General features: G+C 39.7%; 1 protein-coding gene across 1 annotated transcript; it reads right to left on the reverse strand.

Annotated features, from left to right (window-relative positions):
• Positions 1-7435: 7435 nt before the first annotated feature.
• stxbp6 (syntaxin binding protein 6 (amisyn)) lies at positions 7436-56127 on the reverse strand. Its single transcript, XM_029493881.1, has 6 exons — positions 55892-56127; positions 46541-46761; positions 17951-18081; positions 17644-17809; positions 10364-10521; positions 7436-8822 (listed from the first exon to the last, which is right to left on the reverse strand). The coding sequence occupies exons 2-6, from the start codon at positions 46692-46694 to the stop codon at positions 8799-8801; spliced, it is 633 nt and encodes a 210-aa protein (XP_029349741.1). The 5' UTR covers positions 46695-46761; positions 55892-56127; the 3' UTR covers positions 7436-8798.
• Between the last annotated feature and the right edge of the window lie 7998 nt (positions 56128-64125).

A 64125-nucleotide genomic window follows, 5' to 3' on the forward strand; every position in this document is an offset into this window, starting at 1 on the left:
TGCAGCAGGTAACGCATTTCCCTGGTATCCACGAGGAAGGAATTAAATAAGATGGACCTGACATTGTGAGACAGTTGACCTATAAATTCACAAGTGGGCCATAGGTGAGGCGAGGGGAACAGATGCGGGGCGGGGGGGGTGAAGCATGTAGGATTAAAAGAAAAGTCCAAAGAGAGCGAGGAAAAAAATAGAAAGTGAGAGAAGAGGAGAAAAGGACACCCAGACGATGAGACGTGGAACAAGGGTGTGTCCCGTTCGGCCCACTTTTCCCCAGCATCTCTATGAATGTGTAGCTGGTGTGGCCCTAATCCTCTCTCAGACTGACACCATTCCTGCCCCCCCCCCAACACACACACACGCACACAGTATGTTGTTTTCCTCTCTTCAGTACTTTTACAAGATAACAGGAGGGATGTGCAAAGAAGATGGTTTTTCATGCAGATAAAATGCTTTCATTATTTTCACAATCACTGCAGAGATTTGCCGCAGCCAAGAGCCACAGATAGAGGCAAAGTGAGTGATAGGGGAGATAGAGGATGGAGTGGCAGCAGGGAAAAAAATGATGAAACAAGTGTTAGAAACTGGCAGCAGGTTGCGAATCACACTGAGCCTATCTGTAAATGTGATTAAAGGCCAAACGCTGGTCGTGCATAATGTTTAACCAGCATACTCTATATACGGTGATTTCCAGCAAGACAGTGCCTCTCATCTGTTCATAGACCTCGGTGATCCCTCAAACATGCATATATTGCAGATAGCACATACTTCTAAGGAACTTTAAATCAGGGCAGGTCTGCTAGAAAGATATTGTTTATTGGACAGCACGTGCACCTCTGAATAGGTGGCCCATCTAAAAAAGTTTGTCAGTGATCTCTGAGCAACACCGTTCAGATCAGATTATTTAAGACACACCATGCATCCCTTTGCATAAAAAAAAAAACAACAGCTGTTGCATTTTTCAACAACAGAGCGTGTGTTACTGCATTGCTGTTAAGTCAAATTTAAATGAATAAAAAAAATAAAAATCATTCGTTGTGTGGCATAACCTGTGATCGACAAACAGGTGACTCGCAAAATGCTAATTTAATCACTAATAATCAGCAAACAGAGCGACTTGCTGTCAGGATGAATCATCCTGGGGTACAGGCCCGTAACTGAGTGGAGAGTGGTGCAGAATACATTGTATCCATGCCCTGATGCATTCACTGCTGCTGTGGGAAAAAAACAAATTAAACTGTAATTTACCTTGAATTAAAAATAAAAACTTCTAAGCCGCCTTACAATGTGCCGCTGATGTTCAGTGCTTTGATACTTTAAAGTAAAGTCTCTGCAGATCAAATTACTGCCAGTTATGTTTTTGAAGTGTGGAGGAAAAGTGGGAAAGTCCTGGCTCCAGAGGCATTTTGGGAGAAATCACAGTGCAGAAAGGGGAACAGTCGTGGAGATCAGCATTGTGGCCATATCCAGAAAATTAGATTAACTGAATTAGAGGGATTAGATTAACTACAGCTGGATTGGACCTTATGCCTTAAAGAAAAAGAGGAAGATAGAAGAAGACAGAGGGGGTACACGAAGTGCTAAAGAGAGAGAGAGGGGGAACAAGGAAAGGAGGATAGCCAGCAGAGTAAGATATAAGGAAGTTTCTTTGGGAGTTGGGTTGAAAAGTCATATTGCGGTAAAGAGAGAGAGAGAACAGCTCAGCAGATTTGGGTATCCTGGGTAACTTTTAGGGGCTGGCACTGAAATGAGCAGCTGACACTGTTGCAGCCGGCCCTCGCTCCTAAAGCTTCAACTGAGTCCTGCTGCTCTGCAGAGTCTGCTTAAGCTGCAGTGCCCCTCAGTGGTCGATCGCAGGCACAGACAGGCTGAAGGCCGGACGGCTGAGCAGGATGATTCATTCATCCATTCATCTTCATCCGCTTTATCCGTATCCGGGTCGCGGGGGCTGCTGGAGCCAATCCCAGCTCACACTGGGTGAGGGCGGGGTCACCCTGGACAGGACACCAGTCTATCACAGGGCCAACACACAGAGACCAACAACCACTCACACTCAGACCTACGGACGGTTCAGAGTCACCAATATGCCGCCTTGCCGCCCTCTGAGCAGGATGACAACAAGAAAATTCAACTGCACATAACTAATGAGTATTAGCCTTTGTTGCAAAAATCCAAACGCTATAGTCTGATTATATGAACCTATTGGCTCACATGTTCAGATTTAAACAACCATGATTTCATGTTTTGGTAGCAATTGCCTAATTTTTCTTACATTATTTGACCTGTGTTGGCCTCTTCCTCTTCCAAAGTGTCACAGAAACTGAGATGCGAGTTTAAAAAAAAAAGAAAAAAAGGTAATAAAACAAAAGTAATTTACATGAACAGGGTTAGCGGTATGGTGTGTGTGTGTGAATGTATAGCAGAGAAAGACAGCTCCCACCAGAGGGGATAACTCCTAAATCAACGTGATTAACTCACATTAATTGCTGCCCCCTGCTGTCAGTGCTGCAGTTGTCGTTATTTTCCTGATACACAAGCTTTTGGCCGCCACCTTTTTGCCCAGAGGATAAATCTCAACTCCTCATCACAAACTCCTGCTGCCTCACAGCTCCACATTGCAGTTACCTCCAGCCCAGACACAGCAGCAACAGTAGCAGCAATAGCACGTACGCGCACACACACACACACACACACACACACCACAATCCTCTGGTGGAATTTGGAGAGAATATTAAAAAGACTGTGGCGAAGTATCACAGACAAACAAGACACGACGTATTTTATTATGAATTCTCCCTCCTGCATATTCCATGGTGGGTTGGCGGCTTCACACAGCCTGCACTGCAAAACTGTAGGGCGTAGTCTGAATACTGATCTCCTGCCTCAGCGAGCAGGGACAGATCAGAGGCTCCTTAGAGCACTTTAACTGGACTACCCTTCACACAACAGAGAATATTAACGGAACTTGTGAAATGATGTTGCCAATAAACATACTTTAGAGAAAAAAAGGGAAATTCAATTCACTCAAGGTAAAGGCCCTTCAAAGTGATTCAGGTGAAGCCAGATCTCCCAAAGAACCTCATCTGGTTACAGATGAAGGTAAACAGAGACGGACTGGGGCTTATAGTAAAGGATGATAAATGATCTGCAATCAGTCAAACCTAGTGAGGTGCTTTTAATGTGCATGAGTGTGTTCATGTCAACTGCGTTACTCTGCTCAGCCTCATAAGAGTTTAGTGGGAATATGGGTGTGTCATTAATATCTGTATCTGTATGAAAGGATTTAAAATAAAGGATGATTTAAAGCACATTTATGTTAATTGTACCTGTTCGAGCAATAAAGGAGCTGAATGGATATACTGTCCCCGCCAAAGGCCTATATTTAAAGATTAATACACAAATATGTGACAATTTCCCCCTCGAGAACATGATTTCTAGTTCAGGTGAGGCTATTAATTTGAAACATTCAAATAAAACCATCATTATATATTAAAGATTGAAATTCCCGGTTAGTGAGCACTGCTGCTCAGACAGACCTCAGACACCTCAGTCTGAAATTCTCACAAAAGCGATCAGGGAGAAGAAAGTTTGAATCTGACGAAGGTCTACACCTGTGCTGCGTATATATCGCCAGTGAAACAGAGAAATTCCGCATTTCGACTCACACTTTCCTCAGCATACCACTGGCAGAGCTGGGACATTGAGTGCCCCTAGAAGAAGGAAAGATTGCATGTCACTGTTTGCTTGAAGCCAATCTGTTTCTTCAGCCAAGTCAATATTGTAACAGCTGGATACACTGGAGGGGTGAGCTGGCGGATCAATAATGATGCCACATCAGACCACGAGACCTGCAGGATTTCTGCACTAGAAACACAATGATTGTCCTATGGCATATGTTTCAAGGATTAAAGGTGGTACAGATGTCAGGATTTGTCTGCAGGCTTTGGCATTGACTCGGACTTGGAGACAGTGCAGTAGGTTTTGCTTATTTTCCCTTTTCAATTTTACTGAATTTGCATTTAGAATTTTTGTAACTTGTATAGCAACAATAATCACATGTGTATTGTATTGCGAACATGAATGTCATAACAGGGAAGGTGCACAAGGAAGTGGGTCACTGCAGATCTCTTTCCTCCACCTCGATTTGTCTTCGAAAACTAGTCATTTTCAGCAGAAGCTTAAGATGATATTTATACTCTGCAAGCAGAGAAAACGCTGAGCTATGCTTTTTCCCTTCAGCTCAAAAATATCCCTTTGGATTTATTAATAAACACACACAAAAAAGAAAAACATCAAGTGTGGGAGAAAGCTATGTGAGGTAGTTGCATATCAGGATAATGAATGATGATTCCAGCACGGCTGACATTGCACTCCACAGGAACTCAAAGGCAGAGAGGAGAATGGGGAGGATGGGCGGCCCAATTTAGAGCAAGCAGCTGTTGTGCACTTCGACTCACTACACATCTGCCAAGTCACAGTGGGCAGGCTGCTGAGGTGACTTCCCCAGCTCCACCAGTCAGGCTCTGCCTCTTCATTATGTAAAACTTCACTGTTGATTTTTTTTTTTTGTTTCTTCCCTCCTAACAAATACGTCGCCATTACCTACACTGTTGACATCTAACTCCGTCATCCTCGTTCAGTTCACTCAGCTCTGAATGTGTCGACACTGTGGCTGGCTCAGTGAGTTCAGGACAGTCGCCCCAAGTGAGATAACTCAGGGTTTGAGTAAGATGAAGTTTTTTAACCAAGGTACCGCATGAAGATCCTACTCTTTATTCTTGATTGTATTTTATATAGTCAAATTGACAAGCATTGTGTGCATTGTGCCCCACTAACTGTTGTTTTTGTGGCACAATTAGTTTGTGTAAATCCAATCCTAAAACACTTCTTCAGCTCTGAAACTCCACAGTATCTATGGGACAAAGGCGAGTTATTACACTTTGACTTTGGGATAACACCCAGTACTGCCTAATCGGACTACAAAGGGATCACTGCCGGGCTTTGTGTGTGATGGTAAGAAATAAAGGTGCAGTCCCAATTCATTCTAACCCTAACCCTAACCCTCTCACCTCTGGGTGTAATTTGTGATTACTCATATGGAGCTTTGGGAAGTTGACAGATTAAAAAGGAGGTTGGCCGGCTGGTTAGTTAGCCAGGCAGCCACCATGTCTCTGTTGAAGTGACACAGACTCCCTGACTGTCAGGATGTCAGTGCAGCTCTCAAGGTGACACCATACGAGCCAAGTTTTCCTGTCTTGAGCCAAGATCACTCAAGTGATAAGTTCCTATGTGTCACCGTGTGTCAGCCACAGCAGTGTTACTTCTGCATCATTGCATTTTGAGCTGGTTATTTAGCAGATGAATCATTATTTATAAATTCATGTTATATTTTTATCTCGTTTTGTCCCCTTTTTTTGGCATCCCTAAAATATTTACAGCTTTTACTGCTCGTTTGCTCTGTCGCACTATAACTCGGTATCAGTTACTGAGAGCGAACACCTTCCAATAAGCCCGTAATTCACACATTTAACTGGCAATCAATGTCAAGATTACACCACAATTACATACTTATTACCGGCTCAACGAATCAATACACTACCAGGCAGTAAAGCAGGCTGACAGAGTTTACAGGTCCTTCTAGAAGACCAGTGCACCCTCATGTGGTGTCTTAAAGAATTTTATTCTACTTGGTGTACTGTATGTGTGAAACATAAGCAGCACTCCAATAAACCAGGTCAAAGTCTTACAGGTAAATCACTTTCAGGTGTCATAAACCAGGATGTGAGCAGGAACAAGACTGGAATAGACCCTGGGACCTCAGCACTGCTGGAGAGGAGCACCGAGCGATCAGCGGCAGGTTTTTAAGGGTGAGATATAACTCAGCATACTTGGCAGGGTGAGTAATGGTAGCAGGGTTCTGCACCAAGGCTTTTATGAGGTACTTACTATGCAGTTCTAAAAGCTGTAGATCGTGTATATCAGTACCGCTACGGCAGGTAGTGCCATTTAGCTTGCCAGACTGGTCCACCTCATTAACTGGAAGAATATTCTTGAGAGGGGGCAAGAAGGGAGAAGGTAATGTAGATGTTTTGATAAGTTTCATTTCTGGTCACTTGACTCTGCTACACCTTTGTAGGTCTTCGTAAGCCTCCCGAGCCCAGTGAATGTAGTGTGATAAAAAATACATTCTCCATCTCTGTACTACTCTGTGTATGTCATTTAACTATAGGCTCGGGATTTTTATTTATGATGCTTTCAACAGCACAAGAATGTGTGTATACCAAGAGACAGATTATGTCATACACGAGCAGCCTAGAAATAAAATGTCATCCAGGGAAACTGACAACTTTTCCAACTAAGCGAGCTGAATAAAAATAAATAAATAAATAAATATATATATATATATATATATATGGCTTGGGGCTTAAAACATCTTCTAATATTTTTCTACCAATATCTGACTGCACCTTGGTTATTTGATTGCAAACAAAAACTCAGCCTAACTTCAGAAGAATTTGAAAAATAAAAACTAAAAACTAAACTTGTTAAGTGTATTACTTGGTTGTTCATCAAAGCAAAGTCCTTAAAAGGACTCTCATCAGAGTTTCCAAATAAAAAGTCAACACTAGCTGCGGTGAGTGACTAAGCCTCGGAAATAGTTGAGTGTTGTTTGTAGAATTGTGGGAAATTTGGGAAGTAGAAGAACATGAGATGGCAAGAAGGTTACCATGACTTAGAGATGTCAAGGAAAGAGATGCTGAAGTGCATTGTCAGAGAAGTAGTATGTAGTACACAATATGATATATATATATGGAAGTTACTCCTTGGACGAAAACATTTGGCATTCATCATAATTTCTTGTGGTGGGGCCTTGGTTTATGCTTTGTATATTACAGAATCATGTCTTTAATCAACACCACATGAGGGCAGTCTTTACTGTTTCTACAACCACATAGTCTTTCACTAGCCTTTCACTAAAGAAATAAGATAGCAGGCAGCATAGATTTATATTGGTAACATCTTCAATAGTGGGGTGACAAGTTGCACAATGTGACGAAGTATGACATTTATTATTTATTTTAGTAATGTAAAAAAATGTATCTGCAACAAATGTTTACGGAAGGGTCAAATTAGTAATTGAACGTAAACAAGGGGAAACAAGACAAAAGCAAATAATATTCATATATATAAATGCATTGCAGGAAATGGCATCAATAATTAAGGATTTAAATGTGACTGTCAATGGCCAAGAGTCCACATCACTGTGGAGTTTTTGGCAGCTTATTCTTCACAATGACCAAATTTCCCTGTAACCAAAAATATATAAAATAATACTGGGGGAACATACCCAGCAAAAAGAAAATGCACCACTTCTGATTTCATTGTTTAACGAACCTGTTAAAGCTGTTTATAAAAAGGACACTGAGAATAATATAAATCGATTTTTTTTAGTTTTTTATTGAAACAAACATCCAGAATGTTGAGAGATGAGTCAAAGCACACTAAGAGTTAGGCAACTGGTACTTTTCATTGTGAACTTAACAGTGCTCTGCAAGATAAGAATGTCAGTGAATTTTAACATCATGAATTATAAAATTAAAAATACAAAAAGAATCAAATACATCTTGACTGTGAGCAGCGTCTCACTGACGAGGAAGCAAAAAGATAAAGGCAGTGTGAGCACTGACACAAAAAATAAGCTATTTCACACTGCTGCTGCTATGTGAGACATTTTTTGCCTTTATCTATATTCACGCATATCATTACTATGACTAATTATGACAACTCAAATTATACAAAAAGCACAATGAATGACTACTGAAAGTTTAAAGGTGAGATATAGCCAGGATGTTCAAAACATCCCATTTTCACAGGACATTTTAGCTCTACAAACACTAAGATAATAGTACGAGAAGAATTACGTTTGGCTTACAATGCAGAAGCTGGTTTACTGGATTTCCCATTCAAATGATCGCAATGAAAAAGTCTATTAAACAATTCCACGTCCAAAAATGATGGCAACTGTATTGGTTGTTCAGGTTGTTTTTGTCAGACAATTTTAACAGAGGTCTAAATATTAACTATTGTTATATATTCACCAAAGTCATCTTATTGAATCTCACCTGCAGTTTATGAAACAATATGAAAATAAATTGACTAATACTATTTGATTTAATTTGAAATGATGGAAATGACAGGAAGTGGGGAGTGACATGAGAAATTGAAAACCACTCACCTAACAGTGGTATCTTCCATTTGTAATATATTGGTGTGGTTCTTTTCCCACCCAATTCTAAGTCACACTAACAGTACCTATAGTCTGTCCACACCTGCTTATAAGACTGCGTAATTACTGCAGCGCTCATAAATAACTTACCATTTATTCATTGGTGACACGAGCTGTTTCATGTGTGAGGGCGGTTGCTGGTAATGAACTGTCAGCATGTGTACTCACATTTAGCATCTGAGGTCATGAAAAGGGGAAGTGCTATGATTACGTGATTATCAAATACAGTCATGGCTGTGGCTGTTAAGGATTTCTTTTTTTTTTTTTTTTTTGGCAAACAGAAGCATGAAACATTCTGTTGACAGTCTGAAGTAGCATTGTTTATGTGTCACTACCAGAAGATGCACAAGAGATGCACCAGAACACAATAACCTAAAACCATTTAAAGTTAACATTGTTAACAAATAGTAATATTAAAATATTTAAAAAATAATACAATCTGGAATCCTTCTTCTGTACATCAACTGGCAATTAGCGCCCCCCACCCCCGAGCCCAGTTGGTTTTGGCAGTGGTCTAACACTTGTGCTTCATGGCAAGCTGTAGAAACATTGGAGAAGGGGAGCAAGATAAAACCATTAACCATTTTCAGCTAGGAACGAGTAGATACAATAGAGGATCTTCATAATTATGTAGAAGTATATACTGTGATTAGTAAAATGAGGAAATTTGAGGCACAGGTTTGATTATAGAATTATGTTTCACCAAGGAGAACAAGCCGTGAGGTGGGGTTTATTACAAAAATGCTGGAAGGCAGCCCTGGAGTTTTATATATATATTAACAAAACAATTAGTTTATCTCTTTAACAATGTTTCTCATGGGCTTGGCTGGCAGGTTGTTGGAGAGATGACCAGGGCCAAATCTAATGCAACAGCCCAGAGTGTGGCGAGATGAGGATGATTGAATTCTACAGACTGGCCAAGTGGGGGCGGCAGAGCAGCATGCAGAAATGAGCGGTCTTCATTAAAGCCCAGCAGCCGAGCTAAATCAAGTGCAGTCAGACACTGCGATGCACAGAAATGAAATTTAGAGGTGAACCAAGAAAAACGGTGGCAAAAAGAGCCAAGGTGACTTGCTGACTTAAAGCACTCGACTTTAAAAGGCAAGAAGAGTCAAAAAGAAATATAATGGGTAATGCGTTGATTGTTTTGTTAAGTTAAGCAATTTTATTTTACCTGTTTGCATTGCAACAAACCGCCTTAAACAGAGGGCTCCAGCCATGCAGCAGTATGAGTGTGGATAATAACATGCAGGACAAATGGCAAGTTATAAAGAGGATCATATTGAAGCTAATGGCAGTGGATGAAATGAGAAATGCTGAAAAATGACAGATTCTTCATGGGGTTCTAGAGTCATTTTCTCCTGACACTACCAGAGCCAAGGCTTTTTTTCTCTTCTTATCACAGTTTTTGCAATTCATCACAGTGGGGAGGCTCATCTGTGAACAGTCAGAGGGCCATACAAGGCTCTTCAAATGTCTTTCAATTATCCCACCATTGATAGTATGGTGGTATGCATCGCTCAAAACTGTCATTTTTATGGATAGAAGGTGACTCCAGTATCATTCTACTTTTGCTGGCAGAGTAAAGGCTCCACTGACAACACTAATTGTACAAGAATCCAAGCTGTAAAGCCAGGGGAGTGTGATATAGCTTCTACATATAAGACAGGCAGATATGATGTTATTCATCCGGTATACTTGTTACAAAGCAATAGATTTTATTCTTATTTTACAGCTACAGTATTATGCTATGATGGCCTCATTAAACCGCATGCTATTAGGTTTCCATACAAGCAAGAGATATGAGATGGGGGAGGGTGAAGAAACACCCTATGGAGAAATACAAACGGAAAAAAATATTATTTTCTCAGAGAAGAAAGCATCATTACTGAGAGGTTGGAGTCACAATGAAGTAACTCTTGCAAATATCCTGAAGGTTAAGTAAAATGTTTGATCTTTTGGCCGAAGAAGGAATGACTCTGAAATCATGCCTAGGTATTCTGTTAGAGGAGAGTTGGGACTCCAGCCCAGAACTTCAAAGTACTAAACACATTAAACTGATCCTGTGTTTTGCCTCACCTTGTGTGCAGTCACAGCAAACCGTTCAGCACTGTTCATCATATCTGCGGTCTTCTCCTCAGTACGTCCTAATCGCTCGCCACGCTCATTCAGAGCCTGGCTGGCCTTCTGTACAGCACTCGTCACACTGTCTGCAGCTGAGTGAAGTATACTGTTAACTGCAGATAAAGGTGAGAGTGAAGAAGCAGAGCAGAAAGAAACATAAGAGATTAGTAAAGTGAGAGAAGGACACAGGAGAGGAGAGAAAAGACAAAAAGGAAGAAATTGTCATTCCTTTGGTGAACAACAGAATGTTGGAGACAAGCTATAACAAATTAAACTGTGACAGAGGGCTCCAGCCCAATCCCTGACCCTGAGTGCTACAGATGGAAGACAAAAAACATGAAAAGTTAATGGCTTTCCATCAAGTGCTGCGTAGGAAGGTGGGTAATGAGTTTTCGTCAAAGTCGATGTACTTCAAGGAAAGAGCAAGTGATATTAACCTTTTCAAAGTTGAAAGCATGCAACAGTAACACGCTCGATACTGGATTTAAAGTCTGTTTTTAGGAACACATGTTATTTCTGTTGATATTCAGCACTGCTTTGCCAATTCTGTGTTTAGTCTCCTCTTTTCTCAACAATGGAGTAATGGAGAGAGGACAGGTGCTACGCTGTATGGGCAGCTCTTCATATCCTTTAGTAGATAAAAGACAGGAAACACATCTTTGGATTGCTGTGGCAGCCCTGCAGATGTTTCTTCTGACAAGGCATTAATCTACTGCATGTCAGGAGTGCTGTTCTTATGTACTATGTTAAGATGTAGACTATAAACAACTGTTTCTGCCTCTTTCTATTTATTGGCAATAAAGCTGCATTGTTCCAGTGGGGTATAACCTGTCATATGTCGATGTACCTGGGGGCAGGATCTGAGTCAAGGAGAATATTGGAGTTGTTTCTTAAAGTTGTTTCCTGTTAAAGTGAAGGTGTGAACTGCCACAACTGCCAACAGCAGGAAAAAGGATTTGGTGTTGAGTGGGTGGCACTGACATGACATTTTTAATTACACCAACAGAGTGCCGCCACTGGGTTCACAACATTAAAGTACAACAGAGTACAAAATGAGGAAGAGGACAATATTCTCAGCACTATTTGAATTGTTGTTAGGAAACTGGATTTGGAGAAGACCGATCAGGCCAATCCTGGAGGGTCAAAATGACTTTTGTTAAACCAATTAATCACTACACTTTGTATCCTGCACCCAACTTAAAAAGTGGAAAAATAATAAAGAAAATTGTAGTGATAAGCTATATTTGATTTTCCAAAGTCAATGTACTCTGAAAATTAGTTTGCGGAGAAGAAACAGACAGAGCAAAGCTTAAAGCTATTATTAAGACGTGATAAATCTTTTCCCATGAGAGAAATACAATATCATGAATGTGCGTCCTGTGGCATCAAGGCAGGTAGGCTGAGTGGCAGATAATTGGGACAGCTCCTCTGCAGTGGGTTATAATGTATGAGAGTTCCAAAAGCAGACGGAGAGACCAGCTGGTGTCGCTCCAAGAGAAGCTAACTTGATCAAGTAAAAGCAATTTATCTCGAGATATATTCTCACACTGCAGCCATGCAGATGAAGCTCTTCATACCCACACATGAACAAATGAAGAGATTGGAGGGGGGCAACCTTCCACATGTGAAAAGTCTTTCATCAGAAAATTTTCCAGAGATTGCCTTAAAAGAACTACAAGCAGCAGAGAATGTTGCACACGACAAACAACTGGAACTGAAATAAGTCTCACCTGCTGGGATTACTTTTGTGTTTGCTCCAAATTAAAAACAAAACCCCACAGTAACATGTTATTTTCAAGACCCACTCTGTGACAAATCCACAACTTCAATTTACTTTCTCAATTGGAACTTAAATGAAGCCATCAGCAAAATAAAATGGAAGTCAACCATAATACATCACAAAAGAAGGTCCCAGTTTACAGAGGCTAAAACACATTATTCTGCTTCTGTATGGGGGGGTTCTCGTAGTGGCTTTGGGCCTTTACGAGAAAGGTTAAGACCTTTTCACCCTCACAGATTCCTCTTAATCCTCTCCTCCTGGAAGGAGAACCCAGGGAGTAATACTCCCATCTTCCTCAGAATACCACCACCCTCACAGCCCCTCCACATCATACACACAGGGAACATATTCCTTTATTTTTCTGCACACCCATTTTTCCTTTCTTCATTGTTGGAGATCAGTGGCTGAGTGCAGCGTGGGCTCTCCCTGTAGAGAATGTAATTACAGAGGAGGCAGGGTGGAGATGTTTTGGAGAGCGTACGGAGTGGCTGCTGCATCAGGAGCGGAACGAAAAGTGCAGGAGTAGATTATGTTACATGGTGCCATTGGTGAAACTCTGAGCCTTCGTGTCTTTTAACCTAAAGTGGGAGTTGATCCCCCATCACTTCTATCCGTCCAGATACTAGAAGTTCTTTTAAGATTTTTCTGTGGTTAAATTCATTCTGCATTTTATTGAGGTGACACAAATTATGCACTGGTGAATCTAAAACAGGGACTTTTCTGTAAACACTTTATTGACTTACATTGTTGATTGAAAATGGTTTATAGTATAGTGCGAAGCTGAACCTAGTACATCAATGACACACCTCTTGCAAAAATGCAGAAGGAATTTTGTTGCTGTGCTCTGTGATATGATCATCGAGTTTGTTTATCACAGTTTGTTTAACAATGGCAACAAAGCAAAAAGGCATGTCATTTCCTAGCTACTAAATTTTCCAGAAAAGAGGAACGCTGAGGAAAAAAAAAAAAAAAAATACACAATGAGGAAGGGGAGAGATCATGAAGTCAACCTTTTCCATTTCTGCTGTATTAGACTACATGCAACAGCACTTAGAAAATAAGCAGATGGATATCAGCAGGAACATGTCAGACACACTTCATGAGATGTTGACAGCCAAGTCGCATTTACTCTCAAAGCATATGGGACTGATCAGATTGGATGGTTAATTTCAAGAACAAACACACCTACACACAACAGATCTATGCCAATAATACTCTCTGCAGTGTGCATGATTGTGATATCACTGTGTTAGCATAATGATGCTGTAAACAGGAGCCATGGGGTGTAATATGTGTATATTTGTGGGGTACATACTCTGCACCTTAGAAGTTAAAGTACATTAATAACTCCTGCTTTCAACATGGGACATTGCTCTCCCAATTTTCAAAACAAAAACATAACGTTGTGCATGTTCAAACATGTTAGTCTTCTGTGGGCTGAAATTTTGAGGAGTTATCTTATTTAACAAGGTTTAAAAAGGAATGAGCAGAAGACAACCCCAATGAAGGTGTATAAAGTGTGCCCCCCCCCCCTTTTTTTTTTAATGTAACCATCACATGAGCCTAAAGGCATATTCATGTTGTTCTTGCTGCAAGACAAACCCCTGCTGGAGCTTAATTAATGCAAATCTTGACATTAACTGCAGCAGTATAATAAAACTACAGCAGAGGTTCAGCCACAAAGGGCACATCCCCCTGGCAGTTGTGATGCAAACCTATTACTCCTCTTCAGGCCTTTTACCCAATCACATTTCTTCACATTATTTCTGATACAGCTAATCCTCTCTTTTGATTGCCTCTGTTAGACAATAGAAACGGCAGGTCTCTCTCTGTATATTGTAAAATTCTCACACTAGGTGTCATTTCCTCCTTTTCAAATACTGACTAAAATATATTATAAATACAGAATACACCCAAATGCACATGCTTATCGTTATATCAATTGTTTTTCTGACATCATAATGCTGTTTAAAGCCCACCAAAGGCATCCAGGACTTCAACTCGTTTTTAATGTCTATCTTCATTTCTGCATACTTATTCTAATGTATTCTGCAATCCAGATCACTTGGGACAAATGAGGACGAAGGACACCAATGGAGACAATCTGGAACATTCTGTCTCAAATGTACGTCAGAGCAGTAAAGTATCTGATAGTTATTCATGAACAGCCTCACTGGCTTTTATCAGCAGATAAATGTCAGCATCAAACAATGCATTTAACACTTTCATTTCCATTAATTCCACCTATTACAGAATACTGAAGACACCATTAGCTCTTTTTCATCAAATGTAGACTACACAGTATTACTCAGTCACGCTGCAAACACTGACAACGAGGAAGGAGGACAGTGAATGCAACTCAGATAACCTTTTAATGCAACCTTTCTGCCCATACTTAGCTCCTACACTCTTAACACACACAAGGGAAATATTGATTATATGCTCACTGGCAGCACAAAAGAATGTACATCCTAAGAGCATGACCCCATTTACAAAGATCAGACTTTTAAGTGGATTTACTCTCCAGTGCTATTGATGGTAGAAATCTGCTCTTGCTAATTCAACTCAAGCGTCTGATTTCAACATGTATTAAAAGGGGCATAGTTCCTACAGTATGTCCTTCTGCTTTCCATGTTTGCCATGAGCCAAAGGATGACAACCATGCATTTCTGAAATCGGTCTAAAGAGTTACTTTTGGACCTCATTAATAGTTAGTATGGGACATATTTGTGGAACTTGGCTTTTAATTTAGTCCGTGTAATTTTGTAAACCACTGGCTTACCTTGTCTTAGCAGATGACCATGGTGTGCAACAAATTCTTTCCTCATTCTGTTGAAAAAGACCTTGCAACGGAAAATGACTGAATCTACATCTTGGTCTTCTGTGATGAGAAAATATTGACAATCATAGTCAGCTTTGATGTTCAGAGAATGATATCATTTTGAGATTAGTGAATGGGGGTTATCATTTTTGGAATATGTAATCACAAGTGAGACACTCAGGCTCAGTTCTCTGTAAATGTCATGCAACTCTGAAACTGGTTACTGTTTTATTATTCATCTGTTGGGTGAAATGTAGGCTCCACATTAAAACTGGTACTTTACGTTACTGTAGCAAGAATGGTATGTTAGTGAAGAAGGTTTTCAACGAAGCCAAAGCGTATCCAAGCTGCTCATTTACACCCAACCCAAACCAACCTCCTGCCCCCTTAGAACACTCAGCATTTAATGTAAGCCAGAGGGACACGGGTTTGCCTAATGCTGCGGGCTTAAAAGCCTTCAGCTTTCTGAATTTCATTTCAATATCTAATCCTGCAAAAGATCCATCGTATTTTTGAGCTTTTAGAGTTAGGCAATCCCACCTGATGGTTAAATGCCATTATTACTACAGACATGGCTACTGCTTGCCAATTATTTTCATTGTCAGCTCAAGATTAACAAGAGACCATGTACTGACATTTGTAGATTTGAATAAATGTGTAAAATTAAGTTCAACAGAAGAACAAAGCTGCTGGCCTCCACATGCTAGTGTTGACACTGTCATGAAACACTTTATCAATCCCAGCACACACAGTGAAAAACCAAACCCATCCCCAGAGGCTGGAAGCACATCACTTTAATTTACTAGAGCCTTTGTTTTATCTTGAATGGCAGCACATATTGTCTTAAAGGGGCTGTTACTAGAATTTTTTCATTTCACTCATTATCTTGTTTTGATTTCTCTTCCTTTAAGCAAATTAAATATTTGCCTTGCCAGACACTTTTGGAGATTGAGTCTCCCACAGTTATGGTCCCACACCTGAGCAGCGTCATGATTTTTGTTTTGCACTGGTGTGAGACTTAAACTGGAGTGGACAAGGTTGGCAGCAGGCTGGCATCCTCTTTGTTTCTCCTGTCACAAACAACATGGCAAACAGTCAACTACTGCACACTGCTTCTTGTACACACACACTGCCAGGAGTTCATTATCAAATCATCTCCCAGATGGTCTCCCAGCAGGGTGCCGATATCTGGATCAATAGCTGATTCTACAAAAACAGGTTTGGCCCTGTTTAACTAGGACACAGAGTTTTTGTAAACTCATTAATATTGCATTTATACCATTTGCAGAATATTATGTCTTATAATCAACCATGGATTTCTTGCTTTTGAACATACAAAAATATTACACTAGACATTTTCAAATCCACTTGAGGCGTGTGGTTAATATGCATGATATGCACTCCATAACTGATCTCTATCCTACAGTAGCCAAGTTCAGTGCTCTCTGGGCCAACACTAGCTTCATGCCTACACATTACAGCAGTTCAAACAAGTTAAATATGGACGTGGCCTTCTGAGTAGGAGTGAGGTCAAGGCAATGTAACAGAATGTTGACAAGAATGGAAAACTTTATCATCAATGGAAAGATACTGAGCTCCAACACACATTGAGCTCGAAAAAAAAGAAGTAAAATTGGCAATCACTGTAGTACATTTATGTACATACTTCACATTGCTCCAAATATTTGTGGTTTTGTTTTTTGTTTTGGTTTTTTTTTTTTGCATCAAGATCAAAGGCTTTCACAAAATGCATGTTCCCAAAATAAAGAGATCCCAGGTTGTTATTCAACCTCTGTCTGGGTGCCAGTAAAATTTCATTTGCAGCAAAAGCATTTAAAGTTAAAATTCCAGAAAATATGGAAATGTGAGGCATATGGCAGAAACAGAGTTCCCAAAAATAATAACATAACAGGCCGAATGGTGAACAAAGATAAGGAAGGCCTCAGGGAAAGCAGATCAATATCTGATCAAACCAGAGGACCTGACATTCCCTTTTCGGGTTTCAGTGTTGAGGAGAGATCAACCTGCAACAGAACTCTTCACCTGCTGGTTAATAAACAACCCACCTGCAGCCAAGAAATGACCCATTGTGTTGGCATTTACGTCTTAAATGTTTGGAAGTTGGTTCGGGCATTCATTTATTACTTGGACATGAAGTTAATGTTATTTTCAGATGAAGAAATTAGCCTTCAGATTTTTCTTTTACAACAGTTTCACGCATTTCATGTCAATGTCAAGCAATAATTATGGGACTGCTGAAGCTCCCGCCGTTATTTTGAAGATTGGGACCCAATGGGTCTCACACTTCAGGCAAGTGTCAACATCATTTTCATTAGGGATGATTATTATTTAGTGTTGTCTTTCTATGTGCTGTAAAACCAGTCGATCTTTGTCAAATGCTTTTGAGTCACTGCTGATTCATTTTGTTGGACATCTGCTCTGACCTCACGTCACAAGAGTACTCAACAGATGCTGTGTACGAGAAATAAGCATGCTTTTTCATACACACCAGGTGCTGGTTGTCATCATACATAATCAGATTCAGGCTGGCTTACAGCACAGTATGACAGCAGTGAGTCAGCCATTACCGACCCACTGTTTTCTGAACATAAATAACATTTTCAGCCATCTTACCCCCCAGCAGTTTGGACTGACAGTTGACAAACTCCGGTTTCCGTGCAGAGCTGTAGCGCTGGCAGTTGTGGTAAAGAATCTGTATAAAGGTGCACTTCTCTCCTGCTGAACCAGCAACCCACTGGTCAAAAGCATTCTCAAACATCAGGTCGAACTCTGGACAGTCCTTGGAGAGAGCAATGGTTAGAGATGAGACAGTGTAGTAAATCAAAGTGTTCTATATCAGTATGCATATTAACCCTGAAGATTCCCAAGCCAGCATTTAAAAAACAAATATCACTCCTGAAGGGGACTAAAAATTACACACCTTGTTGGGGTCAATGCCGTTGACCTGTCGGAGCTGGTCGATCGTCCATTGTGACCGTTTAATGAAGGCCGAAGATCCCTGAAACTGCTTCACCTTAGTGATGGATAAGTGGGAAGGTTTCTTATTTGTCACTGTGGAAATAAAACACAACGGCACAGCACATAAGAATTTCTGATTAATACTGAATAAACAGCAGAATGTTTCACATGAAGTGGGGAAGTTTGGATTATGATTGAGGAAAGTTCAGGTCCCTGAGATTAGGAATATTAGACTCAAGCAAAAGCTACAAACTTCTTTCTGTGGGCGTTAAAACAAAGGGAACTATTAACAATGGATGTTTACTTTTGGAGCCAATAGCAACAGAGACCCTTTCCCATCCGAAGAAAGAAACCAGCTATTAACAATCCCTAATCTTAGATATACAGTGTGGTGCGCAAAGACTTTCTGCTCTGTTCCAGTTATGTAAATCAAAACCTTCTGAGCAGGTGTTTGAAAAACAAATGCCTGGTTATAATGTTTCATTATACCTTCCTTCCATAATGCAAATCCCCGAATTTTCTTATACAGCACTAGACACCGCTCATTTCCCACTGCACTGTTGACTGAATTTAAGTGAAAAACAAATCAGAATTTAATCGAGCATGAAATTACTGCTTTTAAACAACTAAAGAAGAAACGCAGACATATTGACAGCAGCTAACAGTGGTGGGACATTATGCTTTCATTAAAATTATTAGGTGGTGTGGAGGTTACGTTTCATTAGCTGGTACATTAGCTATCACGTTGTGCAATCATAGAGTCTATTAGGCACTGTTTAAGGAGCTTTTTTTGTTGTTGTTGTCATCTTGTATATGACCTGATGAGTTTGACCTAAGATTTTGTCACAGGGCTAGTCAACATGCTTATGAAGTCCTATTTAGGTGTCCAAAGAGTTTCCTCCTGCACAGCGATAATTCCTCAACTTGTCCTGGGTATGAATATCCTTGCTTGACTTTTCATAGCACCACCACATGTTTACAGATCACTGAGGCTCACAGCTGGATCTGTGTGTGACTGAATACTGAGACCTTTTTTGTCCTTTTCAGGAGAAACATGCTCCTATGATGCTTTTTTAACCCCAGAAGGGAACCTCTTTTTCCGTTCTCTCACATTTGCCTTTGACTCACCTCTGAAAAAGGAAATGTTTAGGTCACTTTCACTGCTCTTGCCCTCTACGTTGCCTCTAAACTTTCCAAAAAACACAGCACTATCTCCTGGCTGTCACGTTTCAGTTTGCCTTTTGTTTATGTTGTTTTGTGAAAGTTCTGCCGCACCCTTTGCTGGATTTGATTTAGAAAATATAGGTAGGGTTGAATGTTACATCAGGTGATGCTGTCAGTAAGCAAAATCCCCTGAGAGGATGAATGTTTGGATACGTTTTGTGCATCCATTTAGACAGCTGCAGTTAATACTTGAGATACTGCATGAAGGTTGCAGGGTAGAACAGCAAAGGCAGGCAGCTTGTCAGACATTTTCTTTCTTTTCTATTTTTTTTTCCTACTCTGAATTCATTTTTATTGAAAGTGACAGCCAGAACTATGATGAGCTGATGAAGTGAGTGATCAGAAGTGCCTTGGGTCTGACAGCAGGCCAATAGAAGCTCTAAAAACCAGAATATTTCAAAAAGAGGAAGACAGCTAGATGCAATGAGCCAATATGTTAAAGGGTAGGAGTCTGGAAACTAAGATCATCAAATTCACAGCAAGAATAATTTGTTTTTAAGCTAAGTTCAAAGCAGATGATAAAATACGGGAGAAGTGCTGCTCTCTCTGAACTGAGTAAAAACTGAGTTTTACTGCTTTTACTAGATAAGTGGAGCATTGAGATAAACCGACACATGTAAAGCAAGAAGTCAACTAGAAATCATCCCTCTCTCTTCTCTTAGACATGAGCGCAGCCTCCTACCAGAAACTGGTAGGCTGGAAGAAATGTTTGTATCAGTGAATCAGAGTAAAAAAAAAATTCAATTAATTGAAATTACTTTCTATGAAGGTCTATGAAGGTTCAAAAAACAAGAAAGTCATAACACACCTAGAGCTGACGTTTGTGTTTTCAAATAGCTTGTTTTGTCTGAATCACGGCCCCAAATCAATGATAGTGAAAGGGCTTCCAGTCAGGCTAAATATACCAGGCAGTGTACAAGCAGAATGCAACATACTGAGAATAAAATAAAAGTAGTTGTGTAATAAACTATACTAACTACTCATGCCATGGCTCGGTGGTTATACATTTCTTCCCTTATGGCAAACTGTGCAGCATATCAGATGAAAGCAAAAAAAAAAAAAAAAAAATCGAATAAGTGCAACTCGTGAGCCTGAGAGGCTTTGACTGAGACGCTCGTGCATTAGCATATTCACCGTCACATCACGAGCCCTGTGGTGAGCTGCTTTCGAAAAAAATCACAATGTCTCCAGGATTAGAATAATAGTTGAATAACACAAGAGAATGGGAATACATTTTAGCATTATAAATTTGGTTCATATCATTAGGCATGTTGACATATTGCATATTACTTTTATCAATAACCGACATGCAAACCTGCTCCTCCTTTAGAATGCTTTTTGTAATTTTGTAATACTCTTCAGCTAAATTACTATAAAACTAGACAGCATTACTCCATCAACCCTCCTTCATGCATAATTTTGATACGAGTGGTCACAAGTCCGATAATCTTCTCCAGTTGTATTGAGATTGAGGCCAAAGTTCACTGTGCTTCAACTCCTGTACCATGTAGAGACACAAAGATGTCTAAAGACACATTTTCCCTTCTTCGGGAACTGAAGGGGATCAAATGTGAAATTAATGTCTCACAATCAGGAGACAAGGAAAGACCACAACCACTGAGAGGCTGCCAAAACCATTGTTTCCATGCGGGCTGGCTATCAGAGGAAGGCCACGATGGGGTTCCTGTCCTGCTCCTTTCTCATGCTCTGATGGTGACATGGTCTCACTTCCTCCTATGGATCAGTCCCTTGTTGTGCTTGGCTGTGCACGAGTTCTGTAGCCTGAAGGGAAACTTGCACTGCACTATTCACATGCTGCTGACATTATGGAGGAAACGCTCTCAAGTTCAGCTTTCCTTCATGGAAATAGAAATCATGAGAGAAATGTGAACATCAGGAGACTTCTCACACGCATCGTAATGACATAAACAATCATATGAGAAGTGTGCAGGCTGTTGACTTCAGATACATACAGTACAAGCTTGAGTGAAAATGTTGAATACCAAGTTATAAAAAGAAAGATTATCCAAAACTATGGAATGTGTGCAGAAATACTGAGCTTACCATTACACCATCAAAGCTATCATAATATGAAGAGGGACCACCCGCACAGGCATAACATTAATAACATCCTTTCCCTTATATAATAAAACTTAATCCTCATGTCAACACTGATTCTTATCAAAAATGTCCCTCCACAAGGCTGAAATATGTTATGCATCAACATTTTGCACGGTGTGAGCAGAGATATGAAAATGCAGAACCACAGAATAACAAAAGATGACATCAGATATGGAAGATAAGGCACAGAGAATTGTGTTGCTCTTGGAATTACTTTTTTTCTTTTTTTTCTTTTTTCAAGATTCATCCAGCGCGCAAACAAATGTTTCTCCCTCAGATGATACCATTGCTGCTTTTAGAAACATAAAATTCAGTTGTTCCTGTGCACCAGAAAGACTTAGCAGCAAAAATGGCCTGACCCTGACTCTGCAAGACAAATTGTTGTTTATATTACAGTTTCTGGTGGAAGTTAAGATACCCTGTTAATCAAGCTGAAAAAAAATTATAGCACATTTCTGATCATTCACCTGCCTCCTGCAAATAATTATTTCACTTCCTCGATCTCAAGTGGGCTCAAGACCTCTGGACAAATGAGATTCCTGCAGTCAGGAGTCAATTTGCTCTTTACTCTGACATTAAGTAGACATGGTTGCCATAGCAATCTTATTTGCATGTCACACAAAGACACCTGAGAAGCAGGGGCCTCAAGTCAGGTTCAATCAGGGACAGCGCATGCCTATTTTGACAAAGCAGGATCACAATAAATTGGATTTCAATATCATTAAGGTGGTAGGAAATATTAATGGATGTAGCCAAAGGAACTCTTGTGCTGCAGTATGTTTGGCTTGGCAGAGGCTTTTCCCCATTGTAAAATAGAAAGGGATAGGTGTTTGAAGATACTAAAGAGATGACGCTACATGAATGATGAGTTCAAGAAAGTTTTGAAAGTTTACACAGAGTTTGTGAGAATAAAGATTGTATTGTGATTTTCATCTTCATCATACGCAACAAATGTGTTTCAAACTTATCATCAAATGAGTCAAAGCAATTAGTCAAAGCAGACGAGGCATATTTCATGACTGCATCTCTGACACAAAAAACAACATCCTGGACTGATTGCCAAAAGACACCATCTTGCAAGGTAAACATCCAAACAGTGTTCCTTACAGGTTGAATTTTGCAGCTTGTTATTAGAGCGGTTATCTGGAGGCACGTCTAACACTTTTCGCTGTCTGGGTCTATGATTGCAGGTCTATTTAAAAGCTGCCCCCACTCTTCTTGAGCTGAAACACACTGTTATCTTCAGAGGGAAACTGTCACTGGAATGAACCACAGCAGTGGCTAGACTGGCAACAACACCCCAGAACAAAAGCCCCTACAGTCTATTCATGGATTCAAAAACACAGGGCCTGCTGTGTGCAAGGCCTCCCCAGGCATAACGATGCCCATGCAGTGGCGAGGCACCAATGGTAAAGGGTAGTGCGTGCTCTGCAGTGTGTAATAGCTACAATGCAGAAAGAGACACCATTAGCTTAAGACAACAACAGTCACAATGGAGCCGGGCAACAACAGCACAGTATTTAAAACAACAACAAAATTCAGGTTTCAAAAAAAAAAACAAACAAACAAACAAACAAAAAAAAAAAAAAAACACCACAAAAAATCGTTTGACAGAAAACAAGTTGTATTGCATGATTTGCATGATTAACTTCCAGTTGGACTTTCATCGGGTTCATAAAGCACAAAGTTTATCTTTAGGATAAAGCTATTGAGATTTTTCAAGGGAGGCCCAGACACAAATGCGTACATACAGAGTACAGTACCTTTAATAGAACTTACTTGGACATACACAGCCTGAAGTTCTGCCTGTGAATTATGACTGAAATAGCACAGACAACCTCATGTTCAAACCATAATCATGCCTTGCTGTCATTGTAAAAGGTGCTTACAACGCAATTGGTTAGGGGCTGCCTACCCAGTGCAATAAAAGACAAATGAATAGATAGCTTGCTAAAATTGCTAAAATTCTAGCAAGTTAGAATAAAAGTAGTTTATGTCTTTGAGGATCTTTTGAGAGTCAAGTAATGTCTTTCATCCAACTTCATATAAACAGTGAGAATTCAAACCCCAAATGAGCTTTTTAAAACATAGCTGCCTTTTGCCTCCAGACACATTTGTTATCCATCCAATTATAGCATTCAACCAAGGACAACACATTAAAAGGATTCTGGAGGCTTGACAAATCATGTGTGTCAGCCCTGCAAAATGAAAACTTTGATTTTAGGTAGCTTCTTCAAGTTCAGTGCAAATCAAAGGAATTCAGAATTGAATAAAGCAGGATGTTCTCTGTAGTGACACACTGATTACATTTTATGTCCGTCGCATTACAGTTGCAGTTAAAATAATCATTTATGGAGTAAATATTATATAACATATACAGAATGTACAATCAAAAAACAGTGCCAATATTTTAATTCAATACACTAGTGCATATATTATTAACTAATAACTTACTCAAATATGATCTAAGCAGTTTCCTTGCTAATCATCATTACCATTGCCATCTTTTCAAGCAGGATCACACGGCATGTCCTAACACGGTCTCAGCAGCACACTGGTTATAAAGTGATGAGACTTTCTTTTGGCAAGTGCAAGCATGCTACTGAGAGGGGTCAAGCGAAGCTTGAAGAGTTTATTAATGCGTACATGAAGATTAAAGTTAGCGCTAGTAAGTAAATTAATCAAAGCAGCAGTTTTTGAGAAACTTTTTAAGGAAAACTGGATATGGTGGTGGACGCAATGAAGCAACAATTTAAAAAACTAATTCAAGCACGCAAACGCTGGATGTTCTTTGCCATATACCTAGTAATATATAGTAAACCTACAGTGTGTCAAGGATAGATTATCTGTAATCATTATGAAATATGAGCCATAGCTCTCAGAGTCCTATAAAGAGAAACCAAGGAATAACATGATCAAACGGGGGGGATAAAAATCACACTATCACCCGAGCCAACTCATTGTCTTTTTCTTTCACATCTTGCCTCCTTGTCCTGTGCACCACCAGGGAGAAAATAAGCTCTCTTGTGTGGCCCATATTCCACATCATGAACCCCTGTGCTCATCCATCACCCAGTGCTCCATGAACCTCTTAATAACTCAGCTATTCAGGCAAGGCCCCAGCTGACATTATAGACATTCCTCTGGAGCAAGAGCCCAAGGATACAAGGAAATATTTAATTACACTGGGGCACCGACCTGAGGCTTCTCCCCTACTGTGATGTTAGGACTGATTTAATATCTGTCTGCACTGCCTTTTGGGAATGTAAAACCTGGCCTGATTGGTATATTATGGGTAATGTGTAAAAAAAGATAGCAAATGAGCAGGAGGAAAGGTAAACATAGCTTTTGTCCATGTTAACTATGTGTTTAACTGTTGACGCAAGGGTTGCATATTTGCAATACAATCTTAGTTTAATTTGGAAAAAGATAAACTACACAAAATGTGATGTATGGGCCAAACCTCTTGCACATGTTATAAGTAAAGCACTCATAACAACTTAATCTGGATATCATCACAGGATAGCATGTGCCAGTATTTAACAGTCAAAAAAAAAAAAAAGGGGGGGTGCATTCCTCAACGCTTACTTCTACAGGATGACCTCAAAGGATGTGCCTGGAACAGAGATCTAAACCAAAAGTGACCCCTGCGTCAAACCAGGGTCATATAGTATTTGACAGAGCATTACAAAGATGGAAGAGTGCATCCATATTAAGCCAAATACTGCATGTGTTTCATCTCAGAAACATACATTCCAAGTCTTACCATAAACCTGCAGAACTCATTAAAAAAAATTAAGGGTAAAAAAATATATTCTGCATTTTACACAAAATCTAACTGGCTGTAATATTTGTCCTAGTCCTCTTTCATACATTTTCACAGAGAGACGCACAGATTATTTATCACTTAACTGGGTGGCCTGGTTTGTGTTTATGTCAAGTTAGTCATCAAAGAATTTAAACTTGGGAGTGTAATGCTGCACCAATTCATCCATTTTCCCAATATTTGAAGTTGTTCACAAGCATTACTTAAATGTGTGGTGGAGTTGGATTGAATACTAGTGAATCATTCCATTGAATTCTACTTTAAGCCCCGAAAAGTGAAATCAAATCATGAATCAAAGGATTACATTTCAGGCTTGTTTCCAGATCTCATTTCCTGGCCCATCTGTTCTTTTTTACAAAAGGTTTAGTGAAGCACTGCCTGTGTGTAATATTGAAGAGGAGGGGCAGATTACACGCACAACTCTCTCCAGACATCAGAGAAAACAAATTCCTACAGACAAGTCCTAAAACAACAGACAGCTTGTCATGGAAGCGATAGGCAAATTCAGAGAAAAAGATTTTTGGAACGACAACAGCAGAAGACATTTTCTGTACACCAAAGAAAATGACTACAACATGTGATAATATGTGAAGGGGCGCGTCTTTCCAGCTTTGATACACTGTCTGCTTTTCATAAGATTAGAGCTGGAGGAAAAGAAAAAAAAAAAAAAAAAAAAAAAAAAACACCAACATTTTGATTATCATTACTATTTTAAAGGACATGCTGTAACTTTTGTCGAAGAGGAAACCATAGCTGAATTTATACTAGCAAGCACTGTGACCGTACAAACATGCTTGAGTGTGTTTGTGTATAGAGGACTGAGTAAGAGTTACACTCACAATTCCCACTATGCATGGTATTCTAGGCAGGATAAGAAACCAGTGTGAAATGCTCTCTCAGGACTGTAGAGTGAGGTCAATATTTCATGTGAAGAAAATTTAAAAAACATTTTTATTTTTTTCACATGAAACACAAAACGTGTTACATCACTAAAGATGTGTCCAGGTTGCACCACAAGGTGTACTTCAGTACTAATCCAGCATGGTGGGCCCACTGACAGCCTCGAATGTGGGGTGACAACTGGTGAGACGGTAGACAACTTGGAGAGACGGCACCCGGGGCAGTTCTCGTGGGTGGGGGGGCAAACAGATGGATATTCTGTGAACGTTCAATGCACTACTCGTGCAGTCTGCAGATGTGGCAAGGTCTGCAAAAACCCGACAGGTCTTAAAATACACCAGACCAAGATGTGCTGAATGAAGAAGCATTTGTGCCAGTAGAAGATACAGAACTTGGTGAGAGGGAGGAGCCAGGCCCGGAGCTTCCAAACACCACATACTACACCCCACAGCAGTCCATCAGAACATCGTCTGATTTTTTTGGCCTGCTGCCAACAAAGAGTCAGAGTGGTGCAAGTTTGATGAAGATGTTGATGCAGCCCTTGAAGTAACAGCCAAAGGAGATGTGGACCAGAGGCTCTTGACAATGAGCAGGTTCATAATCTGCATAGCACCAGAAAGGTATGGCATAATCGGAACAGCATGCCACGAAGACATCTACTGCAGCGCCAATTCCAAACTGACAAGAGGTCAAGATTACCCAACTCAGACGAGAGCTGTGGTCACTCAGGAGCCAGTAAAGAAAAGCAAGTGAGGAAGAGAAGGCAGCCCTGGCAGAACTAAGAGGTGCGGTAAGAGAGAGGCTAATCAGCCTTCCCTGTGCTGAGTGGCACAGGAAGAGGGGTAAGGAAAGGGCCCGCAAGTGCAGTCCTTTCGGGTTCACAAAGAAGCTGCTGGGAGAGAAACGCAGTGGTCAACTCTCATGTTCCGAAAAGGACATAAACCGCTAACTCAGTACCACCAGCGATGGCATGAGAGGGCAAGATCTCAGCCAATGTGCAGCCCTCATAAGGCCACCTGAACCCAGCACCCTTTTTAACTTCAATGAACCCACCCTTAAGGAAGTCAAAGAGGTCATCAGATCTGCCAGAACTGCTTCAGCGTGGGGCCAGAGTGGAGTTCCATACAAGGTCTGCAAACACTCCCCCAGGCATTAGGAACGTCTGTGGAAGGTTTTCAGAGTTATCTGGAGGAAAGGGAACATACCTCAGCAGTGGAGATACGCAGATGGTTCCTGCTCTCAGGAGCATTTGGTCAAAGCATGAATAAGACAGAGGATAAATAATGCAGCATATTACAAAGGAGTCATGGGAAATAATAGAAAATGGGTGATCAAGCCGCATAAGCATATACAATTGTACGACTGTGAACATACTTGTTTAGTGGCCTATTAAACAAGGATTCTGTGAGACAGGGCCTTGTAATAAAACTTGAATTTATCTCAGAGCCTATGATTATTGTCACAGGAAAACAGAGTACAGACATTAGGGATAAATAACATTTCTTTGTGGTTGCTCCAAATGAATGACATAAAGGGAATAACCCTAAAGGTGGGAAACGTTGGAACAGTTCACCAATGTCAACAATAACGAACCTAACGACCGCAGCAATACTTCAATACTGCAAGTATAGACCTACTTGCTCACTCACTGGCTATTTATATTGTTTTTCTGTCAATCCCCTCATTAGGGACACATGTGTGCTTTGTTAACCAGACTAATTCATCTTTAAAATTTTTTCCTGGAATGATACAGGGAGAAAAACAATTCTCTTTCAGATTACATCACAACCCCGAGCAATACACAAAGACTAATATGAAGGAATATCTTACAGTGTGACAACCACACACTCAACAACTACAGCAACTGCTACACAGTCATAGCAATCATAATTACACTGGCCTTTTTTCCCCCAGACAATTTTGAAAATACACTTAGCTGCAGAGACAGGTTGGCAAAGCTCGACTCTGAAAGTGTCAGCTGTTACTTGTGATTGCAATACTTGAGCGGTTGTATTGTGTTCACATATTGGCCCAATCTCTGTATGACATGCAGAGAAACTATACTGATATAAAACTTGAAATAAGAGGATCTGAGAGCTAATAAGCATTTTTCAGATTTAAATCAAAGTCTTCCCATAACACACCTTCACCCAAAGCCTATCTCTCATGGATCAGATGGAGTTACAGTGTAAAGACTCAAAAGCACCTAGTGAGGAATATGTTCTTTCAAGGTCTGTCACAAATACATACAAATACACACAAACACAGTGTCATTGAAGGGCAGAGATTGTTATTTTGCCAGAATGGATCATAGACATGCAGAAAAAGTTTCATTTGTACTCTTAGTCAGTGGCTGTCCATCTGGTCTTTCCACTCAATGATATTCCATGAGGCAGGAAAACAGCTGGGGCTTGTGAGAATGATATCAAACTGTAATTTGTCATTCTTTATTTCCTTTGTCATTCATTGTCTTCAGTTTAACTATTATGAATCACTAACAAATGAAATGCGTGTCTGGTTCAGCAACACAGCGGCCTGGAGAGAAAGAGATGCTAAAGTGCCAGTCCATGTCCTAACCTTTACATTGTGACCAATGCTCAACATCAAGTTACTAAACCGCTGTTAAGAGCCTGAACACCTGCTAGTCACAAGTGAAGAGTACAAGATGTAATCTTTATTTATATTATGGGCACAGCACAATTATCATAAGAATTAAATGCACATGTTGAGATGCAATCCCTGCAGTGTATGAGCAACAGGTTGGAAAGACATTACTGTGTTAGAATTGGTGCTAGAACACCACTATTGTTTAAAACAGAGCTTGTCTTGTTCAAGAAGTCTTGTAGCATACGGTTAGCTAGCCTGTTAGCATTACATTTGCATGTAAGTAGCTTTGCACTATTGGAGCTGTACATATACACCAACTATTCATACTCACAAAATTAGCCAATTCTCTCCTGTTAGTATCTGGTAATGCAATTTTGCACAATGAAAACTGTAAAAAAATATATATATAAATAAAATCCAGACAATAACAATTATAGGTCTGAAGAGAGACATAGACTTGAGAAGTGTTCAACTATATTCATGATAATTAGTTATGACATAATAACAATTTGCAAGCCTCCTGTTTAAAAAATGTAATTCTCTGAGTATTTTTCCCAACTCTCTATCTACTGGCTTGGCTCCCACACATTGCTACAAAGCATGCATCTCTAGTAAATCTGCATCTCAGAGTTTCACCATCATAACACTCTCTGGTAAGTGCAGGGATTACACGTAGAGAAACTTATCCAAGGCTCACAGAAACATATCAAACTATGGATCTGGTATTACACTGTCACCTTGTAAGATTGTTTTTCCTGTTTTGTAAAAAGTTTACATTTTGAAGATAAATGTCTTTCAATCAGATAGTAACAAAAGAGAACTGGGTGACCTGTAGGCTGACTGAGATAAATGTCATGTGTAAATGAAGAATCATGAGACAAAGTTTTGGTCTTCTAGTCATAACTGAGCGTCTGATGTTCAATATGCACTGAGAATCACGACATCCCTTAATTTTCATTGCACATTTTGTTCATACAATTCAAGATATGGCAGTTCTGTACTTCTCAACCAAATACAAATGACTTTCTTTTATGCCCTATATGCTATTTCATTATTATTATCATGTCATAAAATGTATCACGCTAGCACTACATGAAGGAAAATAAGCGCACAATGTGGGTGTCAAGATGTGAACTTTGGTACAGTGCCTGAATAATTATGACTGGCCCTTAGTTTTTTGGGTGGATGAGTTGCAGTATTAGTGTGCATTATTCAGGTATTGTAAATGTCATCAGATGGCCAGAAACTCCATTGGGATGTTTAATTTTCTGTGCTTGCTGGATAGCAATCACATATTGGCAAAAATTTTTCTCATTCATCTTGTACCACTTATCCGTTTCCGGGACACAGGGGGTGCTGGAGCCAATCCCAGCTCACATTGGGTGAGGGCGGGGTACACCCTGGGCAGGTCGCCAGTCCATCACAGGGCCAACATACTGAGACAGACAGAGACGAATAACCACTCACACTCACACACAGACCTACGGACAATTTAGAGTCACCAAATAACCTAAACATGCATGTCTTTGGATGGTGGGAGGAAAATGGAGTACCTGGAGGGAACCCACACAAAACAGGGAGAACACGCACCACACCACACAGAAAGGCCCCAATCCAGGGAACCAAACCGGCGACCTTTTTACTGTGGGGCAACAGCACCGTGCCGTCTGGCCAAAATTTATTTTATGCACATTTTAAGAGAGAGCATTATGTCCGTCAAGGTTCTCAGTCATCCAGGTCATGTTAGTCTTGGAGTGCTCAGTGGGAAGCAACTGGACTTATCTTGTTTTTATTTTGGGATGGGGGGCTTCTTATTTGCTTTGAAGATGTTTTGTCTCTTGACTTTATTGTAGTTCATACAATTCTCTCACATTTAATCTAAGTTTGAACAGAAGACCTCAAAGTGTCTCACATGCCTTGTAAGTGCTCTGTGACTGAATTTCACAGCAGAAGCTCTGACAAAGGTGTGAGGTGGTGGGTGCACACCATATGGTGTTTTGTTGGGTGTCCTGGTGATGTTCATGCTAGGCAGAAACTTCCCCACAGGGAGTGTTGTAGATACAGTGGGATGACTCCAGCTGCTCCTCTCGGTGACTTTCATTACCACAATTAACGTGTATGTCACTCATAGGCACATTAGGCTGGAGTAAATATTTCAATGTTAGCAAAGGCCAGGGAGACATGGGCAAGGGACGCAACAAAGTCAGTGAGAAAGAAATTTAAAATGGATGTTTAAAAATGGTTTTCAGTGAGCTACTATAAAGAATAAATAAAACAACTTAGAATGAAAATAAATTGATTAATGTTTTTCTATATGGAAAATATTATTCAATTACATATACTAATTCAAGGTGGGACATGTAGAAATTACATACATGTCAAAATAGTATGAAATTTCTTTTGTCATTGCAGGATTAACAAAAAAAAAAAAAAACAAAAAAAAAAAAACAGCATGCAACAAACAGCTTGTACTATGTTTTTGTATTGCCCTCCCCTGTGTAATCCTGCAATAGAATGATGAACTAAAATAAAAATAACTAAAGAAAAAAAGCACACTTTTACTGACAAAAGGATGGGCAGACTGCCCACACTAATACTTTCTTGCCCAAAATTTATGACACCCAAGAACTGCATTTTTTATGTGACTCTAATATGAATTTCCATAATAAACATTTCATAAAAAGCAACAATATAAATGCAGTCATGTAGAAGAAAGGTGGTTTCTCACTGCATACTTAACAAAAGATTAAGAAGTGAGATGAGTTATTGTTCTGGCGTTGCTATTACTGCCATTACACTGACTTCACTAACATTAAATGCCTCTTTACAAATTTGTCATCACTATTCATCTCTGTGATGAACCCCAGACTTAAATCTGGAAAGTTGGGTTAGATCACCCAAATGGCCTCCAGCCTTGGTTAAAAAAAATAAAAAAAATCAACAAGGAAGAAGGGTTTATTGCTCAACAGCTTATTGCACAACAATAAATTGGCACTTTTTTCAGGAACTTTGGTTTGTTAGTCTTAAGATAATCAATCAAAGACCACAAAGGCCAAAGAGGATGATCGCAGAGACCATTACCTCCTATTTTCCACTGCTTCCCAACAAAAGCCCATCCATTTACATGCCTGACCAGGTCCCTAGATGCAGAGGCAGGGATAACAAAAACAGTGCTTAATTGGACACTGAGCATTTTTAATCAGTAGTGACAGCAGAACATAGCACTACTGGATTGCTATGGTGGTGAGGCAAAAGACTTCCTTTATTTTTTTATTGATCTGCCTGTTGGATGGTTACAGATTTTAGGCCAAGATAATGAAGACAAGTCTATCTGTGAAAGTGCAGCCACTGCACATGAAACTTGTGTGTTTACAATGTTAAGATACAGTAACACCAATGAATTAGAACAGCTATGGTTCTGTGAACTATGTCCAAATTAGGAGGCGTAGGTTCAACTTAATAATGTAAAGATCCTTTGCAATATAGCTGCAAAATGTATTGGTTAGTGTTGTTTAATCCTTCAAATGACGCCAAGATAATGCGTTGAAGTAAATATAAAACAAGAAAATTAAATCTTAATTACTTCCCACTTCTGGATGTCAATAACTGACATTTGTATGTTGTAAACATTTTAGATCATTTTATTGTTCCCAGAGAATTTAGAGTGGAGACCGATATACTTAAATTATGTAAATTACAATAGATTTTTTTCTCTTTTTATGTAGCAGCTAGTGACCCAAGGTCAGATGACTCACTCTTTAAACATACTGCTAGTTCAGGCTCTACTGTCTGCTGACCCACAGAACCCATAGACTTTTATTGACATGCATCTGGAGGCCCAACGAAATTGAAACCGCAATGGTGGTTTTCACTGACTTGACCTTTGACTTCCTGTCAATGAGGCCATTTAAAAGTCTGAAGCGGTTTACACCACCAGGGTTCCTACATAAAGATGTAAGTGACAGAGACATATTATCTCTCACCTCGGGTCAAAGCATTACTGAGACATCACAAATCCTGTGGTTCTTTATTGAATCATGATCAAAAGAGCTCATAAAACAAAAAGGAAAATATCTGTGGGATGGCACCGATGATAGGAAAACAGCCTGTCATTTATTCATTTCTTTATTTTTGTCTAAAACACTCTACTTAACCATTAGTTCAACACTTTCATGAGCCATAAAATACTAACACATGTTTTTCAAAAAGGACATTTCAAGTGATATCCCATAAAAATGCCCACATGTGGCATGCAGAGTTTCCAAATAACAAAACATGCCAGTATTTATCTTCCTTAGCTTCCAATCCAAAGACTCTAGCTCATCATTATTCAAGATAAGAACCAAACTGGGGAAGTACTGTATGACAGAGAGAGTGTGAAGCTGAAGACCAACAGATGCTGAATATAAAGAGAAGGTCAAAGATATGAAAGTGAGAGGAGATGAAAATGATGCCATCATGATGGACGAACAGATAAAGGAGCCATTGCATAAAGTGATAGATTAACAGATAAAGGTTCTTGCAATTAATTGTTAAATGTCTTTAGGCCCCAGTTGTTCAATTAGAGTTATGGGCTGTATCGGAGCAAAGAGTAATAGAAACAAAACTTCATATGATCTCTTTCAATTTCCTCAAAAGGTCACAGAGCGGGAAAAATGTGGGTCAAAATAGAGTCTCACAACAGCTGGGTTCAGGGTGAGGCTGGGGTAAGCTCTTCTGGAAAAAGTGTTATCACAGTTCCTATGATTCATGCGTCAAGTGAAAGAGTTCATACAAAAAAGAAAATCAGCATGATGTCATCAAATTGTTAATTAAAGGCATTTGATTAGCTGCATTACTGAGGTTAACAGATGTAAATTTGAAACAGAAAAATCTTTTGTCAGTGTTTTGTCATCTTTCTAGGGTTAGAATCAAGCAGACTTGTTCTCAATGTCTCTTTCATTTCAAGATTCAGATAAGTCATCATAAAAGGCCAAATTCAATTTCTTGTTCATTCCTTTAAAAAGACTTGAAGGCAGTCGCTTCATTTCAAGGAATGCCTTGATTAAAAAATATCTTGTTCAAAAAGATAACATAACAGTTTGTGTTAAATAGACGTGTTAATTCCTGTCAGTTATGAGAAAGAGAGTGGAAGAATGTGTTCCAGTTTTTTATATTTCAAAAACTATGCAAGCTGACGACTAAAATTTCAAATGAGGTGGTTGATTTGTTTGTTTAAGCTTTTATAAGGTTTAATTACTTGAGGCATCCATGAAAATAGATGACCCACTTCATACAATAATAACCAGTATGATCAATCTATCTAACCTTTTATGGTGATAGAGAGTAGCATGCACTTCTCTTTTGGCGCACTTTGTTGAAGTCAATCAAATACTTAAAGTAACTTTGGTCAGTTGTGTGGAAAAGAAAACCCACAATCACAGAAGTGTAAGGCTTACTTGATAGATTCTCTATTGCAAGAGTTAAATCAGTCCAGAGATTTCAGACTATATAACACAATGATGTAAAATGTTTCACAGAGGTGGAAGTCAACAGAGGACTTTTTTACTCCAGCCAGAAGATGTTTCTCCTCCTGAGAAAATAAAACCCTGCTTAGTCAGACTGTAGCTTATACAAACAATCTTTCTTTCCGATTACCTGATTAGAGCCTTGACCTCAACACTGCTTAAGATTTGTAACCAAGTAAGGGGGAGAACTTTGTTTAATAATATAAACCAGCTATTTATTCTACTCTCACAATAGACCTACGTTTATCTGATCACAGTCACAAAGAGTGTTATTACGGAATCCAGTGTGTGAAAAAACTGTTGTCATTCATGTATTTTCCAGAAGTGGGTCTTAAGTTCCTCACAAAGTCGAATTACTCCAGCTCAGTAGATTCAGTGCTGCCTATTTGCTTCAATACTGACCCAATCTAATGGCCTGATCAAACAAACAAACACACTCAGCAATCAGTACAAAACCACCAAACTATATGGGTCTGCCCTGCAAGCTCTTTGCAAATTAAAAGGGACTGCAAGCTACCCACAGTACATAGGAAAGGTCTTATAGCACTGTCTGAATGCTGTATTGCTATTGTGACAAATTTCTTCAGCAGCTCTACACCATCACTCACTCTCTCCTGTTGTTACTTTCAGATCACAGTCACTCTCTTGCTCGTCTACTTGAGGCTTCTGACAGGAGAGATAAGGAAAAGACTGGGTCAGGGATCTAGGAGACTGCCTTGGACCCTGTCCCAATTGCTAACATAAGCACTGTGTACTGTTAAGCCATGTAAGATGTTCATGAAGATTTTGCTTTGAGTAAATGTTGCATCGGGAGCACAAATTATTGATTTTGCTAACTTCCCCACTGAAGCAGGTGTAGAACTGAACTTCTCTTGGATTGTTGACTGAAATACTCATTCCTTACTCCTTATTCCCAACTCTGTAGCACAAACTCATTTTTAATACAGAAAAGAGCCACATTAAAAAGATTAATCTAACAAGGCACTGTGTAGTATCAATCCAGCTCCCTGCACCTTGTCTTCTAGACTGCAGAAGGAGATTTGCTTGGAAGGCAGAATATCTCTGTTGCACGCTGTTGCGGAGCAGTAGATAAATCCACTTTCCCTTTTAAGAGACTGAGTTAACCCCAAATGCACTGGCTCAGCAAATCCATGTGCCTCACTTCAAAATCAATACCAGCAGCTTTAAAATGATATAAGAATCATCAGGCTCAGGGAGCATGTACCCATGGAATCAGAAACTCTGAATTCATTACATCTGATGGTATCAACCTGCCTTATTAAAGAAGCCTTTCTTAACTTTGCTTCCTTTAAAAATTCAATGCGCTTTTGACAACTGTAGTGTGACTGTACAGAGTACAAGCAGGGAACATTACTGCATACTGGGAAGGTAAAATGCTGATCAGTCATTAAAGCCTTTGAATTGTTTCTCTGAATAAAATAAATCTATTATTCACATGAGCAGAAAGAGACCTTAAAATATTTGCTTGACATCATCTATAGCATCTGGCTGTAGAATCACTAATTTGGCCTTTGACCAGACCTGTATGAATAATAATTCATAGCCTGTAACAAATTTATGCCACTGGCCTTCCACAGTTCATACCTTCTGCTGAATTATCCCAAGTGTTTTGCTCAAAACCTACATGATGAGGAGGAGGATGCATCTTTGATTCATAATACCTTGAGATGATGTCTTAGAAGCCACTCAGGTAAGACCATTGAGAGGCTGCGTGTGAAAGGAAAGAATTAATGTTTGCTTTTCCACTATATAATTCCACATATGCAGCTTTTATTATTCTCTAACCTGAGGGCTGGTAGGAGAGAGCCAAACAAATATTTACCCAGAGTACTGCAAGGGCTTTTCAGAAGGAAAAAAAAAAAAAAAGAGAGCCTTATCGATAAGTCTCAGTCCCTGCTTCCATCACTTACAGGCAGTTAACAAGCCAGTTCTCTCCCTGAGCTATGGAGACACAGTTTCATGGGAGAAACTCGAGGTTTTAAAAATTATGATGATGCCAATGCTAATGATTGGGCGACTGTGATATGTTGGCAGGAGTAGCATACCCCCCCGCCCTCCCACCCCCAGGGTTTCCAATGGTAAATAAAAGTCAAACAATGGACATAAAATTTACTGCATTTTCTGGGAATTTTAATCTCTGTCTGTGTAAAAGCATACTGCACCATGCCTTGTACAGTTACCACAAATATGGAAATGTTAAATTAAGTGATTCAACAAGACATAAATCTCCACTTGGCAATACTTTAATGATAATGTGCCACGGATAAGCCATGTTCATTTATGTTCCCCACAATCGTGAAGTCAGCCAATATATCTGCCAAACGCATAGGGACACTACTTCATTCATATCATGAAACCCACACACTCTCGCACTATAGTAAAGACATTCAAGCAAAGATAATTAAACAGCTAGAGAGAGGAGACTGATTGAGTAGAAGAGTACAGCACGTTTTCCAACCCTAACCCAGGTCCCTAAGATAAATTCATGGACGTTTCAGCTCTGTTTTTCTACCTGGCTGTGGTGTCTGCTCCAACACAGTAAGCTTTCAGCTTTATTGGTTCCATTATACAGGGTTACAGAGTTAACATTATCATCTCAAAGTCAATGAGCGAAGAGAAGATCAATACTCTATTAATGAAATTTTAAATTGAAAAATAAGAATATTGTGAAAGCAAATGAAGGAGAGTATGTCTTGTGTTTTTTATGCTTCTTCCTCACAGTCTCTTTTGATGAGGCTTACGAGAGAGAGAAGAGAAGATGGTGATACTGAGAACTGAGAAACACAGTGCTATTATGTGTGGAGAAGCTGACGGTTTAGAAAGGACATGCATAAATTGATCAGCTCCCTTTGCCCTGGTAGATATTTATGCTGTCCTTGAGGTATTAGACACCTTTCTGGCCACCAAAGGAACTGTAAATCAAGGCAAGACGGACATCAGCATAACGAATGTGTGAAGAAGATGTCTCTTAACCTCAACAAAGACGTGATTCCGGAACTACGAGCTGGTATGAAGAGAAATACTTGATAGAAAGATCATATTTTCATTGTGGTGCACATACATTTTGAAGCTTTTATCTTGGCTTCAATATGTTAACAACCATATAATCTAGATTTTAAAGCAGAGGAATTAAGATAAACAATTAGACATGCACACCCATGCTAGAAATAAAATAGAAATATCCTGATAATACTGTGGCATACTTTCTCATAGAGAAAGCATTAAAATACTCATGTATAATGACTCATAACAGGAATAGCTACCCAACTTTTACTTTCCATTTCAAATCTTCCATCATTCCGGTCAAGACCATCGGAGGTCAGGACCCTTGAGATCTTTCCCTCCCTGTCTCCTGCTACATATTTGTCTCTTTCACTGTCCACAGCTCCCTCTCTCTCTCCTCTCATCTGAAACTTAGCAGGTATAGTATACTGTGGTGGATAGTTCTGCTTGCTAGTTCTATGCATCTGTTGGTCTCCAACAATCAGATGACTTTTTCATGATAAGCACAAGGCAATTGAGGGAGCCTTGTCAAACTGAGACAGAGACAAAAATAAATGTGTTATGTAACAATTTGGATTGCGTTATTAATATAAATTTGTATGAGATGTAGCAATGAGGATTAATTGATCAGTAATGTATACATCACAAGTAAAACTATGTAATACTTTAGGTATTACAATGCTTATCGATGTACAGTTTTCATTTTAAATTATGCACCATAATAAAAGTAACTTACAATATGCAGAGCTCTAAAACATGCAATCTGGCAGAAATTTATACAGCTGGATGCTTTTTGCAGATCTGCTAAACTTTGGCGGTAAAACATGATAAATTGTACTGGGTGCATAAAATGACTGATTGTGTAGTGTCAAATTTCCAGCCAGCAGGCACTTTGCCTAGACTCTGTTTGCTGGTTTTTATCTCTCCCCCCCATCAAAAAAGAACAGGGTAAACTGTGGAGCAATAGCCAAAACAATATAAATTCACTTTTACTACAAAGCGTTTTCACATTCATAGCGTTTATGTGATATAAGCTTCTGTTGTTGACTTAATTCCCAGTGGCAATCACACACTGCAGGTGTTTTCACTACTGACATTTTTCTGAGAGAAGTAAAGAAGCCCTTGATTCTGAGGATGAAGTTCATTCTATCAAGCAACTACTTTCCATTTCTTCCAAATAAACAAATGACCTAATTGAGTACGGTAGTGTTCATGCAGACAAACTGAGGCAGGTATATAAATTACATGACTCTCAAAGCCTTCCTTTTGTGCCTTTTGTAAAGACTTGAAAGACAAATGGCACTGTTTGCTGGGAAAAACGCCACCAAGCTACCTTTTCAACATGTTGAAATAAGTGTGTGCTGTACAGTAGCTTCAGAGGCAAAATCTATCTGAAATGTCTTGCAAATGCAGTTGGCATATCACTCAAAGTTGTGTATCAGTTAAGATTTTGTCTCCTTTGAGCAACTGGACTAAATATGTCGGCGAGATCATGTACTACAGAGTTCAACGTGGCTAAGTCATTGAATGAATGTGATAACACTGAAAAAGCCAGGAAGTTTATAATTATCAACTGATGTCAACGCATTTAAAATAGGAGTGAAATTCAGTAGAAATAAGCTTTATTTTAAAACTCAGACCCAACCCAAAATGTTTTTGAACCATTTACAAGTTTAATACCTTAAGAGACTACTTGAATCCAGATAAATGAAATGTGCTGGAAAAGTCAATTGGATTGAGTAACAAAAGTTGGTTATTAAATGTTTAGTTGTGAGGGCTCTTACTTTGACAAGAACAGATCAGCTAATTATATGGATGGCTGATGTTTAAAAGGGCAGGGCTGTTTTCTCTTTCGTTGCAGCTCTTTTTGTTTTCCTCCAGTCTTCTGTCTCCCTTCATTTCACACCACATATGAGGGGAGCGTTCCGGGGTCCAAACTTTGTTTACATGAAACAAAAGCTAAGAACACCACGACGACGTCCCCCCCCCAGGTACACAGGGAATTGCGTTGAATTTGTGTTTGCTCTATTAGTGAGCTAATACATATGGTCACAGTACATAGTATCAAAACCATGTGTGGTGATAATTACATCCTCGCGGATAAGTGGCTACATCATTTCATCCCCCTGGGCCCATTCCATGTTACTGGCTACCATCAATGCTTCCACAAAACAAAACAATACTCACCCGCAAAGGGGCCAGAAAAAAAAAAAAAAACCCTCTTTATTCTAAACACTGTCAAAATGAATGAGAACAGTCATTATGTTTTCTGATTACAAAGAACAATACCTTGACTGGCTGAACCTGAGTCAATCTCAAGGTGAGAACCTTTTAAAGTCATTGCTGGTCAGCCCTATGGTCTGAACAGTTTGTTTTACTGTTTCTCCTTTATATATTTAATTGACTGGGGTAAATCTTCAACCAGAATATATTATCCTACTATGTAAGGATACATAAGGATGGGAAAATCCATAACTGTGCACCAACAACCACACACAAGTGTAAACAAAACCAAAATTATCAGCTCCAAATCACTATCAAAAATAATTCCCTTAAGACAAAAATATTCTCCAGGCATGCAAAGCGCAGTGAAAGAATAGGCCTTGTCTCATCTTTTTCATTCCCATTTCTCATCTCCCGTCTGTCACCAAGCAGAAGACTGTAAACAGAAACCTTTGAGAGTACTAAAGAAGAAAAAACACTGCACCCAACGGGAGCCAAACAGAGAAGAGTTATACAAGTTACAGGGAATTGGGAAGAGTGTTTCAAACCAACATCTGCACACCGCCTCCACCACACCAATCAACAGATTCATTCTGCAAAGAAAGGCACCCCACTGTTTCTACTGGAAAACAAAAAATAAATAAACCAACAGAGACAACTGAAAGTGGTGGTACCTGGACAGCATATTGGACTATGGTTGATTTGTAAGATCATGAAGCAAAATTGCAGGCTGTTGTGTGGACATAAGGGAAGAAGATTGAATTGGACAGTAAAGGACAGAGGAGGGGCTACTGACAGTTTGGACTGTCTGGCTTTGTTTACAAAGGCAGTGCAAAGAGAGCTGTCAGAGCCACTGAGGCATGTACTGATTTTCCAACACGCACAAATACGCGCACACAAACCGACACTCGTTCTCTGTGGGATGGACGAAACACACCGGCTGATTCTACAGAGAGAGGCTTTTGTATGCACCACAGAACACAAACACCTCAGTCCACCTGCAGAGCACCTGAGCCTTTTATCTACCCAGCTCCACCCGCTGTGAGCATGTGTGTGTGTGTGGGGGTGCTGTATGAGTGAGCAATTGAAAGGGACAGAGACCATGGAGACCATGGATATCTTACTAAGCTTTTTGCCTGTGGCTTTCACCGTGGCTTTGAAGCTGTTGGGCTTCTTTCACAAATGTTTTCCTATTTTCCATCTAAAAATTGGATAAATTAAATAAATGAGAAAAAAAACTGACACACATACATGAAAAAAGTAACGCATTTGTAACCATGGTAAAATGTTGATGCATTAGATTTGATCCCACAGATACACGCCAAGAGTAACTACAGCAAGTACTCCAAAAATGCATGTCTGGTATTATGTCTCATCTTACTGCCAAGGGATGATGTAAGGGTTCCAAAGCAACATGGTTGAGCTAAATGGATCCATAATTGCAGACTAAAGTGTTGCAACAGAATGGTTAATGACCATCAGATTTGCTGTGGCATACAAAAACTGTTGGGGTCTTTTTCTGTGAATAATTTTTCATGAATGTGCCAAAAATTTTATGCCATCTACTGTCTAACATCGAAGAGATAAATTGTTCATTTGATTGCAAATAGTGACTTGTATATATATATATATATATATATATATATATATATTTTACTATCTCAATTCGATTTGATTCAAAATTGATTTTTGATTCAACGACTTGATTCATAATGATTTCTGCTTCAATCTATCGGTGTGCAAGGGATCCACATGATCTACTCCAGTCTGCTTTGCAAGACAGAATGACAAATGGAGACATATAATTGTCTTGTTCACATTCATTAAGTTTTAAACATTTATCCATGCTTACATGGAATTGTTGCAGAAAAGCAATATCACATATTGCTTAAGTAACAAAAATAAAAGTGTCTCTTATGGATCTTATTTATTTTATTTATTTTATTTATTAAGTGATTTTGGGACATTTTAAATAGTTTCTGAATCATAGTAATGAGAATTGCAATGCTTATATGAATCAATTTTTTGGCACAGGCCTACTCATTTGGCATGTTTGAAGAAAATAAGTGAGTGAGGGAGCCAGGGGCGAAGCAAAAAGTATAAAATCAGACAGATCACAACATGATCATATCAAAGATTTGTGTAAATCATTCTATATGGGGCGTCAACCTGGAGTACATTCTGCTCTGAAGGAACACCAATAAACAAACAATTTTTTTGTTGTGGTGGTTTTATTTATTTATTTAGCACAGATTTAACCCTGTCTTGGGCTTTCTTGTCTTGGCTAAAGACACTTCAGCACTGAAGCAAAACCCTTGACTTTTAAGGACCCTCATCTTAGCAAGAGGAGATTTCAGGCAAAGGGATGAGGGGGAGGTTGAACTGATAAGAGTAAGCAAGAGTGAAGACAGCTCATGTTTTAGCACAAAAATGAGCTGAGCTTCTGCCAGAACCTAATTAGTATAGATAAAGACGTCTATAACACACTGACAAAGAGGGATTTTTTATGAATGGCATGCACATATGAACACACACATCCTAGCAGAAAATGGTGTATTAGTGTCATGCTGATGTATCTGGTTCTGTATAAGTGGGCTGTTTGTCCGTGCGCTCATTTAAAAACTGGGAGCCCAGCATCAGTTTCTGAATCTACACAGAACCCACAGAGGGCAAAATTCTTCACAACAGACCACCCACACACCTACGCCTGGCTAAAGCTCATTAGCAAACATTCTTCCAGGCTCCCTACGATGTTTAAAAGAAGTTATACCCGTATGATGCAGTGTTTAAGTTAAACTGAAACAGAAAAGAACACTGTCACAACAGTGTGACAAACTTTATTATTGCACTTAACTTGTGTAAATGGGTATACAAATTTTATCTATAAAATAAACCACACAAGAAACTAAAACTGATCATCAGTTGGGAATTACAAACATACTCGTCATATTTAATGGTCATTGGGTAAACTATGCTAAGGGATGACAATTATCTGAATGTAGCACTGTAATACTTTATTTCCTTTATTTAACTGGACTTTAAAGAGAAAAGCATTCCAGTTAATTTCTAAACCTTCAACTGTATCGCCTCCAAAAACATAAACCATTTCATGGAGGTCAGTGTTTACACACTGTGGATGATTATAAATAAATAATGAAAATATTAAATATATTATAAATCAGGTATAGAGTATTTATGATATCTCATTTGTGTTCGCATTTGGACCTGTATGATTGAGTTCACCTTGGAAAACGCTCACAACCTGAAATGTATTTTTATGAATGCATCCAGTTAGACTGAAATGTTGAGTAAGCAAGGTCAGAATTGACCTGACATTTTTTTTTTTTTTCTGAGAAGCCAAATATATGAGTAATCTACACAATCAGTTTGCCCATCCATCTAACAAGCTAATCAATAGCTACAAGGACCTATGACAAATGGAGTGAAATGGAGTGCAATGCATGAACTAGTCTGCTGACTATTTCTGTCCTGGAGAAAGCACTGATACTGGGCTTTGGTACACTTCTTTGACACAAAGAAAGCTTTGTCTCTTCAAGCAACAAAGAGGGCTCACAGTTGATACTTGGGTGTAAAATACATAAGATTCATGAAAATGTATACAGCTACCTTGGGTTAAAGATACTAAAATGTAGCTGCATCATTGATCTTTCTTTTGAATTTCAAATGATTGGGCTTGATATAAAAATAATGTGAAATCATCAAAAAAAAAAAAAGCTAACAATGCAAAAAACAGACAAGAACACTAAGAGATACACTCAAGCCAAGATAAATAAGGGCTCAGAGCATATGAAATACATAAGACACAGCCTACAGATGAAATTAAACTCCAGCCCACAAAATAACATGCATAGTGTATGAATACACCCATAAACATGCTAACACACTTTGCTTCCCAGATATAAATTCACTTATTAAAACAACAGACAAAGCATGTGTTACTGATAGATAGAGTACGGTCCTGGCACATGATGCCCAACAACATCCCTGCCCTCGCAATGAGGTGATGTAATTCATGAGTCGCTCAAGAATGGAAAGGAAACATTAAGTGGGAAAGGATTGAAATATGTATTCCTCTAATATCAGTAAGATGAGATGAAACCCATGTCAACTAGTAATCTACTTCAGGGAACCTTAACAGTGTCTTATCTTGCTCAACTGGCCTCAGATCTCTCCGTCCAAGCATACAGTGGGCGGTTGAGTGTTTCAGCCCTGAGGTCCAGGCATAAAGGCACCACATGAGGTACGGTGATCAAAGAGAAAGCCTACTAAACAACTTGCTCCATGTTGATCTTGTGGCTTCGCTCCAGAACACTCCTATATCATCCTGATCCCTGATGTTGTAGAAAAAATATCAACCATGTGTTTCCCTTTTGGTCAAATAGAGCTCGTAATCCACAAAGACACAGTTTCAGAACCAACATTAGAAAAAAATTTCATCTGGTACTAATTTGCAATTAATGACACAAGACAAATGGAAAATTATGAAGGACATGATCCATCTTGACTTTTGGCTCCTGGAAACTGACTGAAAAACTGAAAAACAATGTTTACTCACCAAACAGGTAAACATACAGCATTTTAAGTAGATTCAGATACTATTGATTGAGTTAAGGAAGCTTCTTCTTATGGCAATTTATTTATTGCTCGGGGTTTAATTCACGCTCAAGTTTAAGAATTATGTTTTTCTTTACTGCTGACATGAACCTGATTTCTAGGCTTTACACTGAAGCCGAGCAGCAGTGCAGGCGTTTACTTCCATCAGAGCAGCTCTCTATAAACAACAACAAAACAGCCGACTGGAATGCTCTTTAAGCACGGCAGTCAGCTTGAAGTGTCTCTAAAAGTCAAGTGCATAACATCCATATGTAAAAAAGCAGTCATGATCTCTAAACAGATGAGAAACTTGACACCAATCACGACTTTAAAACTGCAGTTATGGACATTGTTTTGCTCATATTCCCGCAGATGAGGTTTGACCATGTAACATCAAATGTTCCTAAAAATAAACCAGCAGAGATGGCCTGGTGTTTTATCCCAGCACCCAACTCTGTTTGAGAGTAACGGGCCTGAAGCTATCTCCATATTACAGCAACAGTAGCCCTCCTTTAGACATGACATGCCACAGATTACGTAACCCTGCCACTGCATGGTCCTTGGGCCTCAACTATCTGCTGCTATTGCCATGAAACTGTCAGTGACCCCCTTCCCCCACCATTATATACATATACATGCTGTTGCATGGTTAGACACATGCTGAACATTCAAAATCACAATCACCAGCCTTGTATCTTCAAACTGCAGGGAGGTGGGCACAAGCTGGTTTCACCCTCATTGTTTGCCAGTTCAGCACACACACAGGAGCACACATGAAACTCAGAACAATGCTTGGCAGGTTTTAAGAAATGCCACATGACTAAGTGAATTAGATTACAGTGCTTGTCTTCATTACTGTGCTCCCTCGTGATACAAAACAGCAACTTGGTCAAGAGACTAGAGCTCTATATATAGAGCAGGCAAAAAAAAAAATCCTTCTTTAAAAGGATCAAAATTAAATCAACAAAAGCCTGGATAAAGCCATGGATAAAACAGCCTGATCTGTTTATACCGAGCAAAGGCAGTAGTGAATGAATTGCAGTTAAAAAAAAAAAAAAAGAAAACAAAAGAGCACCGACTCTCACTTACATCATCTGAAGCTGGGTTACATTGAAAGTTAACAATGTAAGAATGTAGGAACACGGAGGTTCTTCAGTCACAGAGTCCAACATCATGTTTCCTCTTAAAAAGGTTGGAGTTACTCACTTTGGCAAACTTATCTTGCTCCCATCATTGGGGTGTAAATCCTGCACTGAGAGCAACTTTAAGGCAGTTTAAATTGAATACCCTTTGATACATCGCAAGGGATTTAAATCTGACCCTGTCTCAGTCAGTCTTTCTCTACATGTATCTGCGGTACCTTGGTGAAGGACCCAGACAGGGGTCAGACACAAAGGAAGCAGACAAGATTAAGACGGGGGGTAGAGTTACAAAAACACAAACAACAGCATCAAAAAAATATAGTCACAAATAGTGTAGGACTCTAAAGCAAGAAAAAGTTGTTTCCTTAAAATCCAGAGCCAAAATCAGGATTCAAAACAGCAGCTCTTCAGCAAAAGATAATATCTAATCCATTCATGTTGTCTACAGTATTTGTAATAGGTATTATCCTAAGTCATGATCAAAACGTTACATGCAGGGTTAATTCATACATTTCAATCACATTACACAGAGTAAGCAGTGAGATTTAGTGACTTTTATGGATTTAGGAGAAACAGAGCTCAAACAGGGTACAGAGTCGAAGGCCACTGGTGAGAAATGTGATAAGACTCTCATTGCAAAAAATTAAAATGCAGCAGTTGTCATGGTCACGTCACGGAAGAAATGGCTTGTTACAAACTGCTGGAAAAGCACTGTCTATTCACAGCTGTAGTTAATCTATGACTTGTGCTTACAACAATCAGCTTTTATGTGTTCATACCCAAGAGTGTAAACAGAGGCTCAGTGTTGAACTACTGGGAGACAGCCTTGAATTTGAATCCCACACAGAAAAAGCATTAATTGTCTTTGTGCTGTGCTAATACATTCCTCCAAGACAAAATTAAGTAACTGAACTTTTTGTGATGTGATAAATTACTGCCACAGCACGATCTATGAAACAATAAAATACGGGGATTAAGGAGCGCTATTGATCTTCATAACAGTTTTGCCAGCACTGAAATTAACTGGCACTATCTAGCTTCCTCATAAATAATAGGCATGGTTAATTCAATTAACAAGCAATAGCTCAGCTAATGTTCAAACAAAGGGAAAAACAAAAAATTTAAACCTCAATTTATACCAAAACACTTATTCAATTTCTGCGTAATTCTAATCTGTTTAAAAAGGATTGACCTAAAACCCAGGAGTAAATTGATTTAGTGTGTCGCTCTGTTAGCAGATAACATATACACATGCTCATCAGTGTGACCATTAGCAGGAGAATGAAGAAAGGTGTGCTGAAGTGTGACATTTGGTCGCAACGGTATGGAATATGCATATAGAGAAGACATATTTGTTCTCTTACCTGAGAGGCAGATAAAGGTCATGTAGTCTCCCTGACCACCAGTGGCCAAGAAGGGGATCTTCTTCTTGGTCCTCCGCTTCACCTGCACAGCAACAAGCATCTTCTCATCATGGGGTACGAAGACCTCCTTGTTGATGGCTGACTTGGCACTCATCTCTGAAGTAGGAAGGCGTGAACAATTGACCAGCAGTCAAAGTGGAGAGAATAGGATCCACTCTTAACTGGAGAGAAGGAGAGAGAAGAAGGAAAAAGGCCAAATGAAAGTAAGCAGAAATAAGGGCACCAACTAGTCACTTTAAAGCATTAAGATCACTCTTTCCAAAAGTATGGGTTGTTGTGTTTTGCTTTGTTTTTCCTTTTTTTGCTATTTCCTAAACAAAAAACATCTATCTCTGCATGATAAAAAAAAAAATTGAAAACATAACCAAACAATGGCCAACCCAAAATTAGCCCACATCTGCTGAGTGAACTATTGGCCCAGTGTGTTGTGTAATTCAGTAAACAGATAAAACAAACACAGGTGAAAACCATGGATTGTACATAAAGAGGGCTCTGGGCTCTGATGCCATCATTGGGTTTCTGAGGAGAGGATTCAAAACTAAGAGTTAGGCGCCCATGCCTGACACCACCAAGCTTCCAGCTAATGCAAACATGGACAAAGAGTTGTAGAGTCAAGACTTGGGTGAATGTGGGTTCGTGCCAAGTGCACACTTACCCTCCTGGCATCAGGGTGACACACTATAAATTACAAAGGAGTTTAAGGCAGGGTAAGCCGATTCAAATTCATAGATCATACAATTCATACATACCTATGTTTGCTGCAAAGCTAGCACTTTAGAATGGGAGTCTATGGAGACCGACTAATTTTGGGGGGCAGGGTTAAACAGTCATTTAAAAGCTATCATTTTTAACAATTTAATGTTGAGGTTTAATTTTTTTGCTAAGATCATAATATTTCCTGTCGAAGTACAGCTTTTAATTTTAAATACAACGTACACTTCAACTTATGCTGAAGTGTACATTGTACATTGCAGTAGATTCCACAGATCTGCAGGTTAATACACTGACCACAGTAAAGTGCCTCACACAACCTCATGTTGATTAACCTGAACTATACATTTTAAGACATGCCTGCAATCTTTTCACCTAGATTGGAAACAACTAGACTAGAGAAAGTGAGGGAGTTTTTTTTTTATTGAGTCAACCTTTATGTAAAGATAATGACAGTGTGAATGACGTTGGAGAAATCATTCTGTTAAAATTATTAAACTGCTGCCTTTTACACCTTACTCGAATCACAGCCTCACAGTCTTACACAAATCACTTCCAAAGCACACACTCACACAGCCAATCTTTTGCTCACAGGGTATAACACATTATAGTAATGAGGGAGGACACAAAGGGCTCCAAATGTAGAAGGGTTGCATCTGTATTGTAGCAAGTCTCGATGCTCCATCACTCTAAATGTTTTGTCAATGGTCTGCCTATATGACTTCAGCTGAGGCTAAGAGCATTGGTAAATCTCAATGATGCAGAAAAGCAATCATGTTTCTACTATAATAGCCAAAATCTAATGGTGAAGTTATTTCTTGGTAACTGGGAATGTACTTTGAAGAGAACACAGCTGTATATCTGTTGGCGTAAGAGCAAAGCGTCCTTAGATGACCGAACTGTGCTTAAGAGCAGGATAGAGTTATGAAGAAGTAAGTGTATTAGGTCCAAATATTCTCATGGAAACTTTGAAATCAATTTTCAACCACACATATTGAGATGCACAACCACTCACTACCACATACCATACAAGCCACCCTGAACCAATCCCTTTTTCACAACCAGTGGATGAATTACTCTACTATGAAGCAAAACCAGCCAGATGGCAAAACAATACCTTCAGACAAACTGGATAATAAACAACAGACTAAACAAACAACACTGGCACTAAGAAGCTATCAGCTGAGGAGGAGCCCAAATATGAAAACCCCAAACTCAGTGGCTGAAAGGCTGCTATTGTTGACTTGTGGTCATTATTAAAGTAGATTACGTCAAGCCAGAAGGAACACATCAGCAGGGAAACATAAAACCTTTGGACACAACACCATTGCTGCAACATAATACAATTTAATAAATAGTGCTACAGTAAGCAGCACTTCCAAAACGCTATTACTGATATTTTTTTGTGTGTGGTGTGTGTGAGTTCTATGGTCACTTTTAGGGTGTAATATAGTTGTGGTTTCACATAGAATTGCAGTAAATAGCAAAGATTTTGCCATTACTACATGTGGTCCTTTTCATCCGTCCATTTCACATCTGCTCTTTTAGGAAAGCAGGACTTGAAGGCAGATGAGCACCCAAGCCAAAACTTTGTGGAGAGTAGAAATGCATAAATCTTTCTTCAGATAGTAAATGATAGCAAACATCTCCACAGTTCAACTAGGAAAATATCAAGATCTTTCTACAAAAACATGACTGTTGAGGACAAACACAAAGTTGTGTTTCACTCAACAGCAGGAAAGCTCCTTCAGCTGAAGCCTTTCAAGCGAGCCAGACATCACGTGAAAACCTCAAAACTTCTAGCCTTGTATCAAAGGCATACTGGGCTCTGATAAAGACTGAAAGATCGGCACTGTGCTAGTCCAACCTCAAAGAGCACAATCAGTACTGTGCAACTTCAAAAGCTTGCAAATCTTGTACATGATGTACAAGAATTGCAAGCTTTTGAATCCTCTGAGATCAGCCCTCACAGTATTTAGCATTTATATAATACTGTACACATCTGTATTCACACATTCACATGTACACAGTAACTGGCTGAGACGAGGTTTACCATTCCCCAATGTAATCTTTTTCTATCTCAGTTTTTCATTTATATTTATATCCTTACTTTCTGAATAAACTCCACACAATGAAAAAAAACAAAAACAAACAAACTCTAAATCGGCTGTAGAAAAGTCACAGGTTGTGTTGCTCTCTAGCAGTGGATCAGTCAGACGAAGTCCCTCTGTGAAAGCTCTAATCCATACTGTAGCATCTCTCCTTCTTTCCACCATCCTCAATCTGGGACAGAAGGCTGCCTACATCTGCCTTCAAGCTGTCACCAGTCAAAAGGGAGAACCCCCCCCCCTCCTCCCTCAGGTGGCCCACTGAAGCATGACAAGAGGGAGGAATAAGGGGATGGGGGATACTAGAAGAAAACAGGGAGGAGGAAGAGGCAGACAGGAGATTCTTGGCAGTGAAATGCAGCCAGCCACAATGCATAGCTTATGGTTTGACTTTGAGCAGTTTTCTGCAATGCTCACAATGCAGGGCTGAGCTGTAAGATTGGTGGGGGCCCAGGAGCTGCTGCGGCAGTGAAAACAAAGTACATATTTTACAGCTGCTCATCACCCCATTTCCAAGCATAGGCACTTTCAACAACACTTCATTAACTGTGCCTGCATCTTGTCAAGCAGTAGCAAAGGAATAGCACTGTTGCTACTTGTTGCCTTGTTTATTTCTTGCCCAGTGTGTTCACAGAAAATCTCTTCAGTCACTGCTCACGGTTCTACTGGCCTTTGAGTTGTGAGTATGTGAGTTAGCTGCGCAGCTGCTTCTTAACACATTCCTGCTCTCTAGCCTGTGCTCACAAGTCCATGACAACCTGCCACAATAGGAGATTCGGCAGTAGACGAAAGACGCCCAGGAGCCAGGTCAAAGATCACATTGTGAGGGTGTGTCTTAAAGTCCCTTTGGAGGTGTGTGAAAACTCAAAGCCGAAGGTGAGTTGGCACAAGCTAAAAATTTCATCAAGAAGGCACTCCAAGGAGAATTATTTATATAGTGAGGCATTAGAAATCGCCTAAATATTAAGGTATGTGCTTCAGTATAGACCTGTGACTTAACAGACTGACATTCATCTGTAAGATGGTAACACGTAGGGCTTGCATGTGTGTATGCACTCATCTATCTTTGTTAGGATCTCATGAGTGAGAGCCCTTCTGGAGAGGGAGGACATTTTCAGCACTTCACCGACTGTTTTAGGATTAGGATTACCGTACTTTCAGAGTCGGGGTTTGAAGTTGTTTTATAGTGACATTCTATGTACAATATCCACAAGTTAGTTGTAATTATAATCTATCCTTTCCTTGGTACATCTAAGATTTCATCCTGAGAGATTTACCTTCACCTTAAACTGACCTATCTATTCATCCCATTCACATTTGATTTTCAGTAACTTTCAAGGACAAAAAATTTCATTTCAAAAAAGACCTTAGATAACTCCACCTCATTTGCTGTCTCTCATGTTCATCTATAGATTGATTTTTACAGAAAGTCCTCCAATAAAACACTCATCTGGATGAATTACATTTTCAGAGTGATGTCATGCATCAGTGATATTGAGTGAGCGTATCCAACATCCACATGCACAGATGGTGAATATCTCTCTTAAAATAATTATGAGATTAAATTGTCTACCCTTCTGCTTTTGTGCTGTCAATGTCAACCTGGGAAGTATTAAAATCTAATTACACATTACAGCAGCACTAAGAAACAGATGAAACAGACTGTCTTGACATCCATGGTGAAAATGTCTCACTCACAACATACTCAGAAGTGTCATGTTTTCCGGTAAGGGCCGGAAACACCAAGAATTACGTTGTACAACTGGAGTCCAGTTCATGCTGAGGAAAAGCTCTCTCTGGTATTTCATAAGACAAGTCAGTGAAACAGAGCCCATACTTTAAAAATATCATGTCTGAGTATATCACTCCATTTGTAAAATAAACTGTAAATTGTTTAAATGTTGTGACCTACCATGCCTGATTTCACAAAAGCTTTTTCAAAAAGGCAGAAGTTGTGATGTTTTGAGGCTTTTGTTTTTTCATTTTCAATAACATTGTAGATTTTACAACTTTGTTAGAAATGTTTTGTGTTCTTTGTAGCATTACCCCCAAAAAGTGCAAGATTTCAACTATTCTAACAGAATATGCTTTATTTGCATATTAAAATCAAGTGCAAAGATAATTTTTGATCTCCATCTACTATGTTTTCCATGAGGAATCTGCTCATTGCTGGGTGGTCACTTTTAGAGAGTGGAATGTTGACTGCAGTACACATGGAAACCCAGTCTTCATGGATCGTAAGAAAAATGGAAATAAAAATAGAACACATATTTGTGGGTGAAATTCAGTAATTACCAAAGGGATAATTAACAGCCTTCACTGGAGCCCAAATATGGGATTATGGATGGTTTTTTTTTTTCCTATAAAGCCAAGTAGTGCAAATCCTAAAAAACACACACTCTGAAACATCATTTGAGAAATAATCATCCATTTATAGACAGACTATGCATACATTCTTAATAGATTTATCTTTAGACACAGTGAACGTGTACAGACACCTGAGTCTTGGCTTCTTGGTCAAAATGACAGTGGCTGTACTGTGAAGGCAAAAATATGGCATAGGACAATATGTTTGGGTTAAAACATTTGAACAAATCACATTAATAATTTCAATTTGCTAACTGTTTTTCTTACACTCACTAACTCCCTTGCACAAAAGACATACACCATTTGAGGCGCAGACAAACAAACACACCTAGTTTCACCAACATTTTCCACATGTACAATGTATTTTGTATCATGTTGCTCACCTTGTTTCTTTCGGTACTTGCAACAGATTTGAAAGCGACAGCTTCAATCATGGTCACCTGCCATGTCTGTAGTCTTCGCACAGACATCCTCCGGGCAAGTTTGGCGGTAGAAAAGTGCCGGTCAAGCGATGACTTGGCTTATGTTCTACCACAATGTTGCACATGGTGCAAAACAATTTACCACCACTTTCATGCGAAACAAGATGCTGTCTTGCACGGTCTTTAGCTGTAATGTTTGATGGCAAATGTTTTGTGTTTGCAGCGTACGTCTGCATCGTCTGCGTAGTTTACAAGGAAGTGAACCTAACCTAAGGACTCACCTAATTGGTCCGATTTGCGCTAGAGTTGCGGTGATTGGATGAAATTACAAGCGCGTGGAAAAAGAAATCACAGGGATTGACTGAATTTGCGTTGGTTGTTACAATCGCAACATTGTGAATTCCTGGATGGAATACTGATTACTGCACTTTGAAAAATCTAACCGTTCCCTCTCTCACCGACAGTTGTAATTTTACACAATATTGTCAGAATCAGAAGATTTTTCTCGAAAATATTTTTTGTGTAAAGTGCACAACGACAGTTGGTATTTCAGTGACAAAGTCAAAAGGAAGCATAAGGGCAGGTCAGCTTAATTCAAGCTGAGTAAGACTTCAGACCTGATTTGGCAGTCCATGTTTTGCGATGTAAGACCAAATCCCTTCATCAGAACCAACTCAATATGCATGCCAGTCAGCAAAGCTCATTAACAAAGTGTTTTACTGCCACATCAGACATCCAGGAATCTTCAAACATGCTTGACACAGCCAAATCTACAATACCGTTACAGTGCAGTACATAAAGAAGTAAACCAGGCCAAAAAAGTAAAGGCAACAAAACTAAATATTACAAGGTTTTGCAGTACATTTTATCCAAACAGAAATGACTACCAGTGCAACTACACTTCTGCTCACATTAAATCCTAAGCACACTTTTCTTTGAGCTTCTCTCTCTCTCACACTTAAAACTTGTTCTGTGTTGAAAGCAGGGAATATGAATTACAAGCATTAAAATCCAAATGTGGGATATTTTCATCAAATGAAATTGTAGTCAACCACCAAACTGGGCACATGATACACTGGTGACACGAAAAAGAGGGTTGTTCACTTGAGCAGTGAGAGGTAGCATACAGGTGATGTTTGTGCTCAGCACGTGGACCATTAACAGGGATGCCTCTTATTTATAAGGCCGTTAATTGTTAGGGAGTATTAGAGCAGTTCATCTATTTGCTCTAAAACAGGAAGTGGCAAAAAAGAGAACAGGATCAAAAACATGTTTGCATTGACAGGCTTCCAATAAATTAAGATATTTTGCTTTGCTCATCCTGACTCAGCTATTTGTGCTTTAAATGTGAGTAATTTTTAACCTTGTGTAAAGCAACTAATTAACATTGTACAGAGAGATATGAAAGGTAAACATTAATGTACACTAAAGTCTGTCTATGCTGTGAAGAATGCAAACCTCTGAGAAAAAGAGTAGTTTTCCATCAAAACACCAGGTTGAATATGGACATACTCTTTCCCTTAAAAAAAGAAGCACATAGAAGTGTCCATCCATTTTCCTGGGTGACTCAGCTACCAGTGAAGGTTATATAGTGCCAGGGAGGCATGGGCTCACCACTAATCAATGAATGACATACCAGGCCCTCAAATGAGCTCATTATTTATAGCCCAGCACCTTACAGCAATAAAACCTTTAGGAAGGACTGAACAGTGGTTAGCTAACAGGAGAAAAGCAAACGAAGAGCACTTATCAACAGATGTCTTGAACCCTACTGCAGGGATCATTACCACAGCGATTCAATAATAGGCTGGGGCAATAGCTTGAGGCAGTAACCATGTAAAAGTGAATGTACAAGTAGTCTCTATAGGAGTAAGCGCTGTGTCGGTGCACATAGCCAAAATATTAGATTTGCTTGATATGCTGTAAAAGTCAGCAAAAATTATTCAATAATCAAATAACAACATAACCTGCCTTGTGTCCAACTTAAACACTTCTTCATTATTAATCTCTAGCAAAACAGACTGATTTGTTTATGAACAGAACAAGAATAGTCACCACAACCTTAGTGGTTCAAGATTCCTTGTGGATTTCGCATCTTGGTGTGATTTTATCAGAAAAAGAAAGATGGATTTTTGCTCCTCTTTGTGTTTTGCATTCCATTAATGAAACAAGGCTTTTTTATGTCTGCCTTCAAGGATATCCTTCCTCTTTGGCAAAACAACAAGCAGAGGTGATGTGCACACAAAGCAGGAGCCAGCTTGACAGTTTATATTATGGTGTAATTGGACACTTAAGGATGGGCAAATGCATAAACTCACCTTTTATGGTGTGTTAAGCAAATTAAGCCCTGAAATCCAACATAGGAAAAAGCTATTTAATAACATTAGTGGGTTAGATAACCACAATGGCAGGACTAGGAAGCCTCACTATTAATCTGAACCAAGCAGGCTTCCAGGTCCCAACTTGTCACAGAGATACACCAGTGGAGACATAGTAATTGTTCCTCAGAGACATTCGCATTTAAACACAACTTGCTATTTCCTCTCTTTGCACTTCTCGGATCCTGCTGACGCATTTTTGGCTAGAGTCAAACTACATTAACACAAAGTGAAGGATTTTACATCGGTCACCATTTAAATTTAAAAAAAGATTTCCACTCAAAAATATGACATGCTCTTTCATCGCCTGAGACAATATTTATGAGAACGACTCCCCATAAAAAGCCCTTTTCAGAAGACTTTGAATACTGATGTCATAATTGCACCTCCTTGGCTATCAAAAACAAGTGTCTTTCCAAAAGTGTAATGTTTTGGCTGTGCAAGTTTTTTGACTAAAAGATCCATATGTCACTTTTGTTTTATTTTCGGTGCCTTTGGGCTGTTTAATAACACTAATAATGATACTGTTTCTTTTTTTGACTTCACAGTGCCACTGCGAAATAAACACAAAATAAAATAAACACAAATGCAATCAACAATGACAATCCAGATGATTTAATGAACATTTAAGATTTAACGTTAATCTGATATACTGATAATCCCAGACGAAGGAAACACCAGCAGCAAGGATGATGCTCTTGTGCACCTCACTCCACACAGATCCCAGGACAAACAAACAAAAGCATCCAATTTGTTGTAATCTTAAAATGCCATTGACATGAAGAGAGTATTTTTTGTTGAGTTTCTATTGTGAGACGTGTCGAAGAAACGTCTTGTGTTGGTGAACACTGTTGATACAGTGTAATCTTTACAGTCAACTCTTCCAATTGGTCAACACCCAGAATTACTTTGCACAATATTTGCCCTTACAATTAAATTGGAAAGAGGTGGCGAAGCGGAAGGTGCAACTTGTTCCTATCAGCCGTTTTAGGACCAGAGACCAGGATGTGTGTGGACCGCTTTGCTTTCACACCTGAACACTCAGACGGGGGACACCTCACCTGGTCTCACAACAACAGCAACAACAACAACAAAAAACCTCCACAAAACGACACGTGACATCGTTTTTGTCACTTTCAAACACAGTACCAGCGCGTGCACCGACAGTTAATTAGCCAGGCGCGTGCACGCGCGGTTATTCCCCTCGAAGCTGAACTAACTCTCCCACTTTGCTGCCAAAACGGCGGCGAAACTTTGAAAAACTACCTTTTTTTTTCTTTTTTTTTAAACAGAAGTAAAACTCACCGGTGAGTCGGAGCGATGCTTCCCCCACGTGCGGAGCTCCAAGCCCCGGGTCGGTCACAGCTGAGCCGGCTCTCCGCTCAGCATGTCGGGCTGGACGTGGCGTTCAATCCGCTCCTACCGCTGTTGCTGCTGTTTGAGTAGTTTGTGTAGTTTTTTTTTTCTTGTCCTCTGCTGCCTTTTCTGCGGAGAGACTGTCTGTCTGCCTGACGTTCAGTGTGTGTGTTTGTGTGTCTGTGTTTGTGTGTGTAACCAGTAGCAGGTTCCCAGACACACGAGCCCGCCCGCCCGCCAATCACGTAGAGTCAGAGCAGCACGTAGCTGCCTCTTCACATCTGCCTGTTTTTGGAGCGACGAAGAAGAAGAAGAAGAAGAAGACCGTTCATGACGATATTAGAATAAATGTTCTGCTTAAAATTTCAGACTTTGGAGCTTTGTGGCTATGGTGTAATGATGGTAAAAGATTTTACATATTTTATGTGATTTAAGAGTTAATCTGTAACTCCCATTCTTACTATAAGCACTCATTAAAGTGACCCTCCTACATTACGATAAATGAATCCTCCTTTAAAAAAAACAGCTGTGAGTTGCATGTTGACTCATACTAATTTCACATTATGAAGATTTAAAAGTTGCAATGTAGGCAAAAATTAGAGACTGAGATTTATCATCCCTTCTCTTTGATGACCCAAACCTAAATTATCTATGATTACAATTGGCTTCCTGCGACATAACTAAGAGAACAGTAACTAGATCATTCCCCAAGGTCGCCATAAAAAACTTGCCCAACTTCTCTGGATAACGTGTTTGGACAGGCCTACACTACCTGAACATTTCCCAGTGGCTCACTGACGGGTTGTGTCAATGTTCAACAGCATCATAAACTCCCAGCAGCTGTTGACCACCATCGTTGTGTTTCTATCGCCATGCATACACCGATCTGTTGGCCGGGAATACGTGTGTGATGGTGAGAGAGAAAGAAGAGAGATTGCATCTATCTAATGTTTTGCTTGGCTGAATGAGAGCCATCCAAATTCCTTAGAGAGATTTCATTCCAGATAGATTTGGCTTCTTTTATAAGCCCTGTCTTCATTTTGAACAGACTTGGACGCGGCTGTCTTATGTGAAATGGTTCAACTTTAATGTGCTTCTGTGTTTTGCCTCCGGGTTTTTGCAGCTGATCACTTAACATGTTGCAGAGGGAAATGATGAACATTTAAGTCATCTTCATTTGTCATGATAGACAGACAACCGGTTGTACTGCAGCAGATGTCCCCGAGTATGTTGAGAAAGCCACAGTATGAAATACTGCACGATAAAATATAAACCAACTTCACTTTTTGGCTGACAAACAGCGGTCTCGTTATCAAATATGAATTTCCCAAATTTCAAGATTTGAGTTCAGAATTTCATTAATATCAGTTTGCATCGTTGTGCAACAGCAATCTACGATGAACACTTATTGCTCATAAAGTGTCATTATAAGCACACATGGCCAGCTGTGCTAATGGCAAATGTCTTCAGTTCAGTTCACAGATTAGTCCAATATGTTTCACCATCAGTCACAATTGCCTCCTAGACACGATTCTCTATTTTTTCCAGGCAAGAAGACAAAATCGAACTAGACAGTTGGCACACCAATAACCAAATATGAATGTTCTTTGTTTCTCCAGCCCTGGACACTTCCTTAGGATCATGTTGCATTTTGTCCAGATTTGTGATTCTACAGTTCAGCAAGCTGCTCAACCATCTGGAGGAGCATGTGGAAATAGTTCATTTGAAGAATTTAGCACAGAAAAATTTTTTCGGAGTCTTCCGAGACCATTTTCATGCTTACCTTCAGTCAATCCCATTTGATTTACAGAGGCTGTCCTGCTGAGTGTAAATTTTGGATCTGAAGGGGAATGTTTTGCTGCTGCGTGTATAAGGCCACTGGGACAACAACAAGAAAGTCCTGGATACAGTGCTTGATTCTGCAAACTGACTCTGTAGTAATACTGAACTGCACCTCCAAGCTCCCCTACATGAGCAAGCAAACACTTTTGCAGCAACGAGTCACTTTTTCCAGGTGGAGGGGAAAAGAGAGGATGGCCAGTGGGGGGAGGGAGGGGGGGGGGGTGATGAATGTGCACACATGCAAAGGGGGTAAAAAGGGCATTAGCTGTTTCCTGTTGGTTCATTTGGGATTTCAGGCAGTTGGGCCTCTTGATGGAAAAACTGGTGAAAACACTGAACCACGTTCCGGCTCTGTAAGGAACTACTAGTCTGAATAACAGTCTGCAGAAGGATTTTGTATGTTCAGAGCCTGACATTTCTTATTGCTCGATCCAGTTCTGCGGTTGGATTTTGGATGCAGGACACACCACAGAGACTCAAACATCCTCCAGGTTTTCGCTTATGTGGCTTGAAGTTTCTGAAATGTGTTGCAGGACTGTCCTCTTTGGGAAGGGAATGGTGGTGGAAAAGTACCTAATCATAGCTTTTCTTTTTTTGGATACCGTGTGCTGCGCTCATGTTGTATGGACTCACTTTTGCACAGTAGTGCAAAACACTGCCTCCTTTTTCATGAGCACTTTACTGAGTGGCTGGTGCAATTTTAAATTTTCAATTGATAGCGAGCTATTTGTTTAATTTCACTTGAGCAGTTTCCGGAGCAGCTGTGGTCTCCTGACCTGAGCACAGTTAACCCACTTAGGCTAATCTTCCTACTACTCCCCTTAGATTTTCTATTAAGTGGCTTTGAAGTATTTTGTTCATGCTGTTTGCGGAGCTTATCGCTCATATACTTAGAATTATAATCAAATCCAAATTAATTTGTGTGGCTCCGCTGTATCTATAAAACAGACACACACAAACACACGCATTTCACACTTTTTGCCAGTGTCTGTCTATCCCCCTTTACATTTGATGGTTGTAGATATCTTTTGCATCACTTTGTCTATATTTTCTGTGAAATCCTGATGAGGTTTTTATATAATTCAAAACATTGAACTTTTGTCTGGAGTTTCAAAAGCGCTTGCGTGGATTTGAATAAAAATCATCCACATGACTTGAGTTGGGACCCACCAAGGCTTTCATGGAGTTGAAAGGTTAGTTGATGACATTCTCGCTCCAAAGGAGGCAGGGACTACTGTCGGAGCTCTACCTGGCACTCCTTCTCCCTCGGCTCCATCCACCCCCACCCCCCTCTCTTTGCACACCCTCCATCCGTCATCCAACAATCGTGGAGCACATAAACATCCCTCCAGCCTGTGACGTTACTCGAGGAGCTGGATTAGGGAGAGTGAGGTACCCCAGTTCCCGTGGTGAGCAGGATAAACACGGAGATCTGACGATAGAAGAATGGAACGGTGCGAGGGACCCTTTGCTCCCACCACCAGCTGTCTCTCATCTCCCCACATGGCCAGATGGCTGCCATACACTCACACACTCACAATGCTCCCTCCATCTCGTTTTTTCCTTTCTCCGTCACTCTGCTGCACAAATCAAACGCTGAATTCATGTGGTTTGTTGTTTACGCTGCGCAGTGTGAGGTATGAAACGCACACATCACGGACTGATTCCAGAGCTTAATGCAGCTCACTGGAGAGTTAAACACATCTTATCCCGATCAAGCTGACATGCATACATTACTTCAAAAAAGTCATTTGTCCATGCACAGTGTGAGAAACGTTGCGTGTTTTCCTTTGAGATTTTGTCTTTGTTCAAAGCGGAGAACATCAAACGGTAAATGTTTGATATTCTTTCATCAGCGTTGTTTTTATGGTTCTTGGTAACTTTGTGGAACATTTTGGGAGGTGGACTGTGTTTATACGAGGAGGGGCCGTCTGACACTTCCTGTTACAGTTTTGCTTGATAAGTGAGGAATTGAGCGTGCGTGAGTCTTTGCTGCAGTCTTTGTGCAAAGTCCACATTATTAAAGCAGATCAAGTGCAACAATCTACTTTAATGATCTTAAGTGTGAAATAAGAAAATATTAAGATCATGAATCTGGTATTGATTTTACCAGCAGGTACCTGATAGATATATATATTATTTCTCACCTGTAGCCCCGAACCGATCACATTAGATACTCGAGAATCATTTGTAATAAAGGCCTCTAAGCTGAATGAACTCCTGCCCTCTCCTGTCCTGTCCTGTTTTAAGGAACTTGCTTGCCTTGCTGACTCATCCATTTAGCTTTCTTTGTCTGATCACCGTCAGTTGGAACACACCTGAAGTAATCGTGCTCTTTTGTTGCATGCAAAATTGTGTTCAGTGTACTATAGCACGAGAATACAAATGAACTCTCACAGAGCGCGTTGAGTTGAGCAGCATATCTGTTTCTGTGAGTTATTCTAGTGCAATGGCTGTCAAAAAAAAAAGGCAGATTGATCCAGAAAATCCGTTTTAAGTATAGGAAATATCCATGTGACATTCTGGTACTGCTGGGACAGACAGACCTGCCACTTTAAAAAAAACTATTTTTATAATTGCTCATCCGGCATCATTTTGATTACAGTTTAGTATGAATATTTGAATCAGTCAGTGGAATATTTCTCTGCCAAAGACGACCATTTTAATTTGGTTTGAAGCAGCTATCAAGCCTCAGTAATGACTTTCATGCTCAGATCAATCATAGATGCTTTGTCGCTTCAGAAAATATGGCAAGAAATTAGCTGTGAGTCCCTGTTTTGAACCGCATTACTAAAAAAAACCCAAAAAAAACTGTTGTTCAATCAATGACACATTTAGTTTAAATATAGAAAGATCAATATTTAATTAAAGTCAGTCTTTTAGTTTATGAGGGGAAGAGGGAGGTCTCCAAAGGGACGGCTCAGCAATGTTGCAACATTATTCTGCATACCTTAACTTTCTTGGACTGTTTTTAACAAATATCCCTCAGACTTTTCTTCGTCTTGATAAAATAAAAGCCTCTGCAAGACATGCAGGATATATGTGAACGTGCCTGACAGGTGGATATATATTTTTTTATTTTGCATTTCAGTAGGTGCAGCATGAAAGCAATGATGGAGTTAAGATTACATCATCACTGCTGGCATTATGTCTCAGTATCTAGTTAGAATGGAGATATACAGTAAACCACACAGCATCTTACTCTAAGCCTACATCTATAGGAAATAGAGTGTGGAAGGCAAAGCACTTCTTCTCTGTGTTCTGTGTCTCTGTCAGTCTTTTCTTCTGCCTGCTATCGAGCATCATGCCAACAGAGAAACGTTTATTCTCACTTTGCCCACAGGCAGCAGCTTAACTCAGGGAGAACCCATCCTGAATCAAAGTTAATACTCTGGGGTGTGCTGAAGTCAAATTTCAAAGCAACTCACTGGCAAAGGACTCTGTAATGGAGCCACACGCCATTAAACAGAGCAAACGAAATCCATCTCCATCACGACAGCCAGATAAGTTCAATGATAGATGTGTGAGTCACACTGTTGTGGTTGTGTGTGGTTTTTCTCCTAATTCGCCTCTGTTATTGTAAAATATTCACATTCCTGAAAACTTTTTTTTGAGTCTCTCAATCTACATTACACTGAAGCTTATTTCAAAATGCCCCCATCAGTCCCCATATAGACCTTGTGACTTTATTCACATATGCAAATGTCAACGTAACACTGGATAGTATTAAAACTTTTTAGCAGACATGTAATGTTTGTCACTGTTGGCCTTGCCTGAGTCTGTCTTCTCTCCGTTGTCTCCTGTCTCCGTCTGCCAGTAACCAACTCACTCTGCACCCTTCAGTGTTTGATTAACAATCTAAAGTAGCTCATTTAGCCAGTCCGTGTACAGAGCCTTCTGGGTAATGCAAACAGCCAAAAGACCCGTTTTACTTTGCCAGTTCAATTTGGTCTTTATTATTGCAGGGCAAGTGCTGTCATTCTGAGCCACTTTCATGCTCTTAGCACCACAGAGATGTTCGCAATGGGATAAGCACAGGCTTATTTTTTTATTATATCTTGATATCTGAGAACAACCTGGGGTGAGCGTAATAAAAAAAAAAAAAAAAATCAATGGAAGTGAAAATAAAAGCACAAAAGAGGTCCTGAAAAGTGATGGTATTAAATGGGCTTTTTGATTTTACTCATCTGAGGGGATCAATTTGTAAAACACTCAAATTATTAAGTGTTTTAAAATGAAAACTGCCCCTGCTTGCACTCTGTTTTATGAAATTGTACTTTAAACTGTCCTTTTTGCCAAAAGCAGAATTCCCCATTGTCTCTTGATATATTATAATTTTGACAGAACATCGTCCAAGATTTTTCCTCCTCGGAATACAGCAGAATCACGCTCTCATCACAGACAGATTCTTCCACCGCCGCAAAGGAAAAAATGCAGAAGAGCCTGACACCTGTCTGTCCCACATGTATTCCTCAACATCGCTCTCCTTTTCAATGGCCTTAACTGAAAAACAAGATTTAGTCAAACAAAGCAGATTTTAGTGAGCAAGGCAATGCAAACTACCCAATTTTGGGCAACCATGCTTAAAATCACAAGGCCCCTGGGGGTAAAATGGATTTCTTTAGAAGAAGCTCAGGAAGAAAATAGCCACAGAGAATAATCAACTTGAAATGTTATGTGAGCTGGAATGCACCACAATCTGTAAGTTCTGCTGTGATTCCTTGTGTATATGATGTATGTATGCATGACCATGCAGTTCTTGCACGCTGCATAAAGCGATGATGCAAGCATCTTGGCTCACAACAGGCCCTCCTCATCTCTTTAAACACCATATTATGTGACCTCATGAGCTGAGCGGACACCCTCCAGATCAGCTCAGAGACTTTAATGACATGTTTACCATTTCTGGAACAACATGCAGGATGCAAAGCTAACACGGCTGATGACCTAAGGCTTCCCGGTACTCCAACAGACGAGATGCGGGGGTGTAAAATGATGTTCATGAACAAAAATGTTCAGGTTTCTACTCAGACAAGATGGATGCATAATAATACAAAATTCCCTAATTATTTGTATGTGGTACTTGGACATATGTTAACTGCTACAACAAACAAATGTCAGGTTTACAAACCTCATACAAAGTTACTGATGGCAGCATTTGAAATGTTGTTTTACTCATTGAACCACACAGAGCTTTGACATGTGTTTTCCTGGAGCCTTTAAACTCCCAGTTTAGCAGCTACAGAGCTTAATGGATGACATCAAGATAAGAGGCTTGGCACCCTTCAGTGTTTAGCCCAGACCGAAACTGATCCATGGAAACATTTTTCTACTGAACTGTCCAAGATAATACGAATAACATATGTCAGTCTCTTTCATACATTTGTTGAATGTACTTAAAGTATGAATCCTACATAATTACAACTTGTTCATGGTGCTTAAACAAGTCAACAGCATGTTTTTTTTTCTGCTCTGAAAAGAAAGGGTCTCTATGCAGTTAAAAAGCATTAATGTTGGAAATTTAGTTGAAGCTGACGATGGTATTTACAGAGAAGCCATCAGTATTCACATTGACAGTGATATGAATTTCCAAACATGGTGGCATCATCTGGGGAGTATGGCTGAGGGGACAAAATTTGGATGGAGGTGTACACCTGCATGACCTGAGCGCTTCGAGTCGTCTCAGCAGCAGGTACTTTAACCTGCAGTCACCACCAAAGGTACACTGACAATCACCTGTTGGCAGTGCGCGGCTCAAGAAAGAGAATAAAACTCAGTTGATCTTGCTGAGGTCAAACTCCTGGTCTGAAACACTTTCCGGGAGAGAGAGAGAGAGAGCGCTGCATGACATTAACAATGACTTCAACTGGCAGTGAATGCAGGAATGAGCACCACATTCTTAAAACTGAGCTATTCACTCTGTTTAACCAGGAAGCAGCTGAGTTGAAGGGCAGCAGGTGCACTTTTGCCCCCCCCAACCCCACAACCAGCCGTATTGTGCTGCTTCTTTTATGTTTCGACTTCCTGCAATTTAATTGTTTATGAGCAGCACAATCTATAAATGTCATCCTCAGGTCTCCTCCCACGTTTTCTTCTCTCACATCAGGATCTTCATCCACCTCGTCCTCCCAAGGGGTCTGAGGAATCCACGTCAGTAGGTGGAGTCCTGGTTGATGCGTCGTTACTTCCCATGCACACTCTGAAACACAATGGGCCAGATCCTGCAGGAATATGGGCTATAGAGAGGATATAAGAAGCCACAGAGGCAAAGAAAAGGCGGGAGGATGTAGCTCCACATCTAGATCCCACCTAAAAGTGAGGCTTGCTTCAAAAGCCTTCAT

The sequence above is a fragment of the Echeneis naucrates genome, chromosome 22, assembly GCF_900963305.1.
Source record: "Echeneis naucrates chromosome 22, fEcheNa1.1, whole genome shotgun sequence".
NCBI classification, from domain to species: Eukaryota; Metazoa; Chordata; class Actinopteri; order Carangiformes; family Echeneidae; genus Echeneis; species Echeneis naucrates.

Excerpts from the sequence above, each read along its gene's own strand:
- stxbp6 (XM_029493881.1), bottom strand. The coding sequence starts at position 46,694 with ATGAGTGCCAAGTCAGCCATCAACAAGGAGGTCTTCGTACCCCATGAT. Across the intron at positions 18,082-46,540 it reads GACCTTTATCTGCCTCTCAG|TGACAAATAAGAAACCTTCC; the intron begins GTAAGAGAACAA and ends TTATTTCCACAG. Across the intron at positions 10,522-17,643 it reads TCAGTCCAAACTGCTGGGGG|TTAACAGTATACTTCACTCA; the intron begins GTAAGATGGCTG and ends CTTTATCTGCAG.